The 72089-nt window shown below is 41.5% G+C and overlaps 1 protein-coding gene across 1 annotated transcript; it reads right to left on the reverse strand.

The window, feature by feature from the left end:
- Window positions 1–18992: 18992 nt before the first annotated feature.
- On the reverse strand, window positions 18993–33788 carry tmem168a (transmembrane protein 168a). The gene is made up of 6 exons (XM_049567012.1): window positions 33730–33788; window positions 32188–33140; window positions 31693–31968; window positions 29066–29208; window positions 24645–24922; window positions 18993–20990 (listed from the first exon to the last, which is right to left on the reverse strand). Exons 2-6 carry the CDS (start codon window positions 33019–33021, stop codon window positions 20440–20442), a joined length of 2082 nt encoding a protein of 693 aa, XP_049422969.1. The 5' UTR covers window positions 33022–33140; window positions 33730–33788; the 3' UTR covers window positions 18993–20439.
- Window positions 33789–72089: the final 38301 nt, after the last annotated feature.

The following is a 72089-nucleotide window of genomic DNA, read 5'->3' on the forward strand; positions in this document are numbered from 1 at the left end:
AGCCGGAAACACACTGAGAACAGTTGGTGGGCAGGTGAGGAATAGTGAGGTCTTGAGCCACAGGAAGTCTTAGTAATGCACTGGAAAATAGAGCTGTACTGTTGGAAGAAGATGAATCACATGAAACTATGACCAAGCTTTTAGGTGGATTTTGTCTTTCAAAGCCCTACACAGTCATGATGCACCCACACAGGTGTTTCCACTTGTTTCGCCTGATTCGACCTCCTCCCAGGACTGTGTGGGCATGTACAGACTGTGATTGATTGGCATCTGCCTTGCTCTCCTGTTTTGTTGCAGCTGTCAGGGTGAAGTCGCGCTTAAAACAGTCTCTGCGAATATTCACCGTATCCTTCTTTCACCTCGATTCATGCCCGTGTGACTAATTCAAGAATGAGTTTCCTGTTTGGTGCGAGCTCAGCAGACTCGTCAAAGTTCACCCTTTGTCCAATTCTGACCTGCAAATTTGCACACATAGCCAATAAAAACAGTCTTGCCTGCATATTGTGTGTGAGAATGGAGAAGTCACTCTGTTTGGTACAATTTTAGAGAGTGTTCTCTGCTCAATATTTCTTTATTGCTCACGTCAGACTCATGACATTTTGAGAAGCAGAGTGTGTGGAGTTTGGTAACGTCATCTATTTTCCTTCATAGCTGCACCAACCTGAGTGAAGGTCTAATTGGACAACTCATATCTGCATATGTGTGCTTCAAGGAGCTGACAAATATTCCTATCTCTCCATGTCTAAAAATCCAGTCCACAGCCCACCAGTGGCTAAAGAAACCTCAGCTGGTAACTTCCCCGTTATCTTATTTTCATTTTCTTGCATTCCAGTAAATCAACTGTTAAGTTCATATTTTTATTTTACAGGAAGAGACTGGCATTTTGGGAAATACGCTCAATTGCTACCCTGTCAAGAGTAAGATGAGCGTGGAATTAGTTTTGTGCCAATATAATTAAGCAATATCACACGAGAGGGAGTGATGTTGTACTGTGATATCGTCACGGCTGTGATTCGGTCGTAGGCACGAGGCCGCAGGCCGAGTGCCGAAGACAACAGTTCAACAGTTAAATAAGTAAGGCTGATTAAGAAATGTTGAAAAATGAGGACAAAATATATAATTTAAGCATTTTATTTGTCTTCCGCCAACAAAAATAGTTCCCTCAGGACTCCGCTGTCACCATTGCTATGTAACGCAGACATGGTGCGCCAGGCACTTACTCTTTACACACATTTATCTGCACGTTTCCATTAATTGTGCAGCCGGTGAAATAAGTCTGTGGCGACTGCATGGTGGACTGTCCCTTCACAGGCACAGCCAACTCTGCCTTCTGATCTGACAGTATGTTGCTTTTCTCCAAGTCATTGAGCTCCGCTGATGAAACACTGACAAACCTGGATGTGTGCTCAGATGGATTCAGCTTCTCCTCTCCCTCATCGTCCTCTGATGACCATTCATAGTTAAATTCAAAACTTATTTTAGGAAATAAATCCATATTTTTGGCTGTTTGACAGTGGATGCATTAATTAGCCTACAACGCAACTGCTGACCTAACTGACATTGTCAGTTTTGATTTGATTGTTGATTGCAATCAGCTGTGAGGTGGAGTGATACATACACAGTGAAATAACCGTGATGTTGTACTCCAATATCATCACGGTTTTACTGTCTCTCGACCAATCAGATTGCAGGGCCGGAACTAACTGTTGTATAATCAAAAACAAAATTTCTTTAATATCAATCAAATATAAGAAATTGACAGAAAATAAAACTCACTACAGCAAAAAAGTCATATTCAAGATGGAACTTTCAATTTGCAAACAAATTGTTTGTGTAGCCTAAGGGCTCATTCATGCTCAACGTTAAGATACAGAGACAGACAGAGCCTTCTGTCCATACTCTATGTTCATGTTGTCCATATTTATAGACATTTCCTAAAAGCTCACAGACATGGATGAAATGGAGCAGTGCAACTGGAGATCGTGGAGGCAGTGTAGCTTAGTCCAAGCGAGATACAACTGTAGGAGAAGATGAAGACATTTAAATAATGGTGGAACAGAAGGAATCACACTATAATGACCTCCTCCACCGATGCCTAATTTGTTGGGTTAAACTTTTGACATTGCCCTCTAGTGCCATCTATTGGCTGTATCTATGGGCAGTAATGTTTACAACGTTTGAAATGGACAAATCTGTTTTCGTACGTAAAAGGAGTATAAATGAGCCTTAGCTGTGTAAACTCTTGCTCTTTTACTTCTTTTGTTAAGACGTCCTTTTTCTTATGATTCCCTTTGCTTCTTTCTCACTGATCAGACTTTTGCCCTCCTGTCAGGCTGCCAGCACTCTCCTTTGCAGTTCTGCTACAAACTCTCGCGTCTCATGTTTCATGCAAGATAAATATCAATCCTGAACCAGAACACTGTCCAAAAAGTAAAAAAAACCCCAGCTTAACAGCACCTCTAAAGCCCACTAATAAATAAACTGATATCAAATAGCTCTCAAAAAACATGTTAAATAGTGCATCCTCATAAAATGAGAATGTGGTGTTTTACCCTTTATTTTTTCTAATTAATAAACACAAGTTTATGTGTTCCATATTGACCTTTAGCACCCACTTTCAGTGTTATCACTCAATTGAATGGGCGTTATCAGTGATTAGAAGCCTTATAGATAAAGGTCAGAAGGGGCTTGCTACGTCTGCTAGCAGGTACCAACTGCTCTTCATTGGAATCAGTTCTATTAGGTTTCACTTTTAGTTTCATTAGGTTTAGGTGGTTAGCTTTAGAAAAAAGATCATGGTTTGGGTCAAAACAGTGATTATAAATTTTTTTGTCATGCCCCTCTTTGGGGTAAGCAAAATGTTCACGCACCCTGCCCCACTCCTATCCCGACAACACACAGACACACTTTTTTTTACTTTGGACGCTGAATTGATTTTCTAGAGTTATCACAGTCATTTACCAAGTCATACTGGTGAGAAATGTTAAAATAAGTATACTATTGACATAAATGACATCACACAATATAACATGACAAAATTACATCAGTTCGCTTCGCATCAGTTAAAATAAGTCACCATTGAGTTTTAGTTTCACATGGGCCATGATAAACTGTCTGCCAGGTGAAAGTCCTGTGTTTGTTTGACCGAACTATTATCCCTAACCTACTCTCTACATGGACTTTATACTATTTCAAAAAACGTACTTGTTTGCTACCCTCATACAGCCACTAGAGGTCGCCACCTGATTATAAACACAGGCATTTAATGGGCTGATAATGGCCTTCTGAACCCTGCTAAAGTATGAGGCTGACAACCACTGATAATGTCCATTAAACTGAGGGATAACATTTGAAGCAGGTGGCTTTAGAGGTTCTGATAGATGAATGTTTGTTTTACCATAGAGGAGAGTCAGGCTAGATGTTTCCCATTTGCGGTCTTTATGCTAAGCTATGCTAAGCTAAGCTAAGCATCTCCTGGCTTAAGCTTGTTTAGTGATTAAAAGTTATCTAACTTTGGCAAAAACAGAATGAGTACCTTTCCCAAAATGTCCCACTATTCCTTTAACACAAAAACCATTTGGTCCGTGAGCTTTGGCCTGCGCTCACATCTGCCACCTTCAGTGTGAAGAAGAGTAAAGTGCAGAGTAAGGGCAGTTTTGTCCTAATGATGAAATACATGTTGATGACAATGCTGTTATAGGAGCTGATACAGCATACAGCTTCTCTATACATATTTCAAAAGGGAGAGGACAATCAGCTTCTGCTTAATCACCCGTTTTAACACTCGCCCTTAGCTGTGATCAAAAAGCACTTTAAGGGTGTGAGCGCGAACTGTAAGTGTACTCCCTCCATCAGTGAGCTCTTTTGGAAAATCAATGCAGTCATGCCTCAAGTGTGGACTCAGAGGAAGAATATTTCAAAGTTTTAATAATTGGGATTCAACTGATCCCAAGCTGCCTCCCTACAGTTTCATCTCTTCACATTTCTAAGAGACTCTTTGCATAACTCGGCATGATTGGTTGTGATTTCTCAAGCAGAACCCTGAGCGCCTGACAAGCCTGTGCGACATCGTTGAAAATGTCACGGCGGGTCAATCAGCACGCTGTCAAATGAAAGCTACCAATTACGTCGCAACCAATCACACCGCATGCAGGTTTGAATGCAGATCAGCCACAGTGAAATTTTTTTAAACTGCAAATGTTTTTTTTTTTTTTTTTTTTTTTTTGCTGCCATAGAAACTGCATGGGCTCTTGTTAAAGGCTGTAGCCCTGCTGTCATCGCAGGGAGCACTGGGTTCATTTCGCTCCCTTCCATATCTAAACACAGTTGTTTGGCTACTCAGATAGAAAGAGAGATAAATATTTGGCTATGTCACACGGATGCTCCGAGTGAAAAGCACCCTGAGAGGGAAAAAAAATGCGTGAGAGTGCATTATTCAACACATCACAGTGCTAATAAATTCAACGCTGTGTGTGTGGTAAAAGGAGAGTATCAGAGAAAAAGAAATGTGAAAAAGGAATATGGAAACGCAGTCCAGCAGGAGGCCACTCTATCACGCTGTCGTAAACCTCTATTACAAGGACTGCTCGGCATTGCTGCACATATAAATCACTTTACTAATATGACCGTAGCATGGTGGCTGACCACAGACCCTGACTACTAACCACCGCCACAAAAAAAAGAAGAAGCATAAAAACACTTGCACAAAAGCAACACCCTCCCCCCATCCCGCAGTCCAGTTGTACTGACCCTAGAGGCGGAAAGCAATTTCAGCCGAGAGTACAAGCATTATTACAGGTCTTGATGGAAATGAATGGTGGGTGAGAGCTCGACACGGTAATGCCTCACATTCCTTGTACCTCTTTCTGGGTCAGGCGTTTCCTTAGATTACCTGGTACATGAATACGTGGCATACATGCACACACGCGTGCTGCTCGGTGTGCGGATACAGTTATTTGAGTTTGTATTCTGCGAGCGAGGCCATCACATGGGTCGTCTAAATTCATTATCGACTGATAATAAGGCTGCTGGCAAGGACGACTTGTTGGCAACATCTTGCCTCCTCGCCACATGATACAGAAATATGATATAGCCTCTGAATTAATTAACTACCACAGTGAGACTATGGGGAATATGTTTACAGGCCTTTAAAGAATGCCATTGGAGATGTCTGTGAGAGATATTTTATTTTTCCTGCCTTTGAAATGGGGAAATCTGTTCATCAGTCATTAGCAGGCACAGTCTCTTTGAGCAAAAGGACAATAAACACTGAGCCTGCAGTGCTATTGACTGGGCTGGAAATTAATTTGTGTTCCGCTCAACATTAATTAATCACTTTTAAGAATGGTACCTTTAGCCAAACTACACAGGATGTTTTGACATTGGTAGTCCTCAGAACATCCTCGTGTCCAAAAAGCGTCCATTCAGAAATTAATTACAGTCTCGCCGTGGCTGCGCCATCACTGCGAGTGCAAGCTGTTTTAATTAGCACAGTGAGAGCTTAAGTTATTCAGTCAGTTAATTCTCCGTAATGCAGCACAAGCCAATAAATGTGCACACAGTTCACCCGAGTGAAGTGTATATACAGGGAAGGGTTCGTGCATGCATGTAAGCACACACAACCCTGCACACACGTGCATGCACACCCCCGCAGTGTGTGATATACACACAGTATGCAGTGCACAGCTGGAAGGGACACAGAGGAAGAGCAGTGCCAAAAAGACAAGAACAAAAGAGGAAGAAAACGGTGATCACTTAAGTCGTTTCCCGCATTGTTAACACCAAGTTTAAAGAGGTTGATGCGTTCCGCAGAGATAGCCAACACAGCCGTGTCTTTTCAGCGCCTGTGCGTGTTTCCAAATCCCCTTCCCTGCTCTGAGACAATCAATAGAAAGCTTTTTCGCAGTGGACGGCCAGGAATACAAAGGACCCCCGGGTAATAAAAGTCAGTCCCCTATGTCGCAACTTCAATCTCTTAGCCGCTGGTAAACATCATTGATGAGTAAATAAAGAAAACATGCAGCGGCCCCGGCAGCCACTTCTGTCTGCAGGTCAGGACTGGACTTTCATTCATCTTCTCCTGTTTGTTAGGAAAAAAAAAACACAATGAAAAGATGTGTGTCTCACCTCAGTGGACATTAGCGACGAGCCACAGGTAACAAATGTGCGCCTTATCGTGACAAGTTGAGGGGAGTGTGGAAAAATTGCAACAATATTAGAAACATAAACTCTGGATTTGTGTCATACGGTGGACTATGTTGTCATTTTTCTTTCAGACGAGCGTCTTGCCCTTCACATTAAAAAGAAATACAGACTACTGTACATTCAGAAAACAACAGCTCAGAGACATTTGTTTCCCTTGTGACCTGTAACTCTTTGTCTTCTATACAGTGGTGCAAGAAGCCAAGGAAGCCAAGACGTATCTGAGCATGTCAACCAGTGCTCCATCTAAATCCGTCATGTTTAATTTGAGACTTTGCATTACTGTAGGACATATGGCAAACCAGGGCTGCTAAAAGAAGCAGAGATATGCATGAAAAATGACTTTCCAGGGCTCCAGTGGGGATATACATGGTGATACACATGTTAAAGATACTGTATATAGCTCGAGCACAAACTTGAATTATTTATAGCTTTTTACCCATCTCTAATATCATGCAGTTTTAGACAACAGTAAATGAAGCAGCCCTCAGCATGCATAAGGCTTCCTTTACTGATATCAGTAGGATTTCTGTTTTCTTATGCCTGCTGGTGGAAAAAAAAAGACGGCATCTGAAGGTCACTCTTGCATAAATTCTCAGTGCACAGATGAACACGCATCATAGGGTAGCCATTTCCATTTGCTGTTTCAGTCAATTTATTGAATATGCATCAGGTCATGATTTCTACTGCTCCTCCAGTCCACGCAGAGGTAATTAAACCGAATATGATCAACAGCCGGGCGTTAAAACAGCTCAACCTGAAACGGCGGCAGAGCAACTGGAGGTGAAGCAGCAAAGAGGAGAGGAAGGCCAGCAGCAGATTAACGGTCAAGGAAGAAGGTAATCAAAGTGACCTATCAAGAAAATTATAAAAAAATAAACTGTTCACATAACAGGCGGTGTCCTTGAAGCCGTCGTTAAAGTGCTGCCACGAGGGCTGCTTCGGAGAGGTTTTTAATCCTCCTCGGTGTTTTGAATAAGAAATGATTCAATTATTCAGACAAACTTAATTTGTATAGCACATTTCATACATTAAAATGCAATGAGCCCTTCAGGTGATGAGACAGGTTGACTGGTCTCATGCTTCATTCATGATGATCAGCGGGGCAATTAATAGACAAGCTTCTTTGGTTCATTTCCCTTTCTAGATGTGACATCAAGACATGCCTATTGTTTTGATTAAAACAGGCTGTTATTTAAGAACACAGATGCTTTAATATTCTTACCCAGTGGCAATTGAAAAATTCACCATGGAGGTAATTCTGTGGTGGGGAGTGACTTTTCACATGCAAAGGGGTTACAGCAGTCTCAATGCACACAGATTAAAATATTCAATTTAGAATAAAGTCCTTTATTCTCAATTGAGTTGGGGTATTCATTTTACCCTTCTTAAAGGGACAGTCCTACATTTTAAATAGTTTGCTTTTCCTCCAGAGTGTCCAAAAATTCAAAATCAAAGCAGCAGAACTAGAGATATCTTTTTTAATCCATATATTCCTTCTCCTTTTCAAACCTAGTGGTCACATTACCCATGATGCAGCTCAACCACCAACAGTTCAAATGGAGATTTGGGTGTTATACTACAGTAGCAGCTTATTTAGTCTCATGCCACCGGCCTCAAGCAGAGATAAGGATCGACTACCAAGGTCTGGTAAGCTCACTTTCTTCTAACTCCACATCCCCAGAGTTTTTATTTTTTATTTTTAAACTGGCCTCAAGTGATGTTACTTGAGGTAATTCATCAGCCTTCATGCAGCTCTCTCTGGAGCCACAAAAGGCTTTGTACACCTTTTTCACACATGTAATTATACTAATCAATAACTGGTAACAGAGTCTGATGTGTAAACTTGGTTAAATTCCCCTTTAAATACGAAATTAGAGCCAGGAGATGGTTAGCGTAGCTTAGCATGATGACTGGAAACAGGTGTAAACAGCTTGCTACCCAAAGGTTATGAAAACAACAACAATAAAAAAAAGATAATTAACTTGGTCCCAAAAGATAACTTGTTACCACATAACAATTAACTTGTTCCCACAAGATAAAAATTTATTCCTACAACATAATAAACTGACTTGTGCATACAAGAAAATAACTTGTTCCAACAAGGTAATACCAGGATTCTACAACATAATAGAGTAACTTGTGCTATAAGAAAATAACTTGTGCACACAACAAAATTAACTTGATCCCGAAAGATAACTTGCTCCCACAAAACAATTAACTTGTTCCCATTAGATATAAACTTGTTCCCACAAGATAATAACTGGTTCCCACAAGATAATAACCTGTTCCCATAAGATAATAACTGGTTCCCACAAGATAATAACTGGTTCCCACCAGATGAAAACTTGTTCCCACAAGATAATAACTGGTTCCAGCCAGATAATAACTGGTTCCCACAAGATAATAACTTGTTCCCACAAGATAATAACTGGTTCTGACAAGATAGTAACTTGTTCCAAGATAGTAACTTGTTCCCACCAGATGAAAACTTGTTCCCACAAGATAATAACTGGTTCACACCAGATAATAACCTGTTCCCATAAGATAATAACTTGTTCCCACCAGATAGCTTGTTCCTGCCAGATAATAACTTGTTCCCACAAGTTAATAACTTGTCTCCAATAGATAGTAACTTGTTCCCATAAGATAATTATTTTTTTTCCTCAAGACAATAACTTGTTTCCACAAGACACTTAACTTGTGCACACACAACTAGCAACCAGATAATGTGTTCCTGCAAGATACTGTAATAACTTGATCCCACAGCATAATTAAATTGTGAGCACAAAATAAAGAATATCACCTTTTGGGACATTAGGGGCGCTGTACCTCTGGCTGTGTGAATGCTGTGTATCAGTGCTTATCTGTTAGAAACACACACAGTTATATACAGAGGGGAGTTCACTGTCACTGTTTGGCAAAAATGTCACATTCACAACCTGGATAATCAAATAGATAATTCTCTTGTTTGGGCCTACTGCTAAGCCACCCAGTCACCCAAGGGTAAAATCACCTGTTTTATTTTCAACTGTATGTCATGCTAATATGGACTACCATTACTATTACTTACTGTTTAAGATCCCAAGATACAGATATCATCAGATTATCCTTTTCTCACTCAAACAAACACACAGAATATTCAGGTTTGCATATGTGTCGTTGACTTGTACAAATGTACACATACAAAATCCAAGAAAGCCTTTTTCATCCAGAAGAGAACAGCTGGACTCAAATTGTAGCAACAGGTATTTCTTCACTTCCTACCACATCACCTGACAGCCACAGTCTACTTTTCTCTCTGTCTCTTTGTTTCCTCTCTCATCCATCTCTTTGTCATGCTTGCTCTCTTCCTCACTGCCTGCTCCTCTCTCTTGCTGCTCCTCACTCCTCAACCCCCGCTCTTTCTTCTTTTCTCTGTGAATTTCTCTCTCTAAGCAGTCACACTCCAGCCAAAACAGATGAGTCTGGAATGTTCCCACACTGCACCCAAGGATGGATGACAGCAGCCCTCGATGGGATTGTGTGTTTTCTTGCCTCTATATGGGAGTATTTTCTCATCTTTTCCCTCCTCTCTTCTGCAATTCATTTTGTCTCTTGTTTATGTGAGCACCTATGCAGACACAATCTCATGGTCTCCACAGTGTCTCGCTGCCTCTCTGTCTCTATTTTCCCTCTGTTCAGGGACATCCAGTCATCTGCCTCTGAATTAGGCTATTCCATGCCGTTGCCCAATTGCCCAACAGCATGAGGCTCTCTAACTGCAGCAGTTCAACTGAGCGAGGGCCTCAGCCTGCCTTTAAATCCCACAGTAAAACCCCAGCAATGCCATCTGTGTGGACATTATAGCATCATTCTTTCAGCATATATGTCCTGTGTGCTGGGTGTGTGCGGGGATATATCTGAGTGTCCCTGAGTGAAAGAGTGTTTGTGGCTGTGTTTGATCAATGAAGGACAGGTGTACTCTTTACTCCCCCTGTTTCACTCTGATACACAGCCATGGGCACTCCTGCCTGCCTCCATCCCTCCTCCATCTATCTTTATCCATCCTTCCTCCTCTCTGTCTCTGCCTCTTCCCTCTTTCTCCCATCCCTCGCATTTCTCTTCTTTTTTAGGCTGTACAGTAAAAGCTAGACACATACAAGCTGTCCTCTCTTTTCTCAACTATTTATCAGGTCATCCTCGCTTTCCATTCCTCAAATTTTTTGCCCCTCTCTCTCTCTCTTCCGTCACTTCACTCGGAGCCCGGCTGGCTAACATCGTGAGCCAGCTGTGAGGCTGCAATCAAACGAGCGCCTGCTGGACCCCCTGGGGTTCTGCTGACACTACACACACACACACACGCACAAACACAGAAAAAAAGGGATATGTGTGCATGTTGTTGTACGAGCACGCTCTAAAATGCATGTACACACACACACAATCCCTAAACCAGCAGGTTAGGGACACCAATAATGAAGCCTTGGCCAAAATTGTGCATAATTTTGGTACTAATTTGGCTTTGGCTCTGTTCACAAAAGGATTCCCTTATTATTCAAAGCACAAATTACACTCAAATCTCCTTTAGGATTTTCTCTGCCTCCGGGGAAAGGTCATGGAAGAAATTCTGAATGTCTCTTGCGCTGAATGGATACACACACACACATACACACACACGCGCACACACACACACACACACACACACAAGGGTACACCTGTACAAGACAAACAATTGCCTACGAGCGCAGGAGTAAACACAACCCCTGATAAACATGCAGGAGAGCAAAAGACCTCTTGTAAATCTATCATCTTGTGAAGCAGCCATCCCTTAATCCCCCTTCAACCCAACCTTTCTCAATGCCTGAGCTACACTTAAAGCTAGCTGACTGCTTGTTACAGGCAGTAAACAGGTATGTCTTCAGTCAGTGCCTGAGTGCGTTGTTATGTCATGGTTGAGAAGAGACCCCCAGTGCGGCTCCATAACCCACTTACCGGCAGTCAGACAGACTGAAGATCGGAGGAGCAGGCTTAGGTGAGTCATGCATCAGCACTGCATTAGCTGGAGAGAGAATTTTTAAGGCGGGATGGGAGTCTATAGAGAGACAGCACAGGGAGCTGGGCCAGCTTTCTGTCTGACTTCAAATTCTGCTCAATGAAGGGTTTCATAAGGACATTCAAACATTGCACAGGATAGACGTATTCATTCCAGTCTAGAACAATCCACCTATATACATCATAACATACAGGTTCAAACAGTGCAGGTTACGTCATCTGTAGGGCTAAGTGTAAACCTAGTGCTACCTCTCAGCATTATCAGTTTTATAAGATTAAAAACACAGGATGACTTAGACATTTTCAGAAATACAATTATTGGCTTTCTTGCCGAGATTGAGGTGAGAACCTCGACACCACTCTCAGGTTTGTAAAAATAGTAAAAATGTAGCTAGCTGCAGCCCACAGCCAGTTTGCTTAGCGTAGCATAAAGACTGGAAACACATGGCAACAGCCAGGCTGGCTTTGAAACAAAATTCATTTAGGTAACAAAATGCACCTATTAGTAATTCTATGGGTAAAGCGGATTTCCCAAAATGTTGTGCTCCTCTATTTTGGCTCAACCCAGTCACACTCCCAGCTCGTCAAACAGACATTTGGTAAGTGGCCCTCGGCTAGTACAGGTACCTGATGTACCGAGGCACCCCTTATTGGCATTATGAGACACACTGGACAGCAGCATTTTTTGATGCTCCGAGCAACTGCTGTCATATAAAGAGTGAGATGGACCACATATGGTGAAGAGGAGTGGAGGTGGATGGGTCAAACAAACTCTGGACTTTCACCTGGGAACCTGCTGTTTTGTCCGATGTGAAACCAAAAGTCAGTCGAGTTATTTTAATTACAACATAGTGTGCTAGTATGTGTAGCATATTTTGCTAATGACGTATGTCCTCTGACGTTACATTACGTTAGTGACAAACATATTTATTTTAAGCTAAACTGTGATGTTTTTTCAAACCTAACCACAAGGTGTTGTTGCTTAATCCTAAGAAAGTAAACCTAAGCGATTGTATGCATCGATGACCGTATGCATTTAACGAGCAGAAATTGTATATTACCTGTGAGAACAGAAGTTTATTTTGAAAAACACAATGCGAGAATAATGCATAACGATAATAAAATGATACACTGTCCCTTATGGTCTAAAAGTGACACAGGAGGGGTATCTAGTTGGTATTGTGTTAGTATTTAACGAGGTGTGAGTGACAATGCATTGGGCTCTCAGGCTAGCTGTCCCTCTTGTTTCCAGTCTTTATGCTAAGCTAAGCTAATTGGCTGCTGGCCCTAGCTTCATACTCATAATACAAGAAAGCAAACAATTCCCAAAATGCCAAACTATTCATTAAGAGTGATAGACTGTATAATAAAGATGGACGACATAGCAGCTCCTCAAAAGTGAAGCCAATACATCTCGATCACCCCCTCGTTGGTATAGCCAAAAAAATCCTGCCCCCTTTAAGTTAGTGGATAGGACATGAGCTAAAGTATAAACTCTAAGTACATGACAAATATGGTTTTCCCAGAGATGGTTTCTGTCATTTTAGGTAGTTCTTATCACACTGAATTTTGTTCAAGTGATTGTTTTTTTGGTAGCTAAGTTTGGTTTTAACTAGCTATTTGATGCTATAAAAGGGTTTGTTGTTATGTTTGACAGTTGTGCATGTCAATTAGTGTGCTTGCTGTCAACAGTGTTGCTCGCAATTGGTTCGACAGCGGGAACCTGATACTGCCGACATGGCTGCTGTGCGGAATCTGGCACAAATAACATCACCAGCACAAAGTGACAGTGGCCATATTCAGGATTTTTTGGCTTAAGTTTTGTACAGTGGGAGGGAGTGGAGACACATCATCAATCTTTATATATACAGTCAGTATTAAGAGTCTTTTGTAAGTGCATTTTTTTCTGAAGAACTCTTGGTTTAATTTTATAAAAGGTAAAAGAAATGTGAAAATGAGAGTAGGCTGAGCAACCTTAAGAACCATTCTTGACATCACATCTAAGTATTTAAACTCTTATCAGTACTAAAAAATTTTTTACCATCCTAATCTAGCTCCCAGGTGACAAGACATTTCCCCTGAGCAGGACAGGCCTGCTTTGGCTGCTTCAGTTATGTCTGGGATCCCCAGTTGTGAGATCAGAATAGGAAACTCATCTGTTTCACGAGCCTAGCTCAGCCTAGCCCTGTCCCATCTCAGCCCAACTGTGACAACAAAGCTAATTACCGAACCTCCAATCCCACAGTGCTGACAGTCTTGTTAGCCTCCGATTTACACTTTTAATTGAATCAAGCGTATCGGCATCATCTGGCTCATACTAAATATATTTGGCTGCTTACAAGAGCCAATATCCACAGCAGTTCAGTTTGATTAAGAATGAGTTTAAAATTAGCAATCCATACTGATGGCACACCTGGATAGGGCGCTATTCACACCTCATATTATGCAATCACATGTCACAGACCCTGACTCTCTCCATCTATTCACATACTGGTTCCAATGATAGCTGCATGCATCTACATGCAGCATTATCCTCTGTTTTTTATCATCCAGAAAAGAAAATGAAGGGGTTTTATGTGTTCATGGGGTCAAGATAACAATAGAACAAGGCCGTTCAGATGTCTGCCCACACAATACTCCTATATTCCTTTATCCTGCCATAATCTTGACCTCACTTTGCAAGACGGCATATGTGTAATGACTGAGGCTACAAGGTCTGCTTGGCCCTACCCCCCTTCTGCATCAGCTCGTAAATCCTTTCCCAGAGTAACTCCAATCCTTGTACCATGAATAATCTCTTCAAATCTCTGCCTGGAATTTGAAATTCTATACATTTTAGCTTTTCTTGACAGTTAATGTTGAGGGGATCAAAACTTTTGCCCTCCAGTTAAAGCAGTTCTTCATTCCTGCTGGAAAAGTCTGATCATGCTCATATTCACCAGAAGTGTTTCAAAACTAGTTTTTACTTGCATTTTTGGGAAAATGGAGATTCACTTTCTTGCAGAGAGGCAGTTAGAATTATTTATAATACAGACTCTCCTGTCTGTATGATTAATATGAACTGTAGCCAGCACAAATTATTGACAAGCCCAAACAGCTAGACTTCTGTGTCTAAAGGTAACAAAATCTGCCAGCCAGGACCTCTAAAGCTTACCAGGACTTTATGTCTTGGCTGTATAATGTGGCATAGTGGGGCAGTGATTAGCATTGAACCCAGGGTGGGGGGAGCCCTTCTGTTTACATGTTCTCCCCATGCCAGCGTGGGTTTTCTCCGGGTACTCCGGCTTTCTCCCACAGTCCAAAGACATGCAAGTTAACTGGTCACTCTAAATTGACCGTAGGTGTGAATGTGAGTGTGAATGGTTGTCTGTCTCTATGTGACCTATCCAGGGTGTACCCCGCCTCTTGCCAAAGGTAAGGTAGGACCGGCTCCAGCCTCTCATGGCCCCTAACAGGATAAAAGGTTACGGAAAATGAATGAATGTTTAATGTGCACAAAAAAAGGAAACTAACACAACTGGCTCCAGCTACATATTTACCAAACAGGTAGAATGAGTACTATCAATCTTCTGAACTAATTCTCAGCAAAAAAGCAAATCAGGGTATTTCCCCTAATATCAAATATATCAAATTATTTCTTGAAGTACTATTCTTGAGTACTGTTCTCCAGAGTACTGGAAGTAAGATACAGGTCCAAAATGGCCTCATTTTCTTTTCCAACATCCTGGCAGGAAGTTAATTATGTACAGTGTCCTGCCTAATAATGTAGTGTCTGATGCAAACTCTATGATATAAAATGGCCATATGGGTTTCAGCGTTGAAAGAGAAGCCTAAAAGCTGTGAAGATTTTGGCAGCCTCTTCCAAATGATTGTCTGCATAGTAGGGAGCGTTGCACGGTTAAACGGCCACTAAACGCATGCTCAGCCCTTGTAATTTGAGATAATGGCTTTGACATTTCAATGTCGGACCTACTGCGAGCCATAGCAAGCAGGCCTCCTGAAAAGCAGGGCACAAAAGTTGGAACAGTGCTGCTGCTGAATCTGTAATCTCTCATCCCATTACTCCTTGTGTTCCAGGAGAGGAAGAGAAAAGGGAACATTCAGCATTTATGTATATATCTGGTTCTAGTACATTTAGCCTAAAAGGGATGCCTGCGGGATGTCATTGAGTTGTAGAAGTGATGGAGGATGCCTAGGTTGAAAAATGCCAGCACATTAAGCTCATTTGAGATTTGAAATCACATAAGGGTAATTACATCTTATCAAACCAAGACTTCCCTGCAGGGTTCAGACTATAGACTGAGTAAAAATAATGGACGTAGCCACCGTGATGTCACCCACTGGTTTATGGACTCCTGTTCTGAACATGGATGTATGAGACCTGGATAATGCATTGGAGGCCATTCTCTGTTCATTTCTTGAAAATTGTTCAGTGGCACATGAAGCCATAAAACCTTTATGTCTACGGCATGAAATTACCCTGATCTTCCGCACTGTGGGGCCCATAGAGCAAGTGCACTTGAGACTCAGGTGGCCAATCACAGCCAACTTACAATTCAGAGCTCCACTAACTTGGATGGGAATGACATGAATTAATCAGTCAATCAATGAATCTTGTGGGTCCTCTAGACTTTCAAAATATTACCTGACCTGATAGATCAAATTCTGATAGTGAAAGTCATTTTGCAGGGGTTGTGAGGCTAAAAAAAAATGACATCACATGATGGACTCAGACATTGTAATCCCTCCTTTGGCTATCATGCGATATTGTCTTCAAGGCCAAGCACTGTTTTGGGGGGCTTGGTTTTGAAGCCTTGATTTTGGCACTTTGACTTGCGCCATCTTTGGTTTTTTAAAGCCAGAAATGACCATATTTGGATGAGAGGGTGGAGATAACCCTACTGCTAGCTACTAGCTTGGTTTGCACATTAGCATTTACAGCTATGGTTAACTGTAACAATGCTAATGCTAACTTTTGCAAGCAAAGAGGCTAAAACCATTAAAAACGATACTTACAGAAAAAATGGAACATCTGAATCCATAGAGCAAGGTCCGTAGTGTTTTCGGGCCAAGGACCCCTTAGCTGACATAGAGACAGAGACATATATTGTATGAACCAGGCAGATAAAGGTTGTCAGGGAGAAGGCTGTATTAGGGTACACCCACCTATTTTTCTGTCCGTTTACAATGTACCCACCTATTTGCCCAAAGGCATTGGAATATATAGGAGAGTATACCCACTTCCTGGGTAACCTACCCATGTCCCTAGTAGTGCAACCACCTCATCAACTACCACTACACCACTGTGGCTGTGCCTATACTCTGTGAATCTAGGGTTTCATCATGGTTACGTTACTTAACCAACATTGTTGCCATGGTAAACACTTGTCAACGGACAGCACCCACCTGTCACTAAAGTAGCCTTGCCTTTACTTATGAATTAACTTTAAGCATTAATAACATTTGAACGGGACAGTAGACATAGAAATTAATCCCCCATACAGTTTTCATAAATGGGGAAATTAGCCATAGAGGCCAAATCTCTTTTTTGTACCAGGCTGTAAACAAGGTCTATGGAGACTGACTTGCTCTTGGAGCCGGCCTCAGTAGCCATTCGAAGAACTACAGTTTTTGGCACTTCCATCTTGGCTTTATTTTTCAGCCCTGGAAGTTACCACTTAGTTCAGACACCCTTTATGATGATAATAAATTGACCATTGGTTTAGCACCAAACAACTGGCTCAAAACATGGTTCAAGGAAGTTAAACTTGCATTTAGAAAAAGGCACAAAATTGCCGGCCTCCCACTACGCCTTCAGATGGATTTAAGTAAACAATAATGGAGCAAATGTATTTGCTGCTCCAGTCCCTCTGCTAAGATGCAACTTGGCCTATAAAAGCACATTTATTTTCCCAAATAAATTGCAGGCGAGCATCAGACACATCACTTTGCCTGTATTAGAAGGTAATGCCCCATGACAGGCTGTAATTACCCACAGACGAGAGCCTCAGCTGTAAAGAAACAGGAAAGCAGAAAGGCAAGAGAGAATTGGTGTGTGCGGTTGTATCTGTGCATGTATCTGAGTTGATGTGTGTGTTTGAGTGTGTGCGGCAGGCTCTGACTCAGCACATCCTCACGGGCCTCAGAGGCGGCTGACTCTTTTATTACCTAATCCAGTTTAGGAGATGAATCCGGCCTGTAATCTAATATTCGCATAAATGATTCCCGCTATATACATGAATCCCTGACTTTAGCTATAACCACAGCTCGCAGGCTACGGCAATGAAAAGAACGCCCACACAAGACGGCATTTATACTTGTCTCTTTTTCCACTAATTGCCACTGTGAATACTCATCGAATAGTTCATACCTGCCTAATGGTTTGATATTTACAACGCCTAAGCACAGCAAGTTTAGAGTGGTGAAAAGTTGCTCTGGTTCATGCCATTTTCCTCCTTTGCTCTCCCTGTTACGCCTTATGGGTGAAAGCCAATATGAAACATGGCTTCCAATGTCAGCTTTCATCTTTCCAAAGTCTCCCCAAACCTTGCTCTGTACCTAATAGTGCCCTTCAGGCATGAGCCAGGCCACAGCCCTGCTCTCTGAGACCGCTAAAATACCCAGCAGCGCCTTGGACACATGTCCAGCCAGGCACCAGGACTAACTGAGGTGAAAGCTCAGTGAACAAATCCCTCAGAGATACTGTGTCATGTATCGTTTCACTTTCCCTTTACACTCTCATTTTTCTTCTGCTCACAATCCTAATATTTGCCAGGTGATGCTAGTGTTTCCACAGAGCAGTCTGTATTTGTTCAGTGCCTGTAAAGCCAGCCATGTTAAATGAGCCGGGACGATTGTCATCCACCATGTCTTGCTTTCTCCTTTCAATTCCCATTTATTGTTTTATCCTTCTGTTATTTCCATGGAATCAAACTGGTATGTGTTTGTATTCCCTCGCTACATTTCTCATTTATCAGACAGCAATGTTTAATCAGTTTATTATCCAAGTTTAATCCTGACATTGTCAGGCGTAACTCAAATGAGGCACAGGGGGAATAAAGATGTGGAAAATGCCACTTGACCTCTTGGAAACATCACAGTGAAACACAAACTTTAAGGCAGCAATCCACTCCAGAGTTTAGGGTTGTGTGGGAGAGAGATCCAACACAGCAAATAAAGTCGGAAATAAAGGATGGTCAATACGAGTTCTTAAGGTCAGTGCACCAATAAAAAGCATTGCAAGCTTCTTGAATTGTCGTTTTGCATGACAAGTCCCTTTTTCACAGTGTGGCAAGGACAATGGCTACAAAACCTGACTGCTGTGTTTGTACAGAGTAAATGACTTCTTCAACTTGAATTAATTTATGTAAATAAACAGGATGAGGCACAATACAGGGCCACTGTCTGGTGATTATATACTTCCTCCCAGCTGACGCACCTGTCTTGTTTCTGTTTGGGAGTAAATGCTTATCTGAAGTCTTTGAAAGTGTTGAGGAAAAGATTCGACAGCAAGAGTGGCAGGTTGGCGTTGTGGTTAGATGATCCTGTAACCAGAGGGTCACTGAGTTTGGCCCCAAAACAGTCTTTTTTTTTTGTCTATCTTGTTGAAAGTCTTTTGGAAGACACTGAACGCCTCCCTGCTCATACTGCAGAATCCTCAGATATAAATAAGAAGCAAGGAAAGGCTATAAACATAACAAAATTAGGCATCCACATTAAAGATGATCCCAAATCCATCATTGAGGCACATTAAGGCACTAGAAAATTGACAAAAAATTTCATTGTATAACAAAAAAGATAACCAGTAAACCTTTCCAAAGAAATAATTATGCAGTAATGGCAAAGTAGTATACAAAACCATAATATGACACTGCCCCAAAATATAATTAACTTGTACAAAAACACGCAATTTGGTCTTTTGCCTCATTATATACTTAAGACATATTTTCCTCACAAAATGACCATTTGAATATCAGTTATTCATGCCATGTTAGCTTGAAAATGTGAAAAAAACTTTATTTTTCTCGCATGCCTCCGTGGAAAATGGCGAAAATACTGATTTATTGATTGACTGGGGACCACAGCAAAACTGTATCAAAACATCCATTATCAAACTCTAACAAAATGTGCAACATGAGCAAGTGGTAACCGAGTGACAAAAACTGCAGTTCCTAAAATGGCCACTTGAGGCTGGCTCCACAAGCGAGTCAATCTCCATAGACGCCCATGTTAAAATACCCGAATTTACAGCAGAAATAAACATGTTTACAGCCTGGTGCACATAAGGGTTTTGGTCTCTATAGCTACATATAACCCAACTTTTGTAACTTTTTTTTTTATGGCTTTAGGTCTCATCCAAACACGGTCACTTCTGGCTCCAAAATGCCAAACTCAAGACTTCAAAACAAGTGTCCACAAACCAATGAGTGATGTCACGGTAGCTATGTCCATTATTTCATGCAGTGTGTGAGTATAATCCAAGTCTCATTTATCCAATCATATGCTCAGTACTTCCAAAACATGCATTTTTGGCTAAAAACTTCAACAAAAACTTCTTCAAAGCAAGACTCTAGCAGTAAGGTTTTAGTGAAAATGCATGTCATTAAAAAGTTCTGAGCATACGACTAGATAAGTGAGACTTGAATTATACTGCACGAGTTGTGAGAGCTTGTAAACAGATATATTGATACAGTTTTGCTGTGGTCCTAAATCAATCAATAAATATCCATTTGCCATTTTCCATGGAGGCATGCAAGAAAAACAAACTCTTACAAATTCAAGATAACACGGCATGACTAACTGATTTACAAATGGTCAATTGTGGGTGAAGAGTTCCTTTATGAAACCATAGTTATGTACTTAATATGGTTTTATCCACTGTAACTGTGGTTGAGAGTTTACTTTCTACTGTTTTTTCACTCCCTAATTTTGGGTCACACAATTTAATATGGAGCAAGCATTTTGCTATGTAACTGCAAGCACATGTCTGCTGTACAGCAATTGCACATGATACAAAACCTAATTTGGGAAGAGCTGAACAACCCCTTTGACAGAAGGTCATATTTTATCATGGGGTATAACCTCTGTGCATGTTTGTGTATACAGTTTTATAGGTACAAGAGTATTATTTTTCCTTTCTATTATCACCTCGTACCCAGCAATTAAAACACAAACAGTCAAAATTTGCGTGTCCACTTCCCCCATCATCTAAGAGTGCACCAGTTTAATGCCCTGCCCAGTGTCCAGTATAGCTGGTGGGAACCATGCTAGTTTACACCTCCTGAAGCAGCGCAGGCACACGCTACATATCCAGAACAGGTTGAGGCCACAACACCAGTTGGAGAGATGCACCATGGGATACGTAGCTTTGGGAAAGTGGGTCTTCCAGTGCTTGGCCACGTCACTTCCAGTGGGCAGGTGAAGTGTGTAGTCGCTCCAGCGCTTGGACACACCGTACGCGGCCGTTACAGTCCGTCCCTTTTCTGACCACTGGGTGTTGCTGTCTGGGTTGCAGTTGAACTCCACCCATTCGGCAGTGAAGTCCCCGAGGAGGGGGATATCTCCAACCTCTGGGTCCACCCTAGTGATGGACAGCTCGGCTCCCTGCACGGCTACATAGATGCCCTCAACCCGGCGTATCTCCTTCACCCAGGGGAGGGAGTTTTCGGTATCCAAAACGAGGATGAGACGGGAGCAGTGGCCGGCGTTCTTCTCCTTCCACAGCTCCAGCAACTGCGCCAGGTGAAGACTCTCACCTCCTGCAAGAGATGAGGTTAGATATTGAGATGGAGAAGGGAGTGAGAGAAAGTGTTGGGAAGAAAGTGTTTGAATCAAAGAGTGAGGAACAGGAAGGAAGAGAATGATAAATCCCTATGTTTAGTATTTTAAAAGTCTTTTTGAACTACACAGTGTCTCTGTAGAATGAGCCAGGTTCATTTTTATGTTTTTACATAGCTAAAACTCTGAACCAGACCCACTTATAAAGATATAAAGTGGTTATAGAGTCACTATTGGTTCAGTGTTGTGTTCAAGGACATTTCAACAGGACACATAGCTGTTGATGGACACAGTGGCCTTGCACGGATCAATCGTGTCAACTTTCACTTGCGAGACTGTCTGTCTAACTGCTGTCATGACAACCCCCACAAACTGCACAAAGACTCTGTTTTCCAGATGGCAGCTCCAAAGTACAAAGATCAGAGCTGTGGTACCTCGCCAGCAGATGCACAAAATTATTTCCGTTACCCCAAAATCATCATTTACTCTAGGAAAAGTGCAAGGTAAGTAAATAAGAGCCAAGGAGAAAAATGACTCCTACTGTTGGCCACAGAGCAACTCAACCAAGGCCCATGATTTATATTTGGATATGAAATTGGGTTCTTTCCACATGGCTAAAAATCTACAACAAGCCGATTTAGAGACACTGCCGTTGCATTACTAAAGCCATTTGCAGGCATGTATCCACTGTGATAACAACAGTAAAGACAAACTGCTCCTTTAATGGATTCCTGTATAATTTAGGACTGGACAAGACTGCCACACTAAGTTTTTATAACTGTAGTGAAAACAGCATTTGAAATCTGTGACTGTTCTTAATTGGGATCTCTGCCAAAACAAGCCCACTTTTTCAAAATGTGTACAATTATCCACTGAACAGCGACTGAGAACGTCCCTTCAGGATGGTGACAAAGGGAAGTGATTATCTTTTCAGTGGGGATTTTTTTTTTTCTTGTTTGCAGCAGTACGCAGAGATAATGTGTCAAGTAATCTTTGAACAGAGGCGCCGGAGCTGACACGGTGTTAACCTGCTGTGATTCTCATTTCTGTTGAGGGAATGCTCGTGTCACAGCAGAACGTCTAAACCTTTCACAGAATCTTCTCTACTGGAACCAAACTTCTGTGCTGAGTCCTTCACAGATATTTTTTTTTCCTGTCTCATTCGTCTGATCTGTGCAAATCGGACTCTGACTGACAGAGAGAAGGGGAAATGAAAAGAATGGAAACCAGACTGTAATGCAAATTCAGTTTGCAAGGAGAATACCATATCTACCTAATGCCATCAGACGGCAGCTCTGCAGTAAATACTGCCTTTTTTATTCAATTTTTGTTGTGTTCAACTCTGAGTCAAGTCTGCAGTAATTAGTGTGAGAGCTGGCACAGATCTCACACTGTTGTTATCCACTACTCATTTTTATTTCACTATCTACTTCTGTACTGTTTGCTGTAGAAACTTTATTTTAACAATGTATGCTAATGTCTTTATTCTATGAAGTTTCAGTGATTTTACTTTTTTTTTTTTTAAACAAAGAAAAATACACAATAGCAGAATATGGAAGGATTTAAAGTTCAACTACAAGCGCAAAGGTTTCGTGATGCCAGATACCCCATCTGGAAATGCTTACTATATTAAAACATGGTTCCAACAACGCCACCATGTGATAAGTAACATGTCTTACGTTTTGAATAGTAACTCATGAACCATGAGGCGTAGCAAAACAATATTTGCCAATGTGTTCCTTGGATAATGCCGGTTCAATGGGTATAGACCAAATCACAATGTTACAGTAGCTTCTGGGTTGAGAACCGATGCATTTTGTACATAAAATCAATTTCCGCTGAGCAAACGCCACCTGAAAAAGGCCCAACTAAAAAAATAAACATCTGTGTATGCTATTTTTAGAATATTTACACCACGTTACCTTGCTGTTTTACAGCCTTTCTTACGGGGAACCGAAGTCGATATCTCAAGGCTACCAGACTTCATTGACAAAAATGTAACATTTTACTTCGCAGAACACAACCGGTCAACCGCTGCCTCACTTGGTTAGTTTGTACTGTAAAGCGGCAAAAATATTCCAAATACAGTGTACACTGCTACTAGTACTGAGTTTTTTAGGTGGCTAAAATATGTTTTGCTTTGGCCCCCATCCACAGCAGTACATTGCTTTGCTTCCGATAGATTTGGTTTATCAAATAACAATGACAAGCTGTATTTTTATAGCACTTTTCAAAACAAATTTACAAAGTGCTTTACAAACATAAAAAGCAATGGGCAAAAATTAAAGAAACATTTTAAAGCAGTTTGAAAGTTAAACAGCATGGGATAAAAGGATCGACACGAGAGGGAGTAAAATAAGTGAAATAATACAATAAGGGAACGCCTTTGTATATAAATAGATTTTAAGATATGACTTGCAGATAAAAGTGGGTTCAGGCCATTAACCCTGTGAAAGTACATTTATGAAAGTGTGTTTTAAGAGGGATTTAAGAGAGGATAAGGAATTTACAAGTCTGATCTCCTCAGACAGGAGGAGTGGTGAAGAGTCGGGCCCCTAAGAGAAAAGTCACCGCCAACCTTGGTCAAAGAACTAGCCTTGATTGTGGAATGGCCAGTAAAAACATTAGCAAAGCAGCACCGTACATAAAATAAGTAAAGCAGACACGTCAGCTAGGTCAGGCCACTATGACAGAAATAAACAAGTTTGCCGATTTCACATATCTCTGAGTTTCTCTGAGTTTGTTTTGATCACTGACTGTTTGTCTGTAATTGGATACCAAACTTCTAAAGGCCTAGCATGATGTTCTTAACTGGCCATATCTCCTCTGTGCTAAACTGAATTGCAACCAGATTTGCTAATGTTGTACATACAGTCAAATTGCAAAGTCTGAGAGATTAAATTGATATCCATCTTACAGTTCACTGTGATGATTGGCAGTGTTAAATATAATCTTTTTTGATGTTTACAAAAGCTGTTTTGACCTGAGGCCACTGCATGACTCTCGGCATCCTACAGGGAAGCTTTCATAGACAAACCTGCTGTGAAAAATGCATCAGCAAATGCCAGAATAAATTATTCTTGTTCTACATGGAAGTTAAAGTAACTGTGCTCATCTTCTTAATTGAATTAAGATATTAGGAACATGTAATGTTCAATAATAAATCATGATGCCTATTAATAAAACAGAGTTTTTAGGGAGCTATTATTGTATAATAACACTGCGCTCCCCAACTTTTGTTTGTCTGATGTACGTTCACTGCCCTGTCAGGTCACCTTGACTACCCCTTCATGGACACCACCAGTACCCCTGGTTGACAATCCCTGTAATTATAGGTCAACTCTACAGGTGGTGGAAATGTAGCTTGGAAGAATGGTTTGGTTTGTTTATTGGATGGCAGGTGTTTATCAGTGTGGGTTGTATTTATTATAATCTTCTGTTAATTGTCGCTGCATGCACTTTAATGTGACGCACATTGTGTTAACCTATAACGAAATATGCTAAATATGCTAGCATGCATCTGAAGATCATATCCCTAATACATCCACAAAAAATAAATTAGTGAATAACTGAGGGGATGTAACTGTGAAGACTTTTCATTTTTCACAAAGGTACAGAATATGTGGGGTTCTTACCAGCCAGAGCCCAAGACCCGGTGCCTTTGTGCGTGTGCCCACTGTAGAAAATCAAATAGGTGTCATGACGGGGCCCGTCCGCTGTTCGAAGCTCCAGAAAGTTGCGCAGCTTTGTCTGCACAGTCTCCATCGTAACACCACTGGTTGAGTAGTCGCAACCAAACGTCTGGATCATGTGGTGGGAGAAGAGGCGCTGCACGTTGTTCAGCATACCTGTTGAGCGCGTGTTCAGCTGTTGTACCTGCTCAGGTGGCAGGAGAGTGGGCTGGCCATCAGCGCTGGACAGAAGAGAGAGATAAGAGCATGTGAGGAAAAACTTTTTTAATCTTTTTTTTTTTTCTTCCCCCATCTACTCCGAGGGAGACTCGAGTTAGGTGGCTTGTCAGAAAAAGAGAGACGGGGCGCAAGCAAATGATAGATGAATGAGTGAGAAGTTGATAGTTTGACACACCGGGGAGAGGAGACAGAGAGCAGAGGATGAGAGGAGGAGTTAGCAGTCTGCATCAGTGGGGAGAGAGGAGACAGAGAGCAGAGGATGAGAGGAGATGGGGGGGGGGTGGGGGGGGGGGGGTGGAAGGAGTCGGAGTGGTGGATCACTGCTGAAGGAAATGACATTAGCCTCAGGGATGTAAAGGAAGTCAAGAATGAAAGGAGAGCAAGAAAATGGGGAAGAAAGGAGGGGATATAGAGGAGAATTGAGCAGGGTGACAAGAAATGAGAATGGGAACTAAGGTTAAAGATAGTTGAGGGCAAAGTGATTTCATAAAAGTGTGTGACTGATAATAACAAGTGGATGATAACATGGAGGGGGCACACACACAAAGTCAAGGCTAGCAGCATCTCCGTGCAGCCATACATTTTCTTTCTATCTCTGGACTTGATGTTATTCATGGCCAAGCGGATGGCAAAGTCGTACTTCACTTTTACAGACATCTGCATAACTGTGCCATCCATTATCACCTTCAACCTCACTTTGAAAAGGACAGGTGAGAGTTTGTCTTTATCTAAATATGGACACTCGTGGTAAGACAGCTTTCCATTTTATATTATTTTGTGTGCTTTTGGAAAGATAGATTTTATAATTTTTTTTTATCATTTTTTTAAGTACAGACAAGTACATTTCATCATGCATGCAGTTGACTCAAGGGGATACTGTCCTTCAGCATTCTTAGACATTTTCAAAGCTTTCGACACAGTTGACCTCTCTGTATTGTTACAGAGGCTGCTTAACATAGGGCTGTCCTTAAAAACCATTCAGTGGTTTGCAAAACTACTTCAGTGTTGAAAGCAAAGTGTTCAAGTCGATCATGTAGTTTCTAGCTTTCTGAATATATAAAATGGTGTCCCACAGGACAGGGGTCCATTTTGGGTCGTATTTTGTTTTCAATTTATATCAGTGATTTTCAAAGTTATTAACACAAAACTTCATTTTTATGCCAATGACATCTTTTTGTATAGTTTTGCCTCATCTTTAGTGAGTGCGATTAAAGATCTACAACCTACTTAATATTATTCAGTGGAATCTCTCGTTATTGAGACTCGTACTTAACCCTGACCAAAGTTACATTATTGTGAAGATCAAAGAGGACAGCGGATGTTGTATAGCAGATTGTTACTTTAAATAATAAGGTGATTGAATGAGTCTCAACTTACAAATACCTTTTTCCCCCCTAGAAAACAATCCATCTTTTACACATCATATCCACTGTTTTACAAGAGACTCTGGGTAAGGCTGGTTTTCTTTTATAGAAACCAATGCGAATTCTCTTCTGATGCAAGGAAACAAATCAGTTCAAGTGACACTTTATCAGCAAGTGATTATGGTGGTATTTTCTATATGAATGCAGGTTCATCTTACTTGAAAATGTTAGATTCAGTTTACCATGCTGCACCGCAATTTGTCTCTGATTCGGGTTTCCAATCATTGCAGTTTGTATGAGAAAGTTGTTTGTCTTCTTTACGCAAAATGGAACTCTTCTTCTTCTTTATAAGGCCACATTACATGAACTGCCTTCTTATTCATGTTCCCTACTGACTAAAACTATTAGTATCAACTATTGTACATCATTCCTTGAACTCACATTGTCTTTGGTGGAAGTGCTTTCCCTCATCTTGAATCAGCTACAAAGTCAACTAAAACTAGATTATATTTAAGGATGGGAAATTTTAAAAACAGTTGTAAGAATTGTTTGGCTGCTGAATGCACGTCTGGATACTGAATGCTGCCAGTTTAATTCTTAGCTTTAAATTAGCTGTTTTAAGTCAGTTGCTTGTTTCTTGTATGTGAATTTTTTATACTTTTTGTTTCAACATTTTTCTGTTGTATTTTTAGTCTGTTTGTTCCTTTATGTAAAAGTTTTTAGGCTGCCGTTTTGGTCAGGACTCCTCCCTTGTTTAAGAGATTTTCAATCTTAATGGGTATACTCCCGGTAAAGTAAAGGTTAAAAATATAAGAAAAACAAGACAACAACATTCTTGGCATGATGTAAACGTCTGTTATAAAGATGCACAAAACTTGGCCAGAAAATGACATGCTGCAACCTTTGCATGGCTTGCCAAGCTCACCGTTCACTTAAACCCATCTAATCTTTTCAGATCTCGAGGCGCCCAGGGGAGTGAAGGCTTGTAGTTTCAGAATTCAGACCACATCTTTCCCTGTTACTCTCTCTCTTTCATCCTTAAAAAAATCCTGTCCTTTTCTCCACAGCTCTCTCAAAGCTCCACCCCTCCTTCAACCTCTTTCACAATTCCTCCCCTTCCTTTGCACCGTCTGTCCCTTTTTTTTTTTTTTTTTTTTTTTACCCCTACCCTCCCTCACTGTTTACAACCTCAGCCCTCTCCTTGTGTTTTCTCCCTGTCGTCTCACCCTCCCTGTTTTACTCTGCGTGCCTCCCCTACTCACCCCTATCTCTCTAATCTCCCCGTGGGGCTCTTGTCATTGTGAAAACATGATCTGCAGCCATCAAACAGCCTATTATACACTGCTGCATTCTCATCATGCTCTCAGTCCTCCCTATGGGCCCTGCACATACGGCCTCGCATACAGAGCATCTACAGCTCCAGTAGGACATGGGCCTGCATCCAAAACCACCTGGAGAGTTTAACATTAAGGCTGGCATCCCCTGAATGCTAAACCTAACTATCTGCTTAAAGATTCAACATACAGTGAGTGGTCATAAACATATATACAAGCCAAAAATCTCCAAAGGCCAGATTTCAAGACCTGAGGGGCCCTCGATGATGCAAACATTAATGTAAAAGTGATGGCTAGCTCTTGCTGTTTAGGAGGAGGAGACGTGTCGGCATCATCAAAACTAAGTAAGCTATTTCACAAAATATTTGGCCAACTGAGAGAGCACAAGGAGAAGCAGCAGCAACAGCAGCAGCTAATGGCTAGCCGCTCCAGCTGAACATCTTAGTATGCTGCAGAGGGAGCACTGGAATGATCCCTTAAGGGCCCAAACATTAGCACCATGTTTATGCATAGTTATTGGCCTATTTATCCAGTTGGTTTTGTGTTAACCGAGGAGGGAGCTGGAATGAGTGATCATATTTACCAGTGCATGTGATGCCAAGAAAGACTTCCGACGTGGGGCAAAGGCGGGCCAGGGTGTGTTTATACGTGTAAATGGAGTGTTTTGCTGCTGCATAGTCTGTTTGAGTTGCAATTACAGTAGGAGTAATAGAGACCTAAAACAAATATGAAACATTCAAGTACCTCTGAAAGGATTACCCATTAAGTTAATTAACAAAAGTGATGAAACAATACATCAATTAATTGATTAGTAGATCAACAGAAAATTATTTTGATAATGGACTAATCAGGAAGTACTTTTTGTATCAAAAACACCAAATTATCTCTGGTTGCAGCTTCTTATGTGTGAAGATTTGTATTTCCCTTTTCTAATGTAACATTAAACTATGTAATTTTGGGTTGTTGGTCAGACAGTCCAGAGGACAGCATCTTGGGCTTGATGAAATAGTCACAGGTATTTCCCACTATTTTCAGATTAAACTGACAAGAGATTAAACAAACAAGACTGGGTCAACACAAAGTATATGTCTGCACAATGTTTGAAACACTAGGGGGCTTTTAATTTGAAATGAGGAGTTTTAATTTGAACAGGAAGTTGCTATGACTATATACCCAGTCGAACTTTCGTTGGCTGGAGCTGTACCCGCTGATAAAACTCATTTTCTCTCGATTTAACACAACCCTCTCCTCTTCATCTCCGGTCAGGAATGTACATCCCCGCACAACCAGTGGTGGATGAACAGCCTTTGGCCACTATCAGAGCCAAGCTCCGCTGATAATGATAGTGCGTAAAATGTCCTATCGGCGCTAACACATCATATTCACTTCAATTTCAATCACATTTTATAGATTTAACAATGCTTCGTGCCACCCCTCTCTTCAGTACCTGCAATAAGCTGTAGGTATGACCAGGGCATAGCCGACACAAGTTCCCCCCAGGCAGCTGCCCAGCTCGTGGAACAAGCCGTGGGCCAGAGACTCCAAAGGCAGCACCACCAGCAGAGCGCTGAGAAAGAGGCCGTTGGAGGGCTGCAAAAAAGCAAAAGAATCGGAGTCACTTTCATTCATCACTTACAGCTTGTACCGCAGCAATCAGACCAGGCTAATTGGTGGTGACACTTTGCAAGACAGTTATACAATACGGGACTGACACAGTGTTATTATCCCAGGACAAAACATGACAGGACCTAACTAAATGGAGACACAATGCAGTGTATGACAGCCGACTAAACATACATCACAAGGATCCATTCAAAACAGAATAATTACTGCAGTGTATGAGCCTGCACTTTCTGGACTGCCTTGATTCTGTAGAATAAATGATTCTATCATCTTGTCATCTACTTGAAGTTTCTTTTCTCCATACAGTACTAATCGTCAGCTAACCACACAAACCTTAATTCTTGCACATTCACTTATATACTCGAATAAATAAAGATAAAGCAGATGTTGTGCCACAGAAAACTGTTAGGCTTAAACTGCAATCAATTGCTTGAGTCACTGTGATGGTATGCTGTGCAATTCAGCATCCTCAAAAAGCTACTCTGATTTCATAGCATAGCAATGTATCTGAGAACGCAAATCAATATCTGCATGGTTAAGTGGAACCACACTCGAGTTTGCAGAATATATTGAACTGCCTAAGGTATGCCCGAGGTGAAAAATGTGTTACACTCAGGCATTGAACTTTTATGAAGTTGTGTACCCCTTAAATGCATAACGCTATATCGTCCAGCACCTGAGTATAGTAGTATAAACAAAGAAAGTATAAACAGTATAAAGAGGACTCTACAATATAAAGCAATCCAGCAGTGGTTCTCACAGATTGTGAATTGGTTTGCAGTAGTAGACCCCAAGGTATAGGAGCAGCGGGATGCTCATGAGCAGCTCTGTGCTTAAAGGGGAAGTACACCCATTTTCAAAATTCATGTTATCCAAAAATATTAGTAAACATGAACAACTCTCTCCTAAATTAAAAAAAAAAACTACAGTGCTAAAAATCTAATTTGTGATGTTTGCTTCATAGACGATGATTTGAGAAAGATGTTCAGACATATTGTATGGTTTCCTTGAAAATAAAATATTGGATTTCTTAGTTTAAGTGGTGTTCCCCTTTAACAGCATTGCATAGGCTGACTTCCTATTTGAAAAGTCCTCTACACAGTAGCACAATTATACCACTTGTCATTTAGGGCTGCAACGATTAGTCGACTAATCGATGACTAATCAACTATTAAAATAATCGGTGACTATTGCAGTAGTTGACTAATCGTTTGAGTCATTTTTTATAGAAAAGTACTATAAAAGTACCCCAAAATACTCTTACTGCAGCTTCTTACGTTCAGATATTGGCAGTGTTACACACTCTCCCATGACGGTGAACTGAAACCCTTTGGTGTGAGTACGAAACAAAACATTAGATGACATCATTTTGGGGTTTGGGAGAGACAGACCGACATTTTTCAACATTTTAACACATTTTTCGATAAAATGATTAGTCGACTAATCGAAGAAATAATCGACAGATTAGTCGACAATGAAAATAATCGTTAGTTGCAGCCCTATTGTCATTCAGTCCATACTTTCAAATCAATTTCAGTGGAGGTTTCTAAAGGGAGCTGTAAGACATATAACATCAATAACACTGTCTTTAAATGGAAAAATCTATATGTGGGTCTTCCATTATAAATTCAATGAAATGCAGTGATTCCATGGTAACACCACAAACTGTGTCCTTAAACATCTTCATAGAGTTAAGTCAACACCTCTCTGAACATTGTTGGTTTCAAAGGCTGTGTTTATTGCTGAGATTGCATGAAATTGTACAGACACTGCTGTTATTTAGTGTCTGTGTGCATGAGAGATACGTGGCTATAAGTGGTTGTCCACATATATATATTGTATACTGTGTATACGTCACCAGCGTAGGCACATAAAAGGCTGTGAAACATCATAAACACACACAACAAGAGCGAAACACTAACTTCCTCATATGTGGATGCAGACAGCCCCCTGTTTTCTCAGGCAAATTTGCAACTGACATCAACAATGTGCAGATCTTAAATTAGGACTCAGGCCCATGAGACTCTTACAAGGTAAACGTCTAATAAGGCTAAATAAGTTATTGCTGCTCTTTATGCAAGTAGATAGGGATATTAAAGTCCTAATTAAATTGGTTCCGCATGAGAGCAGAAGTGCCTCAGCTTGGGGAGTGACTACTAACCACACACTGCCACTGGCATCTCTCACCAGACTTTATAACATGGGTGTATGATATGTTTATAGAGGCCTTGTCATGAAACTCAAAGCGCTGTGAGAGGGAGAATAACAGCAGCCACAATTTTCTATTAGGTTTTCTATTAAAGTATTAAAATTCTAATATGACTATAATGATGCTTGCAATAAAAATACAATAGGGCAATAATGAAATACATTTTATCTTCATATGCTTTGCAAACTTTCTGATAATGATAATATTTCTGACATGGATTAATGTAGTAGTAACCTCCCTACCTGCCAGGACACAGCTCCCATTATGACTGTTGACAGGATACTAAAGAACACCAGCCGTTCTGAGATGAGGCAGAAGTGTCGGATGCCCCGGGAGGCCATGACTTGGTTGAGACTCCGGCTACTGGATCGCTGCGCCCGCCAGGCTTTCTGACACTCACTCAACTTGGTGTGGAAGCCCCATATTGTCATCAGCAGAATGATGTGGCAGATGGACCAGAAAAGGCCAAAAAGGCAAAAGCCTGGGATCACCAGATACCAGAGCTCCAAGTAGCCAAGCTATATGAGGCAAGAAAAAAAAGTGTCATTGCAGCTAGCCTTACATTTTATTACTGAGATATAGAAAATAATGTATCGCCATGCAAAAATACTGTTTCATAAGGGTTAGAAATTGTAAGAAAAGGACTGGGTTTGAAAGTCACACAGAAGCCCTAAAGACTCCCGTAATGGAAATGTCAATTTTCTCACAAGACAATTTTTGTAAAATGCTGAGTGTACCTTCAAGGCAGCCAGGACAAAGAAGGCCAGCTCAGTCACACTCAGAGGCAGCAGGGACAGCCTCCTCCACACCCTCCCCAGGGAGAGCACTGGTATCCAGCGCTCACTGGGCCCCAGCCCACTGAAGTACACGTCCAACACGGGCTCGCACAGCAGCCTGCCCAGGTAGCAGCCTAAAGCATAGGGGTTAGCTGTGATGCCTAAGGCTTGGAAAAACACAAGGGACGTAATCAAGGAAAAACTGACCAGGTTAGGTAAAGCCAGAAGGGATTTCATCCTTAAGTCCACAATAAGAGCCCCTAGGGCCACCACCAAACCAATTATGGCCACTGACTTGTGAAGAAGCATGGTGGTGCTGGCAATGCCAAATCCCAGGAGCTCCAATAGCTCAGTTGACGTTAGCAAGGTGGGTTTGTAACGGATGGAGCTGCATATTCGCTCAGTTACAGCCCATACTGTTTTCATGACAACACTGGCTAAGAGAAGATAGTTGGCGACCAGCTCCTTTACATTTGAGTCCAACGCGGGGCTGTTGAGGAAGCACAGAAGCCCGAGCAAAAAGCCAAACCACAGATGGAACAAGCTGAGACTGGCTTTCTCCATGGCAAAGTAGTAATGGAGGATGCTGGCAATCCCCAGGACAAAGAGGCCCAGAATGAAGATGACAAGGATCATCGGTTCGTTTGTGACCTCCCAGCGTACATACATGCCAACGCATACTGCCACCAGGAGGTTGACGCTGGACAGGTAACCCAGGCAACGCACTGATGTGAACATGTCCACCTCCTTGGGTCCATCGACAGTCAGCTCCTCTTCCTCTTCCTCACGATCCATGGTTGCTTTGATAACACTTAAACAAATACAGTCACTTTGATCCAGTCAACTTCCCTAGGGTTGCACAGGATTGCAAATGGAGGGCTATGCCTCTGGATGACATTCTCCAAAATCAACCCCTGAGGACAAATTAAAAAAAAAGCAGTGTTAATCAAATTACTACATATCCATTCATTATAATTATCAATACTATTATCCTATTGTCTCTTGCTATCCAGACTTATATTTGTCACTCTTCTTGGTTATTAATAGCCAGATAAATTAGTGAACTACTTGTTCTAAAATCAGTTTTCTCGTCATTTACACGGAGCTAATAAAATGTCTTTCTAGATGGATACAAGTAAGCTACAGTATGATTTACTAGACTTAATTAAACATAAAACTAACATGGTTAAGACAATAATAAGCAGCAAAATAGTGGAGCTAAACGTATAAAGTTGCTTTCACCGTCTCAACCGATGTAAACAGAGACTGCGGCCCTGCTGTCAGTTTGTGACGATGTGGCACCGCTGGAAAGTTTGCTAACTTCAAACTAGCTAATAGCCTCCCTGCTAACTTCTCGTTCTCGGTAAGCTAACTCGCTGATTCGCGTTTAAGTACTCTATTTTCAACCGCCAAAAGAACGAGTAAGAGCTCTTGCAAAAACTGCAATGTAGGCACTGTGAAAAAAACTGTAGATAAAGTCTTTATCGTGAAAATGTTGCTTACATGTTGTTTGTTTGGATGACAGCAGCTAAGCTTCCGGATTCCAGAGTACGGCATCTCGCAAGTGTCAAAATAGTCAAGCCTTCGCTTTTCAGGCTGGGAATATTGATATACTTTTTCAGTAGATTTGAGTACAATAACCGGCGAAAACTTAACATCAAGCGGTAGAATTTCTTAAAGCGTTGCCTCGGTCCAACTGTAATGCTGTGCCAGAAAAAAGTAATGTATTATTTCTTTTAATAAGACTTCCACCAGCATATTGATGATTTTATGTGGAGAAAATAGATGCTGTATGGAGTAACGTTCGGGGGAAAGCATATGGACAGAAATACGGTAAATCAGAAAAGGAATACCACAATAATCAGAAGAGGTTATTATGTATATTTCATAATACTGTAGCCTATCTGCTTGAGTGTTAAGTCACATAAGAGGTTGTTCTGATGCTTACTGAATATGTGATAAGCCTGGTCAGATCATACTTAAACTGATTTCATTGTTACTGCATTTGTTAAAACTGTGGTAAAATATGAAAAATAAAATTATGGCGATATTAACAGCCACAAGCATTGCTATACTTTCAAATTTAAAAAAGTACTGATATTTTTTTCCCTCTAGCCAAAATACTTAAGTGTGTAATTGTCCACCACAAAGGCATCCTTTCTTAACACGTTTGATTAATTGTATAGAGTTTATCACTACTTGTATTTTCTGTTTAATGGGTTAGGGTAAAAGCTTTTCCAAGAGCTTTCTTCTGCTGATAAAAGTCAACAGAGACCAGTTTAATTTATTGGAGGTCCTACTTTTTTACAACATAATATCAGGCAAGGCTATAATATAAGATACATATAGTGCGCCTATAGGATAGCCCAACCCTAGCCTTCAATTTGGCAAATATTATCGGCTTTTTTTCCTTGGTTTTCTTTGCCACAGCAGACAGTACTTGTTATTGTAGGACTTGCACAGGTGGAACTAATAACAATTACAAGGGCTCTGCTGCAGTGATCAGTGGAGTTAATTACACCTGGGCTTTCTCTGCCGCGACTTGTCAAAATGTGTGTGGAAAAAGGCAGGATTGATGATCATGGCAGAGACCCTCAAACTTTGGACATATTGCAAAAAAAACCAACTCATCAAACAAAAAATGTTGCTGTTAAGCACTGTTGCTGGCTTTGATTGCAATCATTTTTTAACTTAAGAAAGCTCAGGATGTTACTAAGGAAATGCAGTATTCATGATTCAACATTTCAGAAATATACAAAAATAAGTCATGCTTGCTGGCTGTTGGGTTACATGAGGAGCTTGATTTTATATAAACTACTGAAATATTAAAAAAAAAAAATCAGGCAAGACACATTATTATGAAAAAAAAATACTGTTGCACAAGTAGCATCTGGAGGAATCAAATTGACTCTAAAAGCATCTGTAAAACGTCCAGAATAGTAAAATTCCTGTTTATGGCTGCATATTTCTGACTATTAATACCAATGAAAAACCTTTTACTTGCTCCAATCCTGCAACTTGCACCACAAAAGTCTGTATCATGGGCTTTGTAGACCAAGATAAACCCATTGGCCTCTAGGATAAGAAGCCTATTTACTGCATTACTGAGGAGAAGCCTGTTAAAAGGTTTATTTGGGATTTTCTACTGATGCAATGTGATAAATGTAACGATCAGGGGAACATCAAGCAGCAGGCTTACTCAATACCCGCAGGGTATACTAAAGCAACCCGATGCATGCATGTGTGTGCATTTTTTATGCTTGTGCTTTATGTGTTTGTGTGTGTGTGTGTGTATGTGAGCGTGCTGCTTTGATCAGATGTTGACATAAGACACAACTGGGAACACGCAATGCTTTAGCCCCCTCGACTGCGTACACACACAACCCACTATTCATACAATGTTTATGGCTGAGAGTAAGACGTGAACACTGAATTACAGTGATATATTTGTCCTGAGCAAAAATCTTTAAATTTTAATTCACCAGAAAAATGAATGGAAATCCTTTTTTAATGGTGGATCCTCACTGAATAATGCTAACGAAGCTAAAAGAGAATCTCTTTTTTGTCCAACAGAAAATATTTCCCCCACAGAGGCTGCAGTTCCATTGTGTAACATACAGTTTTTTTTCTTGTTGTCTGTGCCTGTTTAGAAATGAATATCATTTTTAAGAATCAGATGGTGCAATGCTGTTTTTGTGTAGTAAATTAAACTTTAATTCACAGTTTAATTTTGCACTATATGGAACCCTAGTTAAGAAAAGCATTAATGTATGAAAGACCTCTGCGCAGCTTTGATGAGAATGTTCTAGTCCCCTGAGTGAGCTGATCTCAGTTCATTACTGTGAGTAGAAAATTGTTAAAAATGATGCCATACAGAATATTTGTGACTTAAAATTGTGCTTGTTTTTTTTTCTTATTCAAGCTGATTTCCACAAAACTTGCCACCCCTACTAGCTGGTTAAGAGAAGTGAGGTGACAGCAGTCATTGTTGGAATAAAACAGGCACTAAAAGAGGTTTCCAACAATTGAGAATCATTGCAACCATGAGAGGTCCTTAAGCATACAGTCATAAATGTACACACAACATATTAGGCTGATAGGTCCAGTAGTTTGCCAGACAGACAGATACACACTAACACATACAGGCATGCAAACACAAGGCCAAACACATGATACCCTCCAGGCTTAGCCATGATGGAGATATAGTGGAGCTAACTGATTGATACTAATCCAATCCTTTCTAAAACTATGCAGTAGGAGTATTACAGTACTGTGTCTCTTGGTAACCAGGAAATGGAGTCCCTTTGGTCCCAAGATTACAAAATATCAGTTGGTTATGTAAAGACACACCAGTGCTGTGGACATGCACCAGGATTTGTAATTTAAGAGGAGTAAAACAGGTTTTGTGTATATGCATGTCCACTGAGATTTAGAGCAGTTGTATAACATCACACAGGGAGAAACTTTCCTCATGAAGATGAGGCAGCTACTTATAGGAGAAGGTTTTAGTTGATGATGACCAAGAGGTCATTAGAGCCTCTGTTAATTCCTTCCAACATCCATTTATTTCGGGATAAAGAACAAGATAAGTAATACGATGAAGAAGTCACCACATTTATTTAATTAGGGCCTTAATGTTGCATTCATGCATAATTGAGAAATCTGGTGTTCAAATAATTTCCCAAAACTGTGGTGTGTGTGCAGGCGCCGGTATAATGAGCTATCACTAAGAAGTAGGGCGCACAACCTGATCAGAGCTCGTGAATGGAGCAGATATGATCTCGTGAAGGTTAAAGCGCTGAATGGTCTTCATGAATACACAAATACACATACAGAGAGGGAGAGGCAGAGAGAGTTAGATTTAAAATGGGTAGGGTGACATGAGGATAGGAGTGTGTGTGTGAGAGAGAGAGGAGAGGGATATAGGAGACTAAAGGAGACAGGTTCATCTGAATTATGCAGAGGCTACCTTCATTCTAATGTCAGACACACCTCCGCACCACCTGCATGTGCCTGACTGCACAAGATTGGCAAATTTAAACACACACACACATGCACCATTACACACATGCACACACTAAATCTAGCCTGAATTATAAATATTAATTTACATCTGTATTCTAATGTCAAATCAGTATTCAGATCCTGCTCTCTACTACATTAATGTTTCGTCTGAGATGGGACGTGAATTCTGGGCTCTGCCATGAAGGTTGAACACACTACACATATTTACCCCCCAACCATGACACTTTTGGAACTCGATACCCTTGAGGTATCAACTTAGGATGGAAGTTTTGGTTAACTTGCTTTTGATAGCCTTAATTTTAAGGGGGAAAAAAGCAAAATGACATGAAATACAAATACTTTCCTTTTAGTCAGGTGCTCCATTGACTCAGTTAGCCGTAGCGCTGCATTTAAAACCACTATCCATTTAGAGGTGGTGAAACTTTAATGTTTAGTGATGTAAATGTCTTGCCTTTTATTTTATTTTATTGTATATCAGCTTTGCTGGCAGACAGCTGGCTAGCCACGTTAACATGTGGAGGCATAGAGTCAACTGCCCACCCACTGGTAAGCTAACATAAGCTTTGCCTAGGTTGGGTGGGAGCTAGCTATTCAGTGATTACAGCTGGTAACAGTGCTCCAGTGGTGGAACCACGTTGCTGCAGAAACATGGAGGTAGACATCTGGTCTCCCCCCTATGGCCAAAGGAAAGTAAATGGCTTCATTTTAAACCTCAAAACCTCTTTAGCACTGTTAACTATGTTAGCGCCACTAACCATGCTGAAACTTCTAACTGTGCTAACAGAGCTAACAGTGACAACTAATGATGCTAAAGGGAGTCTGCGGCTTAAAATGGAGCCACTTCCCCACGGGGCAAACGGTGGAGACCGGAGGGTGGGAACAATGTTTCTTTAGCAACATTGTTGGGTTGGGATGGTGTTACCTGCGGTAGTTGCAGAATGAGTGGAGCTGCTAGCTAGCTCCCAGACAGACTTGGGTGATGTGCACTGCAGTAAACCTAAGTGCAGCAAAATTAACCTATAGACTGGCATGCATAAGTGGTCAAAATTATTCTTGGAGCTGACATCCCTAGTAGTGAAATGATGAACCAGTAGTATCAAAACTTCTCCCATCAAACAATACCCGCATTCCATCCTTTTTGTACCACGTTATTCACCTTATTTTCAAACACGTAAGTAAACAGTGATCAACTTCCGTGTTTTTGTGCGTGACTTCCGGTCACCTTACCGGAGCTAACGGTGCAAGCTAATTTTTTTCAATTTTCAATTGTTTATGTTAGTCAATCAGTTAGTTAGTTAGTCTGTGTATTTTATATAGATAACTGTGCCCATGTTTCCGTTATCCGGTAATTGCAGGTAAAAATAATTCCCCTTAAACGCGAATGAATCGCATGTCAATCAAAAACTATGAACCAAAAAAGCACTCTATCCCGAGTGAGACAAACTGCTTGATCCCCCGTCTCCAGTGTACCAGCAGAGAACCTGCATAACCAAACCAGCGAAAAATCACACCGTGTTACACAGCCTCTCTACCTGAGCAGCTGAAGCTGTGGCTCGCACCCTCGACACAGACAGACAGACGGTGCTTCTGCATGCCAGCCAAACGTGTGCGCAACTGTGAGAAATAAATATGTGAGGTGTACGCTACTTTTCTATCTTTTTTTCCTTCTCTTTCTTTCTTTCTGTCAGCGACATACTCATAACACAGGACGGGTTGTTTTTATTGACTGAGTTGATTATTAAGCAATAGTGATGCGCGGATCGGCAGATTTGTGTTGCTATGTGTGGTATTTATTCAGTTTTGGGAAATCACGATGTCTAGAAAGCATCAGTGGCTGCAGCTGACAGGGACAGCTAACACTAGCAGCAAAGCTAAGATCAGGACGTCATCTATTAAAAGCCTCCCGTTGTCAGATATGACATGAAACTACTCCAGTTAGCTCAATCATGTTGTAACTAAGACATCCGCTGGAAAAAATTTTTTTCACGGACAGTTTATTGAGTTATTACAGACACAGCTAACGGCTAATGGCTAAAAGCTAAGGGTTAGCCCAGCTAATCTACGATAATCATGTTATTAATTACAAAACATGCACAAAGAAATGTTTGTTCAATCATTGTGCTTGCGCTCCAAGCATTCTTCGATTTAATGTAATGGGTGATTTGCCCACTATCACAGCAACCCATAGAGTTCCTGGAATGGTGAAGCCGAGCATGGTATATTTGACAGTGTTGGCGATTCAGCATGCCAGGATGCCATCAAAACATACAAGAGTAAGGCTATACTACACGCCTGTAGAAAACGGATCCATTCACACGATGGCTACCAAATCAAGTAGAAAAGAAAGAGTATCAAATGAAGTACTCTATTGGTATTGGTTTCACTTTAAGGTTACTGGTGTTAGTATAGGTACTGATATTGTAATTTTTTAAACTGTTCTCAGCCCTCCTCTACACCCTTTGTTTTTCCTTTATTACATGGAGGATGCTCTGCTTCCTTGGCACTGAACGTTGGCACTGGAGGTAACTGTGCTGCAGAGTCATCGTCCAAATACAAAGAGACCTGTGCAAAAACATGAGCTGTGATTTGAAAAGCCTTCAAAGAGTGGAGGACCAAAAAAAAATCTATTTCTACTCTTTGGGTCACTTGGGATTTCATCTATCAGACTTTGTCAGCATCACTGAGCAAACGTCTGATATGTAGCCATTTAATTACACAGTACCTTTCTGTATCCTTCATCTTGACACTGCAGAGTTTGGTTCAGAGGAACTGAGATAGAACTAATTTTACATAAAAGAGCCATCTTTGAATGTAGGTCATACGGTATAAGGTGCACCGGTTCATTGGCTCCACGTCATTTGCAAGTCAGGTGATGGGGTGCATCAGCGTTCTCCTTCATATGCTGTAACAGTGCAAGACACATGCAGAGGCCCTCGGCCGCCAGGAGAGGTCTGTTCAATCACGGTTTCATCTTCAGAGAAATCAATGTGATGGAGCGCTGCACCCAAAGTGGATGTTAGGAGAGGCAGACAGCATCAGAAGCCTAAATCAAAAGCCGCCGGTGCTTAGTATATCCATCAAGGCTGAAATGAATTTCGGAAAAAAAGGCCTGTGACTTGAGTTAGAGGGAAAGGAATGGGAAGAGAGGTTGATGAGGGAGAGAGAGAGAGAGAGAGAGAGAGAGAGAGAGAGAGAGAAAGGAGGGATAAAAGCAGATAAGGCCACTAGATTTGTTGACTTTTGCTTCTCCTGAAAGGGAAGCAAATGTCCTTTCCTTTGAAACAGGCTCAAAGATAAAGTTTCATTGGATGATGGAGTCAAAGACATTATGAGGGAGACGAAGCAGGAATAAGAACAAGCAGACCAAATCTGAGAATATTATAGTAATTTTCCTTCCTTCTCTTTCCTTCCCAACAGCAATATTCATGAGGGCCTGCGACTTTTTTTCCTGGGTAGACAGGAGGCACACTCAGTATCGCACAGAGAGGATGTAAAAATAAATCCCCCCTCTGCTGATTAATGCTGAAAGGAAGTGAAATCCACCACTCACAGTCACTTCCTGCTCAAAAGGCAAACCATCTTTGTGGTAAAAGGACAATGCCTTATCCGTCAAGACGTTGTGCCATTTTGCAGGGATCAATTCCAACAGCTATTACGCTGCTTCATCCCCTGTCAACAGCACAGACATGATGCCAGCACTGAAGATAAGACACGCAGAGAAGACGTTCTTCATGTCACAGTTACAGTAGATGAGGAAGTTGTTTGGATGAAACAGGATATCATGTGTGAAAATATCTCTGTAACAAGAGGTTTCATATGACAGAACAAATGGGAGCTCTCAGCTTGATATTAGCTTATACCTGAAAAGTACAGGGACATTCTGCTTCTCCATGAACATGAACTTTGAATATAATGACCAGTTGAGGGCAATCATACATTACCAATCTAATTTAGTCCTTTGCCTGAGATCGCAGAGTGAAGCGGCAATGACTTTTTAATAACCCGACCTGTTCAGTCCCACTGAGCTGTGACGATGAAAAGTCTGATTCATTAATTGTGCCGACGGGGGGAAAATTACGACTCAAATAATGAATCTGTTTGTGCCATTGTGAGAAATGCTGTACACTCCCTCGAAGTCGCCTGTGCACCTCCGCCAAATGGATTTTCAGTCCGTGATCAACGGTGCTGATGATAATGGCATTGTTCATTAAACACACATGGTTTCACAAATGAGGGATCTGACTTCTATCTCTATCGGCGAGCTTTAATGTGCTTGTGTTGTAATTGGCCCGGATTAGTCAGCGGTTTGTCAAGTGTGAACGCAGTCCAGTTGCACTCGCCTCCCCTCGGCAGATGGATCGGAGACAAAGATTTGGTCAGTTGATTTCCCTCCACTCTGTTCTGTAGTACACCCACACCAGCATAAAGTGGGCTCATAGAGGAAAATATGCCAGAGAATTGGAGTCTCACTGTGCTTTCTCAGGTTTAACAAATCAGCATCTGTTGGCCAGTCTGCCAGCCAAAAACCCACTGACTCCAACCTAGATAACATAAAGAGAGGAGGAAAGGGGGCCGAGGGTTGGGAAATAGAGAGGAATCATCCCACTGCTGAAATGTCATTTGCTGAAATGTAGGCTACAGCATTAAAACTGGTTATGGTACAATTTGTCCAATAGAAGCACTGTGCCTTTGGCCAAGAAGTGATTCTGCTTGGCCTATCTTTTTTTTCCTTGGCCATACAGCAGCTCTTCAGATGACAGTGTTGGCTGGTTACACCCCTACTTTGGTCCGATTAAAATATTTGAACAACTATTGGATTGCTTACCATCAAACTTTGTATAGATTTTCATGGTCCCCAGAAGTTGAAGCCTAACGTTTCCTTAAAGGGGAACTAACGTTTTTTTCAACCTGGGCCCTATTTTCTGATCTACTTTTGTCTAAATGAGTGATAGGATGTTCAATATTTGACATTTCTCCAGTACGAAGCTAGGACTGACCTGCCTGCAGCCCGTGAGCACGTGCTGGATTAAATAATAGGGCACTCAGACAGCGTCAAACAACGTCAAAATACGTTCACTAAAAGTGCATTTTTTTCACACAGATAGGCTCAGATTGTTGGTATAATTATCCGGCAACATAACGAAAAGGAGAAATGAATGTCTTTGTTCACCTTTAGCTGGATTCGGACATGTTCCTCCGCCTGTGCTGCTCCCTCTCTCTCCTCTTCCCTCTTCAGTTTCAATGAGTTCTGCGTCCATGGACTCCGTGTTCAAATAAATATGGGCAGTCATCAAATTCAAATGGCCCATCCAGATCCAGTTGGTCAAAATCGGGTAAAAATTTAGCCATGACTACTCCAACAGAGTAACTCACGTTTGTAAGGTCAGTCCAGAGCTAACTTCCTGCAACAACTCAAATCTCGCGAGACATGAGATTTCAGAGCCAGGCTTTCACTCTCTGAGTGAGTGTTTTGACTTGCTACAACAAACATGTCCGAATATTTACCCGATTTTGACCAACTGGATCTAGATGAGCCATTTGAATTTGATGACGGATCTCCGATCTTTTCTGAGCAACAGTTTTGTGTCAAAGGAAAAAAAGGCCTGTCCCAAATAAAGACCTGCTGAGTTTAGTGATTTAAGCAAATAATAACTTGGGCTACTAATTGAAGTTTTAGGGTGGTAAACCACATCCTTGCTACACATCGGTATGTGAGCATGTTAGCATGCTGACGTTAGCATTTACTTCAACGAATCACCTTGCAGAGCTGCTAACTTGGTTGTAGACTTTACACCTGGTATTGACATGTGTTTCGTTGATCCAAACATAAGTGGACAGCTAAGACACATTGCTGTCCATGTCTATCATCATGCATCTCCAGCTAAGTATTCAGATTTCTGTTCTGATGATCGTTGAAAGAAAAATATAGTCACATAAGGTCAAAAGCAGTCGGAGTGGTTTAACACCCTTGAGCGCTTGCGGTTACCCCCGCAGTTCTCCCCACACTAGTGTTACACAAACCTTCACAGGAAACGCTGTTCACCAGATCATCTGAAGTGTGATGACTGAGCAATGAATGACTCATGCTCAGAGACAGAGAATTGAGTAAGTGTCAACACTCACGCAGAATTCGTCTTGGTGTGAAGAAGGTGGTGTCATTTTCAGGACTGTTGATGAGCATGGTTAGTTTATTTGTCTGGCAGAAACCAAACTCCTGGAACACATAACCTTGGAGCAAATAACCAGAGAAAAGTCGCATTTATTGCTGGGGACATAGACACAAGTTGTTTTTGTATATGTGTGCAAATGTTATGAAAATGCTGCTGTAAATGTGTCATCCACAACTAGTGGTGGCATTAGGGTTAGGACACCTTCTGTGCCTTCTGAGCTGATGATTCACCCCTCAGAGTGCAGCTTCACAGAAGATACTCACACTACTCATCATCATCGTCTCTCTGTCTCTCTCTATAACACTCTCTCTCCCTCATTGTGTCACTCATGCCATTTCTGTGTCACTCCTCCTGTCGCTTGCATCTCGCTCTTCAAATCATTTGCTCACTCTCTCCGTCTTTAATATGGCACACATACACGCACACTTACACAATGTCAAGGTGAGTGAGTTAAGTACTTTTCATGCATCATTAGAGCAGTGATAACAGCATGGACATAAAGAGAGAGATGCCTGATTGGCCTGAAAATGACTTAACTTGCATTAACTGCAATAGATTATTATTCTGGAAATGTCATGTGGGTGTGTGGACAGTATAATGCTAATTTGAGATATGAAAAATAGTGAATGAAGCCCGTGCTAGGTAATTTGTAATCAAAAAGTCACTAGACTAGATGCAACCTTTAGCTGAGGAAGTGGTAAAATTTGACCGACAGGAACTTGTATGAAGAATTTATGATGAAACGTAGGTGACAAAGCAATGTCCAAAATTAACTTTTTGACTCACCGGCCAAGGTGGCTGGTTGATGAAAACATCCACAAGTCAAGGACGTTTTTTACCAGCCAAAATAATATACTGCTTTTTATGTCACATAGACATTTGTTTCAGTATATTTCATTTCATTGACATATCAAGGTATAATGTTGAATACAAACTTAAAGAAGAGGCCAGAGTAAAAACTGAAGCAAAACTATTTTAGCATATTGAGCAACTCATCACCACAGCCTCAGCATGTGAATAAGTTCCCTCTTGTAAGCAGCTATGCAGTGTATATGGGCTTTTATTGTGAAAGGTACAAACTAAAGAAGTGAAGCTAAAATGCTGCTGCTGTCAGTGTGGGAGGGAATAGAGTTTGCCATCTTGAGTCAAACTATGGGTTTTTATAGCCTTTATAAGTTTGGGCGCAATGCTAGCTAGCAGCAGTGTGGGCATTAAAGGCTCCGCTCTGGAGTGGTTCAAATCCTACCTTGCTGATAGATCCTTCTGTGTGCAGTTGGGGCAGTTTTCCTCCTCTGTGGCCCCTCTGACCTGCGGGGTCCCCCAGGGGTCAGTTCTAGGCCCTCTACTGTTCTCCCTATATATGCTACCCCTGGGGTTGATATTTAGGAAGCATGGTATTCCTTTTTATTGTTTTGCTGATGATGTGCAGGTGTACTTGCCATTAAAGGTCCTCTCCAAGGAATCCCTCCATGCTGTGTTTAATTGCATGAGGGACATTAAAACATGGATGGACCTAAATTTCTTAAAATTAAATGAAAACAAAACGGAGATTGTCCTGTTTGATCATCCTGACCTTGTCCAGGTTCTTGCCAGCTCCCTTGGCCCACTAGCACCCTATATAGGTTCCCAGGCCAGAAACCTAGGTGTGATTATTGATGGGGCGTTTAAATTGGACAAGCAGGTCAGCTCTGTGGTTAAGGCTAGCTTTTTTCAGCTCCGGCTCCTAGCCAAAGTCAAACCTTATCTAAGAAGGGCTGATCTAGAAAAGGTTATCCATGCGTTCATTTCATGGCGCTTAGATTATTGTAATTCCCTGTACGTCGGCATCGGCCAATCAGAGCTTAACCGTCTACAGCTTGTGCAGAATGCAGCAGCTCGTCTCCTTACCGGGACAAAGAAATATGAGTACACAACACCAGTGCTCTCTTCACTTCACTGGCTTCCGGTTAGATACAGGATTGATTTTAAGATTCTTTTATTTGTGTTTAAATCTCTGTATGGATTGGCCCCGGAATATTTATCCGACCTTATCAAGGTGCATCGACCCTCCAGAGCCCTGAGGTCAGCTGACCAGTTAGTTCTGGACGTTCCTCGATCCCTCTTAAAATCTAGAGGAGATCGAGCCTTTGCAGTGGCAGCTCCCGCGCTGTGGAACGCTTTGCCTCTGTCTGTGCGGTCTGCGACTAGCCTCTCTATTTTTAAAACACGTCTTAAAACCCACCTGTTTACCCTGGCTTTTGGCTGAGTTGAGTCACCTGTTGTTGTGTCTTGTTTTGTTTTGTTTTCTTCTCCCTCTCTGCTTTGTACTGTTTCTGCCTGTATTGTTTATTGGTGCTGATGATTTGTAAAGCACTTTGGTTGGCCTTAGGCTTTTAAATGTGCTATATAAATAAACTTGACATTGACATTGACTTGACATTAGAAGATAGATACATAGATAGATAGATAGATAGATAGACAGATGGTGATAGTTTAGCGGATCAGCCAATGTACATAAACAGTGCCACAAAACTCGGAGCACTTGAGTCATCAGTACAGTGGCACCATTTGGACACCTGCACGAGTGTGTGGCTATGGCTTGGCTTTGGTACAATCACTGGAGAAATGTGATGGATAGTCTTCTGAGATTTACTCACCAAGTAGAAAATCTACCCGCATTTGGCGCTTGGTGGGTTTCGATTTTGGACCTTGTGACAAAGTAAAACTAAATACAAAGAACATGGATTTTCAAAACAAAGGCATTTGACCAGCCAAACACAGCTGCAGCTAATGAAGTTCTTAACGACTACAGTCCTAGTCCTGTGTAAGCTGTCTTGAGCCTAGTCCATATTTACATGGGTATATTTGAAAAGCATGGTTTTTGTTATGCATATTGGCCTTTTGTTCACATGCAAACTGCGATTTAAGTCCCTAAAAACCTCGTCCAAGGTGAAGATTTTCAGAAACTCAGATTTCAGTGCTGCCATGTAGACAGGTAAAACTGAGTCTTTGGCTGTTGTCTTCTTCTTCACAAGGTGTCACAAATGAAGCAATATTTAGTACATTGGCGAACATAACTAACATAGTTGCCTCTAACCACATGACTTTTTACATGTTGACACATAAATGTACAGTTACTTTTTTTTATTATACTGAGGAACAGAGTTGTCAGAATGCACTATGGAGGTCAATGCCACTGGTAGCCATCCAGTAGTAGCTTTAATTCAGGCTTCTGATTGGCCAACATGGTTACTGTCATGGCTGCCAGTTGGTTTGCCATCTTCTCAACAGCCCCTCAATTGTGTTTTTGCGTTTTTCATTTGGACAAAGATTATTTTTATGACTGTGTGTGGATTGAAACCCTGTTTTCAAAAATATCTGTGTACATGTGAACACCTTACTAGCACCTTACTGGCATAGGTTACTGACACACCTTAACGGAGTGTCAACTTTATCAGCTACACCTGTGCTTTTCCTGCTCTGACAAGTCAAATAGCTGCTGTGAAAATAGCTTTTTATATTTCAAAACCTTACTACTCATCTGCCTCTGTCTGGCCTTTTAAGTGGCTTAAGGGTTACAAAATACAACACAGATATTGTTGCAAAAATGCACAACCTAATTAATATCATAATAGTGCAGTCACTGAGCTGTCAGTGAATCAGACACTTGATCCAAGAGTCTGCTTAGTCAAGTTTTTTTTTTAATTATTTTTCTTTTCTTACACATTCACATAAATTTGAATAATCCACTGGTGCAGCAATACTCACATAAATGTGTCCTTGATACCATCTTTACAATCTGTTTGATAAGTTGTGTTCTGGCAATTACACAAACTGATTATTACATGCATTTCTTTAATTTTCATTGCAGCTAATATTGTAGATTTCACCGCAGTTCTCCACTTTCACTACATCTAAGCACTGTACTTGGCACAGTACAATAAACACAAGCTACAGCCTAGACAGAAATCACTTCATGGAGAGCACCTGTGTAATCTGCACTGGTACAGAAATAGTCCTCTCTGCTGTAGCCATGGAACATCAAGTCCTATCAAATCAGTGAGGAACTCTGTTACACAATATGAGACTCTGCCACACAGATACGTCATGCAATTATCTAGTTACATTTCTGTGCACAATGCTAGTAAATGAATGCCATTAATGTCTTAATTTGATGACTTTCATAGGAGAGTCATGGAGATGTCAGCCAAACACAGTCTTTACACGCCCACAGAGTCCTGAAAAAAGGTCTAATTTAGCCAAATAAGTAAAAACACCTGTGTGGGTGAACTAAAGATTTTGTGGGACAGAGTTAGCAGGGTGCCCGAGTGTCACAGTCCAAGTTTCTTAGGTTGTGTTGTTATTCATTCATTCATTCATTCATTCATTCATTCATTCATTCATGTTGTTTATTTTTATCTATTTTACTTTGAAACTCACATCTCCTCTCATTTCAGATCACTTCACTTCCTGCCCCTGAGTGTTTTCCCTCCCTTTTGATGGCTTCACCGGTGTCTGATTGTCTGTCCCGCCCTGATTAGCCTCACCTGTGCCTTGTTATCCCTCCTCTCACCACAGTATTTAGTGCGCGTTTTGTTTTCTGTCTGTGCCAGTTCGTCTTAGCTTCTTGTGTGTCTAACGTTCCAGCCTTTTGTTTCCCTGTGCCTCTATCTTGTTTTTTTGGACTTAGCTTGTATTTTGACTCTGCCTCTGCCTCGTCCATTTGGATTTGTTTGCTTCTGCTGATTGTCCTGTGTGTGCCGAACTTATCTTTTGACCAGTGCACAACCAACAAATGCACACAGGATTTATGAGACAGCCATCTTAAGCACATTAATGCACAGATAAAAGCAAGTACATCTCTGGCCTCAATATAACTCATGAAGGAGAGCTTTCAAAGGGTTTTATGCTCTCAGTAATGTTTATGTCCATGGTCAAATGTTGTGTATGTTTCCCTGGGTCAACATATTGAAATCACCCCCCTACAGCTCACAGCCTACTGTTATACTCTTTAAAACCTATGCCCTCAGATTTGTGAGCAAGACTAGATTTTAGACATTGATATCTCCACAATGGCTGAATGGATTTTTTCATTCAAACTGCATTTGAAACTTCCATATCCATTTGTTCTTTGTAATTTGAACTGTGAAGGCAGCCTCTCACAGTCAGTCAACTGTCACTGTCTGACAATGACATCAAAAGACATCGGACCCTGGGAATTTAGGGATGACCCCCTTTCCACTTCAACATTGGCTTCTTTTTTCAGTTCTGGAGGTTGCCACTTTGTTATATTACACCAATATGTTACCCAACTACAATATACACTGCTCAAAAAAATTAAGGGAACACTTAAATGACACACCAGATCTTGATGAACAAATTATTCAAGTTGAAAATCTTTACTGATGTACATTGTATAATTTGTTGAGAACAAAATGACATAACAATGGTAAGTGGAAACCAAAATCATCAAAAAAATGAGGGCTGGATTCAAAATCACATTGAAAATAAAACTAAAAAGAATTGAAATCACAGGCTGATCCAACTTGTGTGAATTTTATCATGGCAACTCATAATGTGACTCAGTAGTGTGTATGGCCCCCGCGTGCCTGTATTCACTCCTGATTACATCTTGGCATGCTCCTGATGTGAGGTGGATGGTGTCCCTGGGGGAACTCAATTGGATTTAGGTCAGGGGAATGAGTGGGTAGTCAATGGCATCAATGCCTTCATCATCCAGAAACTGCCTACACACTCTGGCCACATGAGGCCAGGCACTGTCCAGGAGCAACCCAGGGCCCACTGCACCAGCGTAAGGTCTGACAATCGCTTTGAGGATTTCATCCTGGCACCTAACAGCAGAGTACTGTTGGCTGTGACATGGAGGTCTGTACGACCCACCACCAAACCATGTTGGATGATGTTACAGGCAGCATAACGTTCACCACAGCGTCTCCAGACTCTTCCACATCTGTCACACATGCTCAGTGTGAATATGCTCTCATCTGTGAAGAGAACAGGGCGCCAGTGGTGGACCTGCTAATTCTGGTGTTCTCTGGTGAATGCCAATCGAGCTGCAAGGTGCTGGGCTGTGAGCACAGGTCCCACTAGAACGTCAGGCCCTCATGCCTAGAGTCTGTTTCTGACAATTTGGTCAGAAACATGCACACCAGTAGCCTGCTGGAGGTCATTTTGTGGGGCTCTGGCAGTGCTCCTCTTGTTCCTCCTCACACAAAGGAGCACATACCGGTCCTGCTGCTGGGTTAATGCCCTTCTACAGCCCAGTCCAGCTCTCTTTGTGTAATGGCTGGTCTCCTGGTATCTCCTCCGTGCTCTTGAGACTGTGCTGGGAGACACAGCAAACCTTGTTGTGACTGCACATATGGATGTGCCATCCTGGAAGATCTGGACTACCTGTGCAACCTGATTGGGCTGCAGGTACTGCCTCATGCTACCAGTAGTGACAAGGACAATAGCAGAACATAAAGCAGAGAAGAATGAGTCAGGAAGGATAAGGAGAGAGCTACTGTCTGTGGCCACACATGTAAAACCATTCCCTTTTTTGGAGGTTGTCTTGCCTCTCCATTGCACCTGTCTTCACTTTTATTTGCACTAAAGCAGGTGAAACTGATTCACAATCACTTGTGCTTCCTAAATAAACAGACTGATATCCCTGAAGTTTAACTGACTTGCTAGTGTATATTTTCGTACTTTCTTAACATTCAGAATCTTTTAATATTCACAGAAAAAGTGCAAAAGGTTACTGGATACTGACTGATAGCTAGATGTCAAGCATTTCAGCAATCTAATAAAAGTCAGTCCTAAAAACACCACATTTTATGTCGGGTAGAATCACTCCTGGTAAATGTATTGCTTTATGTACTGAATGTCAGCCGTACTGACAGCAGAGGCTGACAACCAAATATGCACCTCACTTGCTCACTCGGCTACAACACACTGGCAGGAAACTAATATCAAGATATATCAAGCAATTTGAAATAAAAAAAGAAACAGCAAATAATAGTCATTTGCTCAAAAGCTATGTGGGATTAATATGTTCCATCAGCTTTTCCATCAATGTTCCTCTGATCCTAAAGTGCTACAGAAAATGAGCTTTTTATTGGCTCTGAAATTCAGACATGTGCTTTGCTTGAACCTTGTAGCTGACATGCCAGCAAGCAGTTACTTTTAAAAACAAGATTAATGTTAGTTGACTTATATCAAGGGAGTTCAGGCCCCTTTGCTGAGTCTAAATATTCCAACATGTGCGTATAGTGCATAATTTTCCACTTTTTGTGGAAACTCATTATAAACATCAAGACCAAAATGCTTACTGCTCTATGTAGGCTGCCCTTACATCATGAAGATTCAGAGGGAATGCTAAATAAGATAATTAGGCTTGGCAACGGGCTAGAGAGTGTAATTATTTCATAAGAGGACTCACATTTTAAAGTCGTCAAATTACTAGATGTGAGCTGTCTGACACAGTATGGTGCTATCATTTGCAGATAGACAATGCCAGGTTGTAAACAAACGCAAGATATTTTTATGCTCTTTCACTTCCCTACGCATTTTTAGGATTGAATCATTGCCACATAAATTTAAAAAGCGCCCTTTCATTGAGCCATCAGTGCCACTGTCATCATCATTTTAGATTAAAGTAATATTTGTCGATTGTATGCATTCATGCAGGTACTGTATGCATAATTTAAGGGCCTACACGGGACCGTTGTGCGACCTCCTTTTCTCTGAGTCAACAGCACATCATAAAATGCTCAGATGTGCTGTCAGAGCCATTTGCAGTGACACATGAAATTGTCCTGAGTCATTCTCTTTTCCAAGCTTCGAGTGGCATTAGAAAAGGAACGCCAATCATCGCAGAGAGACAGAGAGGGAGAGAGCAAGTGACATGTCGAGCCGTCGCCACGGCAACCTTCTATCACGAAAAAAAAACCCCTTCCTGAAACAGCTGTTGTGATCTTGTTTGATTAAGCATGTGTTTTAGTCATCGTGAGCTCTCAGCCTAATAACAAGAGGTGGATCAGGGAATAAAAAAAGCTGGAGGAGGAGGAGAGAAGGGTGAGGAGGAGGATGGAGAGAAAAGAAGAAACGTTTTTTTGTGTCAACCTGAGAGATCACTTCTCTTAGACTAGATTAGGAGAACACTTGAAAGAGAGCAGGGATTTTGCCAGAGTGTGAGAGAAAGAGAGGGATGGGGGCGTCTGGAAGAAATGAAAAGTAAAGAAATGAAAGAAAAATATATGACAAGCCCCGAAGCTATATGAGGATTTATTACAAAGTTCAACCCCAGTGAGCAAATAAGAAACTGCAGTTAAAATAGAACGCTTGGTGTATTACCTCACGTACTGAAGGTACTTTGAATATTACATTCTACTCTATTGCTGAGTCGGAGCATTCAGAAAAAAAGCACAAACCAAATATGTGTCTGCACAGAAATTGCTTGGGGGGGCTTCGAGAGAGAGGGAGAGGTGGCATTAACAGCCCATTGTGAAAAGTCTTTTCTGGAGGGGTTAGAGGGTGAAACACAGTAAAATCAAGCCTTGCTATTATTCAGTACTGTTTTGTTTCCCTTTTCTCTCCGTATCTCCATTTCCCGGCAGAGCTATCACTGGCACGGTTCATCTGCTGCAGAGTTTCAGTCGTAAAACAGCACAGTGTTTATTCAGACCCTGGCTTTCTCCCTTTTTACGAGGAGCTTCCATTCTGTATAATGAACCAGTAACGGTGAGATTCACAAGTTTGCCCCATGAAAAAAGGAACATAAGCATTATACTGTGCTGCTTCATTGGCAAATTGTTGACTAATGAATTAGGAGCAAGTGTATGAACAAAGCATCATTTAATTTTTTAATTTTGATGAAACCTTTTTTAATTGGAAACAAATGGCCAAGGGCCCTGCAGCTGCCTCAAGGTGTTAGGTTTCAACCGTCAACATGTTTTTGCGCACTGACTGAAATGGACATCAAAAACTGTAAAAGTTCAGAAAAAAATTTGGTCTTGGGGCCATTTCACATCTCACTCATTTGGTCTGGACCTTTGGATGTTTTAGTTTGAGCCAAATCAATATTCCAGGTGAAACCTCACGCAGACCACAATCTGAACCAAACAGCTAAACCTTGGTCCAGTGAAGAGGTGGACTTGGCCTGGATCCAACTGAATCATGTTTTGGTTCATTTCTGGGGTGAGAACATTTTTGGATGGTTTGGACTTTCTGACCTATTACAGGAAATTTCGGGAGGCTATCGTCAAGTGATAAGAGTAGTGCGTAGTGTGTGGTCTAACGACAGAGAAAATGATTGTGGCTACACTCAGAGCAGACAGCAATTGGAGCAGTATAGTTATTAAGTGGTAGTAAATGTAGGCTAATGTACAGGTAAACTCACAAAAACTCTGACTCTTGTCAATTAATTTCAGAAAGGATGTGAGAGAGAGAGAGAGAGAGAGAGAGAGAGAGAGAGAGAGAGAGAATATGAGAGGATGGGGTAATCCAGCTACAAACCAGTCAATGTTGAGTATAGAGATGCGAGGTGATAAGGACAGGACCTATATCATGTATAGTTCTTTAGTGCGCTCACATAACTGCAACGTGAAACCAAAGCTAACTGGATAAACTGTACACAATGTAACTGCAAGGTACATCACAAAATATCTTCATACTGCTCGTCTGTAGTGATCCAAGTGTCCTGAAGCCCCGACATAAAAAGCTGTTTGGAAAAACGTCATTGTAGCCTGTAGCTCTAACTGCCTCTCTGGGCACCGCGATCGTGAGGAGATGTTAGCTGTATGTGACAAAAACTTCTCAAGCTTATGAAGACTTAGAGAGCCTTGATATGCAAACCTTGGTTCAGACTTTCAAAACTAAATACTAAACTATTTTCTAGTTGGGCATTACTTTGCAACCTTTCATTTGACAATGGTGTCATTCATTGGCGTAAGGGGATTACAATATAAAATACAGTGGTTACATTACAGTTTCCACTCCTATGATGCTTCATTACTTTGACATTTGGGGGTTTTCTACCAAAAGTTTGACGAAGAGTTCATATCTCCATGCAGTAAGTGCAGGAACTTGTACGGTATGTGTTAGCTTAGTTAGATAGTTAGTTAGTTAGTTAGTTAGTTGTTGATGTTTAGCATCAAAAGATGCACCTCCCTATTGCTCCAAAAGGTCTAATTGACATGTTGTGTCTTTTAACCGGCTTTCTATTGTTAGAGTTTGAGAGTGTATGAACCATGCAGCTTCTGTGTGACAACAAGACTTCTGGACGTGCTGCATGCAGTCACCGTGGCTAAGCTAACGCAAGTTTTTAAAACTGTGGGCTAACTGCTTGTTTAAGTGCAATGTGTCGTTTTATTATTACTGCATGTGTAAAATACAGAATTTAAGGCTTAGGGCTCATTTATGCTCAATGCTTGATACAAAGACAAAGACAGACGTAGCCCTCTGTTAGTGCTCTACTTACCTTTTGTCCGTATTTTCTGAAAGCTTACAGATACGGACAAAATGGAGCAGTGCCACTGGAGATAGTGGAGGCAGTGTAGTTCAAGTGGAATACAACTGTAGGAGACAACAAAGAAATTTAAATAACAGTTGAACGGAACAAATCAGTGAGATAGTAAAAAGAATCCTCTTACCATTTGTCGGGATGCATGTAAATAATGGCCCCACAGACCACCGCTGAGCACCGCTACAACACTGCCTCCATTAAAAGGTAAAATATTCCGACCTCCTACACCATCACCTACTGTAGTTTATTGTTGTCAGAACCTTTTGACTTTGTCCTCTGGTGCCAAGTATAGTATCTATGCCATTATAAAGAACCAATGGAAGTATGAGGACAGTGACGTTTACAATGTTTGAAACAGACATCTATTTTGTATGCAAAGGGAGCAAAATGAGGCTTTAGGAGTAGGCCGGTTTCACTGAATACATTTTGACATGGCAAGGCAGGGAAAAGCACAGATGTAAATTATTAAATTAATGATGGCTCAGTTCCATTTAAGTATTGCTTTGGTTTCAGGGGCTACTTTAATCAAACTGAGTCATCATTAATGTTATTAGTAACACCTGTGCTTTTGCTACGGAAGGCAAGTAAAAATGTCCTCTGTGGAAAAGGCATGGGCATTGGGTCCTTTGATAGAGCTGTGCTGAGTTAAAAAATTAATGTGATAAGTCATGTTGTGTTAACTAATTACCTTTGCTGCTGAGTTATAATTAATTGCTTTTCCAATTAGTAATTTATAATGAGTAGAGAAAAAAAAGCATTTCAGAAAAGCTATTGAGAAAAGTTATTCAGTATTAGCACAGGTATAAAAAAAAAATTCAAACGATACCTTGTTGCCAACATTCGGGTCCTGATACCAAACTCTGGCAACTTTATATTTTTCTACCGAGGCTCATCTTTTCCTTTTTCCCCTCTGTGCTTTCTCATCTATCCCACTGCCCTCTCCTCCTCCGTCATCCTTCATCCCAGTTTCTACTCTCCATCCCTGGCACCCATCCGTCTGTCCCTCTCTTCTTCACAGCCAGAAGGCCAGTGTTTGATAATGACATATCAATCTGTAATGTACTCTGGTCATGACTCACCCACAGATGGCTGGGAGAAATGCACTTTTTCTCCCCCCGCAGTGCCCCAGTTACCAATAAAGAACTGTCCGAGACTGTCAAGCTGTGCTCTTTCTTGTGGTGGGATATTGAAATTAGGTGATTTAGTTGCTGTGGAGCGAGGGGGCCGGGGCGCTGGCACTTTCACTCATAATTTGGAATGTGGGGCTTCTGATAAGTCATGATTATATGCAGTGCCCAGGAAAAACACACAGAGACATGGAGGGAGCCGGATGTCTTGCTGGTGTGCTTTTGCAACTGGCTTACGTGAGAACAAAAAAGACCTTCCATGTGTTGCTAGGACCTTAAGAATGAATTTTTCTTAAAGTATATTTTGAGTCTACCATACAGGTGTTTGGGAGAATATCTGAAGGAGTAAACAGCTCAAAAATGTGTGCCCTTTATGCAAGTATCCAAGAGGCTCTTAGGCTGTGTAATGCACTGTTTGTATATCTTCCCACAAAAAGTAATGCACCAAAATTTGTACATAACCTACGCAATCATGAGCCGGTGATTGGTGTGTAATCCATGTATTTGGGAAGGCTGTGATTACATGACCAGTGCACTGATGGGAGTAAGGATGGAAGCGGTCCTCATAAAAGTCAGGTTGGGGTAGTAGATGGATCATAAATCAGAGGACTTTCCCCAAGACACCGGAGGTCGGAACTGTGTAAACTTTGAATGAACTCTTGAGTTATTTTAAGGTACATTGTCACTATGTTTCTATTCCTAAACCTAACCTACGTAACTTTACATTAAGTACATTAAGTAATTCATGGGCATTAATTAATAGATACCATTCGAACCACTGAGTGTGCATTTTCAGAGGATATCATACGAACCGTTGTATAAGGATACGTTTAGGGTCTTGGATGAAGTAACGAATTACCCCAGCATCAACAGAGACCATGGCTATATTCTAAACAGCCTACTATACTGGCAGTAGGAGTGGTTTTGGCAAAATGTAGCATGTAGTATACAGTATGGAACCAAAAGCAAAATCTGCAGTATGCCAAAAATACCCACATGCCATACTGATTCGACCACTCTACCTTGCCTACTGTGTCCCACAATACAAAATGCTGGAATGATCGCAACAGCTAACATTTTATTCTTACTTAATTTTGTGTAAGGAGAACAGTTCACAACTGTGACGAAGCTACAGCCTGTCTGTAACAAAAGTATAACTGCTTTGTCCTACTACATATAACAAAGCTGTAATTTTTAAGCTACTTTGATATCCCAAAGACAGCAATGTTAACCTGGGCAAGCTGTAAATAAGAAAACAGCATGACGTACATAATTCAAATCTAACATAATGTTATTAGGGCCAGAGCAGCACACAAAAGCCCTTATCCACTAGTGAACCACCACTATACAGTAGCAGCGGTTTGCTATTAGCCATGCAATTTTTTTCCACAGCCTGGCCTAGCATGCTGCAAAATAAATTGATTTTACAGTTTCATACTGCATACCACTCATAATGCGTTTATCAGAAGTATAAAGTAGGCGTTTTCTAATACAGCCAATGACTTCGACAGTGGATTACTTAGATGCAGAGGAGTGTGTGTGTAGGGGCTATCAAGAGGGAAATGAAGCGTGATGGGAGGTGACAAAGGACTGAAGAGGAGATATAGCAGGGAAGCAGTAAAGCCCAGCTCTGACAGCGATAAAAATGAGACTAAGATGAAGAGGAGGCTGAGAGGAAAAAACATGGATTACTACCAGTTCAGCACATTTGATTACTGGTATGGCCATTTTAAACAAAAACAGTTACAACACAGTTTTTTTGGTTATTGCATAAACAGTGACTACTTCAAAGCTGGTGTTCTCTTTTTCATTTATAAGGTGCTAGAGAAGCAGGACAAAGATGAGGACAGGATGCCACATGGCATTGTTGAGACATTGTTCTGATCTCCACTGCATTAGAACTGACAACTGCTAATGGTCATCTGCTCTCTGTCACTTCTGATGTAGCTGCTGCACAGATTCACACCAGATTGTTATGGTACTAATAGTATTATAATTACCTCAAAATGCCCGAAGATTGTTTACTCGCCTGTGGGTGGGCTGACACTGTGGGACTTTGACAAAATACAGCAAAAAATTTATGCCATCCCCTGGAACCCCCCCGAGCCACCCGACTATCACCGCTACCCTGCTGCTGCTGCTGCTGCTGCCGCCACCACCACCACCACATTCAACAGTTTTATATAGTTTCTGCATGTTTTTCCACAATAAATTTGCAGTCTCTTACTTTATGTCTACACACTTCATTATGATTAACCACTTCCTTTCTGTTGTGTGCATTCAGATTGTGATAAATAGACCAACTGTCCCAGTGCAGATATACCAGCTGGTAGTCATAAACAACTCAAACTACTACTGTATGTAAGGCAATGCTGCAAGTCAGCTACAATGCAGGTTTATGCTCAGGAGTCATCAATCAACATGTTGGAGACTATTATAAAAACCTCAGCATGGTTAGATGTGTACATTCAGTGTACATGTTCCAGTCCGAAACAGGAAAATCTGAAAAGATAAAGTCACATTTGCTTTTAGAAATTGATACAAAGCATCAAAATAATTCAAATGATCTAATTTTTTTGCATAATGTTGCAAAATTAACTGCTCTTTTTTTAGCAGTTCATCTCCAAAACAGTTGCTTTCCTTTCCAGATTGTGGGAAGACAGCACTGTGGCATGCCTGATAAGTGTGTTAGAGGAAAGCAGCCAGATAAGGTTTTGAACCTGCGTTTCCCTTCCATATGTGATGATACATCTTCATTTAGGGGGAGGACAGGAAGTCTTGACTTGTTCATTAGGTGTCACGCCAAGACTTTGTTAATGATGACAACGCACAGTGAGCCATACGTTTAACAAATGTATGGAAATCAGCATAAGCTCATTAATCATATTTGCAGAGAGAGATACGGGCCTCACTTGACACCCAGCTTTACTCTTTCTGTCTGTACATGCAGGAAAAGTTGGATAAATCCCCTTCTTGTGCATTCCCAGGTTCTTGGATTTACACAACTCAGTTTGTGGATGATTTACATTAAATCTTTATAACTCTAAAAGCTGTGTGTGTGTGTGCAATGGACTGAGAGAGGCAGAAGGGAGGAAAGGATGATGCTAGAGAGGATGTACTGCATGCTTCAGACTGCAGAAGGCTGCATTAAGTTGGTCTCGGGGCAAGCACTCTGCAGTGATGTAGCTGGACCAGACTGTAGCAGGCAAACTAACAAACAACTACCCGAGTGCGCAAGCCAGACCGCTTAGCTCTGACTGCCTGAAAGCCTCCCATCATGGCTGCGAAGCTCTCGTTTAGCTTCAGTAACGACGTGGGCCGTACCACTGGAAGCTTTCCCAGGCTATGTTATAATGCTGATGTTCTGAACTGGGGCATTTGCAGTGGATGTGGCTCCAGTATGGCAGCCCTTTCTTGTCTTGTCGTTAAAGCAGATATATTTTCTAGCAAACAGAACGGTTCACAGAGGGTGTGGGATGACAGCACTAATTGGTGGATACCCGTTTGTTTGTTCTGGAAGCATCCGTGATAATAGAAGAGAATTCAAAAGGGGGGCGCAAGGGGGGGGGGGGGGGGGGGTTGGAAGGAAAGAGAGGTGGGAGTGGTGGACGTGGGTTGAGACAAAAGCATGTGTCACAGTCTTTTCTGTCTGTTGACTGCGATAAGCATGTTTAGGTCGTAGACCTCAGAGCCAGCTGAAGGCAGCCCGGACATAAAGGATGCGGCAGTTCTGCTCTCTGTGTTTTTTCCCCTCCGCCATAATGTTGTCATGCCAAATCTTGCTTCCCATAGTTGCAGTGAAAAAGAAAACATCATTTGTTTTTACACTATGTACAAAATCCACAACCACACCACAATGAGCAACAAACCCAAAGGTGAGACCTTGGTTGTAAATCAAGGACTGTTTTCAAAGGCTTGTGACCCAGTTTAAGTAGCTGTATTGTATTCAAAGTATAAATTAGCATTTTGGGAAATTCCTGAGAGTTAGACCCAAGCAGCAACCTACAGAGCTGAAAAATGAAGCCAATGCCAAAGTGCTAAAAACTGCAGTTCCTTAAATGGCCACTTCAAGGCTAGCTCCAGACGTGAGTCAGTAACCATAGACACCCTATTAAAATGCCCAGTGTTACAGCAGAAATGGGCATGTTTACAGCCTGGTACAAAAAAAACAAAATGTTTTTGGTCTCTATAGGTAATTTACCAATTAATGACAACTGTGCAGGGGATAAATATTTATATATAAGGCTTAAAGTTTCACATAATTATGTGCATGGACGCTTTGAGTGACAGGTGGGTGCCATCTGTTGACAAGTTGCTACCACTGTGAGAATGTAGGTCAGCTAATTTAACCACGGTGTAACCCCAGATTCACAGACTATAGGCGTTGTCATAGCTGTCACTATTTCAGTGTGTTTTCAGTTCATAAAGTTGTTTGTTATATTTTGGTAGCCTAAAAGTGTTTGTTTGTGGCAAAAGTACCCTTAAGGAGTCAGATGTTCAGTTTTTCCGGCAAGTACATTTAGTTTGATGGTTTAAAGCCTGTTTTTGCTAGTAAAAATTAGCATTAGTATTGTCACAGCTAACAAATGCTGTAAATGTACTGTGCTAACCCACGGATGTATTAAGATACCTGGATACAGCATTGGTGGCGGGGCTCCATTCATTCCCATGAGTTGCTCAGTGGTGCATGAAGCCAAAATGGTTCAGTTGCTGCATACAAAATTACCCGGATGATCCAGGAATGATCGGCACTACTTTCGCACTGTGTGGCCCATAGAGTAGGCATACTAGAGACTTACAGGTGCTGAGAATGACTGGGTATGGCCGAGCATGTTACTTCTGCCGCCCAAACAGCTAACTTTCAGTTTAATGCTCTGCTTAATTCAGTGGGGATAAAATGATTTCTAGACTTCTGAAATGCTATCAGACCAAATGAGTCAAATCCTGATAGTGATATGAGTCATTTTGCGGGGGGTTGTGACATTAAAAAAATGTATCCACTCATTTGCAGATATCTCACCATCAAAGTCAATGGGAAAAAGTATTTTTGGGCCACAGGGCACAGACCCTAGAAACTACAGTACCACTGTTTGACCACTACGAAAACTGGCTTCAAAGTCTGGTGCACTTCCTGGAGGGGCTGTGCTAACCAAGCTAGCAACTAGTGATTGAGTTATTTCCACCCTCTTGTCAAAATATGGTCAATTCTGGCTCCGCAAATTCAGGGTGACAATGGCCAAAATGGCAGACTCAAGGCTTCAGAGCAGGCATCCACAAAATAATGGGTGATGTCACATTGGCTACGTCCATTATTTCATACCGTCTATAGTTAGACCCCATTTACATGTAGTCACTTTATGCATCGTGATAGCTGCTTCCAGTTTTTATGCTAAGCTAAGCTAACCAGCTGGCTTTAGCCTGATATTTTAAGTATAGACATGAGAGTGGTATTGATCATCCATCAATCAATCAATCAATCAATTAATCAATCAATTTTATTTATACAGCCCAATATCACAAATCACAATTTGCCTCACAGGGCTTTACAGCATACAACATCCCTCTGTCCTTATGACCCTCGCAGCGGATAAGGAAAAACTCCCCAAAAAAACCCCCCCTTTAACGGGGAAAAAAAACGGTAGAAACCTCAGGAAGAGCAACTGAGGAGGGATCCCTCTTCCAGGACGGACAGACGTGCAATAGATGTACAGAACAGATCAGCATAATAAATTAACAGTAATCTGTATGACACAATGAGACAGAGAGAGAGAGAGAGAGATGCAGGTAATGACAGTAGCTTACAACAACATTATTGAAAGTAATAATATTATAGTTATAGTTCTGGCTACTGTGGTACAATATGTTGAAAGTATATATTAATATCTGGCAGTATACATGTGTGACAATAGTCGTGTATAATAACAGTAGAAGTATGACTAATGACTAATGATGGCAGCAGCAGCAGGAGGCATCTGGCAGGACCACGGCAGCAGCACAACCACACACGTCACGCTGTCCAGGCACCGCTGCGATATGAGTTAATCTGAGAGACAGTGGAGCACAAAGGCTCCGGAGAAGAAGCCGAGTTAGTGACATCCAGAATGGCTGAGTTAGCGAGATGCAGTAATAGAATACGAGAGAGAGAGAGAGAGAGAGAGAGAGAGAGAAGAAGAAGAAGAAGAAGAGAAGGTGCCCGGTGTATTATAGGGGGGTCCTCCGGCAGACTAGGCCTAAGTCAGCCTAACTAGGGGCTGGTACAGGGCAAGCCTGAGCCAGCCCTAACTATAAGCTTTATCAAAGAGGAAAGTCTTAAGTCTAGTCTTAAATGTGGAGACGGTGTCTGCCTCCCGGACCGTAACAGGAAGATGATTCCACAGGAGAGGAGCCTGATAGCTGAAGGCTCTGGCTCCTGATCCTGATCATCTCATTTTAGTCTCTGCAAGAAAACAATGACACATATTACTCAAAATGTAGAACTATCCATTTAAATGAAAGTGATCAGTGAGGTGAAAATGTATATGGTAGTGTATGACTGTTTAGATGTTAAACAAGGAAGGAGAGTTGCCGATAATTATAAAAGATTAGGGACATTCATTGCTTCCACAATGGTCTCAAGGTAAGAAAAACGAATTTTAACCTGTGTATGTATTCATCTTCTGCCATGCCTGCAGTGCTCTGCCATCTCAGTCACATCTAGTTTTCGACTTTCTATTTGCTTTAGTGCCGGCCAGTGCCCCGGGGTTGAGAGAGAGGAAATAACTCAGCACGCCCAGGCAGAGTTCAGCAGAACAAAAAACATTTGGGTTAAAGTGACACTGTGAAATTCTGTTGGCTCTGCAGCATTATACCACCACCGAACTACAAAGCTTGCAGCTCGTAGGTCGAGGCCAGCCCCTTTTTTCTCTGAAAAGAAACCAAAAGAGGAAGAGAGAGGAAGGAGAGGGAGGGAGGAATTTCCTTAAAAGCTTTGACTTTTTTTATTTTATTTTTTTTATCCCTCGGCAATGTAGTTCATAGATGGTTCATTTCCAGAAAATCTGAATAATGGTTTTGGACAGCATCTATTGAGAGCACACTGGAGGCCATGAGTCCACCAAACTCAATTACCAACTGTTCAGAAAATGTTCAGTAATAGTGATAGTAGGGAACAGGATGGAAATGGTGACAAATCTTTTTGCTGGCTCCCTTTCCAACGATTTTGTGTGACTAACATGTGGGACTGACACTGTGTTATGTGTGCTGTTAAAAAACACACAAGATCCTGCCAGAGATTGGAAGTGAAATCAAATTCTCATCACTCAGTTTAACAAAAAGAATATTCAGTTTGTGTGTGGACAGCAAATAGTCTGACTTGCTTGCTACAGAGAAATGTGTCCGTTTCTCCCACAGTACCTTTCTCCTGATGACTGTTTTATTTGTTCACCAAGCAGCAGCATCATTGACTCTCCCACTGAGGGGACTGCATCTGATGTGATTTGACCGATTCCAGACCAGTCACTGTTTTGCTGATGTGTGTGTTGCATGTTTGAGCATGTGTGGGTGCCTTTATGTCCATGTAATTTGGGCATTATCAACCTTGTGTGCTCAAACAGTGTCTTGCTGTTGCAAACATTTATTCCTAATTGTGCTTGGGTGTCATTAGGGAACAGCGGTGGCAGATTGCTCTGATGAGCCCGAGGATACAGTGCTGTCTGCTGATGTGCAGCATCGAATGCAAATGAGGTTCCAATGCAAGGAGCTGCATGTCCTTTTTGAGAAAATATTTATGAAGAGTCATCATTTGACATTTCTGGAATGTGGAGGATCCTGTTTGACAGGGCTTTAACATTAATCCCAGTGTGGGTTCAGGATGAGAAAGCCATAATGCATCTACTGTATATGACCTTGTCCCACACTTTGGCACTCACAAGACAGTTCAGGTATGTTCTGCTGTCAAGTATAATTACACATCACGCGGCTGGAAATACTTAGCTGAAAATATTTTAGATGACCTTTTTCGGTAGTGTATGTTGATTACTATAGGTAGGCAAAGGGTGCAGGGTTCATCATAGACACACCTGATACACACACCTGACACTTGATGCAGGATCATGCTCAACTGTTTTTCATTGCTGTGACTTGAAATGTTGCTGTTTGGGGCGACCCCTAGCTAACCTGGTAGAATGTCTAACCTGGTAGACGTACATTACGTCAGCTTTTCTAGCTTTTTCTGAATTTCTTTACATCTCAAGGCAGTATAGCCAGCAGCAAATAATCAGAGTCAAAATACCCATGCTAAGTCCATAGAGTTTATATAAAGATGGATGACATGATTGCTCCCCAAAAGGGAAGCAAAGACATCTTGATTGCCCCCTGGTGCAGAATAAAGGTCATAAACCCCTCCCAGTCCATGTGAACAGATAGGACATGGGCTAATCTAAAAAAAAAATTAAAGTACATGCCATGAGTTTGGTTATAATTTGTTGAAAAAAAGGGATGTGACATCATGATTGAAAGCGGGGATTAACTTGCAGTTAAGGCAGGCGAATGTATGGTCAAGATCCCCATAGCACAGCTCCATCCCCACAACTGTGCAGAATCTGGCTCCAAATGACATCACCAGCACGAGATGGCGGTGCCCGTTTGGGGCAGCTGTTGCTCAGGAGGTAGAGCCCAGCATCCACTAATTGGAAGATCAGCAGTTGGATTCGTGGCTGCTCTAGTCTGCAAGGTGGCACCTTAAGTGGTAGCTTTGGCCACCAGTGTGTTAATGGGTGAATGTGACTCACGATGTAAAATTGCTTTGAGTAGTTTGGAGTAGAAGAGTAGAAAGGCACCATACAAGTGCAAGTCCATTAGCTGTATCCGGGTTTTATGTTTATACAGTGGGAGAAAGTGGAGACATGTCATCCATCTTTTATATGGTCCATGATTAAAAGAGTTGTATGTGACATATCTATGATTCAGAGTCTGGGGTGCGAGTATGCGGGTATAGCCTGCACATGGAGTTGGCTGAGCTGGTGGCTAGCAGCTAACAATACCTACTCAATGAACAGCACTTAAGTGTCCGCCCTATGTTGGCTAAGTCTTTGTTCGATTCCAACCTGTGGCCCCTTGCTGTGTGCCGTCCCAATTCTCTCTGCCCCTTTCCTGTCACTCTTCAGCTGTTCTAAAGGTGATAAAAGCCCCCCAAAAAACTTAAGTAACAAATAAAAAAACAGCGCTAACAATGGCAACATTGCTGTCAAGCTAACATTGTTAACCTGGGGCAAAACTGAAGAGTTATAGGTGTTTCCACAATGCCACTGTCCCAAGATCAGCAGTAATCACCTTAAGAGCACAGTGCAGAGTAGCTGGGATTAGCTGGCCAGTGGGCACACACATATAGCATGGCTGAAACATCTTCCACAACAAATAACAGAGAAGCTAGGATTACAACAGACATAGAGGTAGCATGGCTTCATTCTCTGCTCAGTATGCTATTACTCCAACTCTATCTTTACATAGCAGATGGTGGTTTGCCTTTAGATTAATGCTCTGAATGTCGCACACAGTTCCTTAAAGTCCTACACATTGGCATGCAGCAACGTCTTGTAACCTTTTTACTCTTCAGAAAGCAGTGGTTTCGTCACATTTGCTCTTCGGATCAGCAAGTCTTGGCTTCAGGTCATCAGACCGATGGATGATGAGTTCCAAGATTAGGTCTACTCCTATTCCTATAGTGCTAAAATTCCGAACGTGAACATCTACTTTCTGTTTCAAAGTCTTTAAAGTAGTTAGGTTGAAGTACAGTGATTTCATGCTATGCTTTTTAAATCTGTACTGTAGAATGTAAACTCTTCCAGTCCACCAAAGTCTACCAAAATACAGACGATCTCAGGAGAGGAGATGACCTCAGTGCCCTCAGTGGTAGTCAGAGATCTGCCCCATACCATATCAACAAGGTCTTAAATACACTAAAATGTTCAAAGTAGCCAAGCTAAGGAACTGAAAGTTATTTTTGCTGGATAGATACCTGCAACTCATGGCTACTATGAAAACGATGTCAAATTGAAAGAGTGTAGTGAAATTAAATAGCAATTTAGTCCTATTATCAGAATTAGGCCTACTATCCTCTAATTCAACAATGGCTACTGTGGGATCATTATTTTGTACTTCAACTACTTTATGAAACAAGATGTCACTGCCTTTAGACGTCAGAAATCTGATGATGTGCACTTCGGTGTATTTTAGAATTACCATGGCATATTTTTTAGCTGCATCCAGTTTGTTTAGGATGAGTAATGTGGAACACTGCAGTGAAAACAGTTCCCTAAAAGCTTAAGTAGGCTACATCTCTAAGTTGAAAAAGAAAATAAAAAATGTAATGGTCAAATAAATCCAATATAGTATCATTTCATGCCTCCACTGTTCATATTTACCTCTCCTGGTTTGGGGAATTCTGCTGGATGAAAAGAGCAATGTGTTTTGAAAAAAACAAACATTGCCTTGAGGTATTCCAAAGAATCTTTGAGGTTATGAAGTTGAACATTTGAAGTTACTTCCGACCTACTTTGATGTTTCTTTACCTGGCTTTTGGTGTGACTGTTTGTAGATTGCACCTAGATCTCGCGGTGAATCACAAGGGTTACAGTAATTGGGGCTGACATTGTTCAAAACCGTTGCTCTGAATGTAATTATGTTGATGATTTATCCGTCAGACAAATCCCCACACACATATGAATATCACACAGACTCATACACATACAAATATATACGTATACATGATACAGTACCTGGGGGAGATGTTCGTAGGCACAAAGAATCACTTTGCGACAATTTATCCATGAATCAAGTTACAGTCGGCTCCACCTGTCACAGCATAGAAACAGCACGGTGTTACCTCCCACCAGGCTCTGGGGAGAAGGACTTACAGCAGATGGATGGGCTGATACAGGAGGGATCTGGTTCATAGGATGGGTTTCTATATGCGGGCTGAGAATATAGGTCAGTAACACATTTACACTCTTTTATAATGTTGAGCTTTTATACCAAGCGCTCCAAATTACGACTCCCACTCTCCCATCACGATCACTTTGTTGCCAAGGTGATGAATCAGGAAAACATTTAAAAAAAACACACACACAAAAAAAACGGGGAAAACAAGAACAGCAAAACATTTTCAGCTCAGCAGAAAAAGAAAACTGGTTTTGATTGCCTTCTGCATTGAAGTTTTTCGAGACACGGGCAAGTGTGGAATAGACACATCATGTAGATTATTGATTGTAGAACCAAAACAACAACCCTGTTTAGTTTCTGCCACTTCCCTGTCTCTGAGTGCTCCCGCAAAGGAGAGAAGACAATCCTTCATTTTTAATTTTTTTTGTCTCCAAACAGCGTCACGATAAATCTCAACCCCCCTCCTCCTGTGTGCTGCAGGGGGAGGCTGTTTTGCCGGCTACGCGCTGTGGACTTGTTTATGCTGTACGCTGAGCTGTGCTTACTACAGAAAAAGGAGGATAAGAGAGGAAAGAAAAGGGATGGAGAGAAGGAGTCAGAAACCAGGAAGGGGGGGGGGGGGTTGACAGAGAGAGCAAAATGGAAGAGAGGCATGGAGGGACAGCAAGAGTGATGGAGGCAGAGGGGGCCATGCTGCAGTGTTCTGGCTGCTTTCCAAGGGCAGTGTTGCTTCTAGTGAACAAACAAAATACTGGTCTCAGCTAAATATAACATTTCCCTTCGTGCGCGAACCTTCAGAGAGGTGGCGGAGGCAGGAGAGAGAGGCTGTCGTGTCGCTGCGCAAAGCCCCCCTGACCTGCGAGAGGCCACCTGAAGCAGAGTGTGGCGTTAATAACACGGAGGTCAGGATCTGCTCCCCTGTTTGACCACCTCTTGGGTCTTCCTCCAGCATCACACCTCGCTCCTCTTCCTTTCTGTGTCACTCTGCCCCCTCTTCTGCTCCTATCTCTGTATTATGCTGAAATGAGCAGAAGTTCCCCCCCTCCTGTCCCCTGTGTTAGTTTATCATGCATGACAAACGGCACAGATGACTCCCCCTTTTCCCCTAATCTCAAATCTCTTTCATTTTCTCCCCACACTCCCTTTACATCGCCTTCCTCTTCCCCACTCTCTCCCTTCTTATACTTTCTTATCTCAGTTTGTTTCTTTTTTTCATCGACACAAATACAGAGCTTTGAAAACGAACTACCGCTGCCGCCGATGGACATTAATAATTTACAGGGCAGCCAATGCGGCAGGAGAATGGAAATTAAACATAGGTTTTAGCCTGTGCATGAGAGGCGGGAAGCCAGCCATGCATGACCTGTGTGTAAGTGTGTGTGTATGCAGTGTGGGATGGTGGAAAAATGAACACAGCAGCTACACACACACACACACACTCTATAATGTTTTATCATTACAGCAAAAGATATTGCAATTTAACTCCCCACAGGTATTTGTTAGAGACCAGGAGCAATGCTGGCAGTGGCTGCTTTCTCAATTGGTGATTATCTTCAGTGGGGTTACTGTGGTCTGTACACAAATGCTCACAGAATATTTTCATTTCAACTTCGCCTGGAAAGCAAACCGCTGCCAATTTACTCAGCCCATGTGCATCTGTGTGTATACTGTGTGCTTTATGAGCCCATTCCTTACGGTCCTGCCTACGCATGTTTGCATGTTTCCACTGAGCTGTTTTTCCTGTGAAGCAAAGACTTCGAAGTTTTTCAAAAGGCACAACATGAGAAGGGAGGAAGCCTGAAGTTGGTGGCGAGAAGGCTTGGAGGCGGGGGGTTGCACAACACAGGCGGAGGCAGATAACAGTACACTAGAGGCTTTGCCCAGTGAAGACTCAGCCCCACTCCTCATCACACAACTTCAATCCAGCCTGACTTTTGTGGTGAGGAAACCCTCAGGTGAGGTGCCGGTGAGCAGCACCATCAGCGACACAAATCAAAATACAAATCCCTCCAGGAGATGGATCAAGGAACGACAAACTTATTTAGCATCGCTGTCTGTCCGGTTGTACTTTACCGTGAGCTCAGTGGCAAGTCAGGTCGATACCCCCCCCCACTTACACAATAAAAAACACACCAAAGGTAAATAAACACGCTGGTTTCGAGGCATTATCAAGCACAACACGGGGGTAATTTGTCAGAATCGAATCACCAGATGGCATTCACTGTGAGCGTGTTGATCAGAGTTAAATTGAGCCCAGGAAATGTTCGTGGCAGGCAGCCGCCACAGGAAGGGCTAAATTAATCACGGGTAGGAAATTCACACCTCCTGAGTATGTCAACCACTTCCTGTCTTTAGACAAATACGCAGGGAGGCAGACAGACGTCCCGCCACCCTCCGGCTGGCCATGACAAGCTATGCAAATTGACATTCCTGCGTGTATAATAGACTTAATGATGAAATGCTAATGGTATTTTGAGCTGCCGTCTCGCGTTTTGATGTGCTCTGAGTAGACAATGCAGAACCTGTGACCTCCAGGTGTGAACGATGATATTTAGAGGAACAACGCTAACCTTCCTCAGAGTCTGACATCCTTATACCCTGGATGGAACAAATGTCTCGAGAAAATAAAATCCTCCTGAACACTTGGGACATACCTCAGGCACTATCAGGCATGCCTGTCATGAAGTGACAAAGGACGTAGACGGTGCATTTTAAAGATAAAATCCACCAGTGTATTCCAGTTTCACTTAGATTGTTGTCATGTGGTGACACGTAGACTCACTGGATCATCATTCTTCATCTCAACGTCATATTTATTTGATGTAAACTGATCCTGAGGTCATCTCTAAATGATTTTGATAATAGAAGCGGGCTGGTCTCTGCTTGGTAGTAATGACTAATCATGTTTGCATTGTTTAGTTGCCTGCAGGTTAACAGTCCATGTGGAGAGCAAAAGAGCTGAAATGCATTCAACGAAATGCAATCTTGGAACCCATCAGCTATTGTCTGACATTGATTACCCTTTTTATTAGCTTTTCAAGTTGATACACAAACTATAAACAACGAGTGGTGCACGAAAAAGGAAGATGTGGCCCAGATATCCGCTGGCAACACCACCTCTCTTGAAGTATTGGCCTTTGACACTGAGGTTATGTCATTGTGAGATGATAGCCGATGGGTTCCGAGATTGACCCCAAGGTCCCAAACTCAGCAAGGGTTTTACATCCCATACTGTTGTCACATACTGTGCTCATCCTCATCCACATAAGCGCAGACATTCTCCTGATGATGCATCTTAACATCCTTACCATGTAAAGGGAAATCTATCCATGCCCACATCCTCAGGGATCCATTTTTTGGGCTTTGGATCACCTTTCTATGACAAGCAACGCTGGAAAATGGCCTATATACGTCTCAAATGTTACATTCCTTTTCATTTTGTAATATGTTTCAAAACTTCAAAAATGAGCTGTGATTGACCAATCATATCTTGCAAAAGCAAATGTTGCTAAGTGCAGCTCTTTTGTCAAACTTTGGATTTCTCAACATGTCAAAGCGGCGTGCATGTGTTACTCATAAGGACAATACTGGGTCACTCAAGAGATTGGAGGATGGAGCAGACTTGTAAGGAATGTTTTACTCATTCATTTTATTTCAATCACCTGAAACTTTTAAGCCAATTCACCGAATTAGCTAGCTAGCTACAGCTCATGCTCAGCGTCCTCTGAGGGGGATTTATATGTGAATAAATGTGTATATGGTTCGTGTGTATGTTTACATGGATGACACGCAGCAAAACAGGTTGCAGGTTGGAATCGTTACCGAGTTGCTGCAAAGGACTTAGCCTATATGGCGTACACTCTACCAGTTGACCCCAAGTGGTTTTAAACACAAGGCTAATGTTGTGAAATCGTCACGGTTTGGTTAGATTTAGGCAACAAAACTTGGTTAGGTTAAGGGAAAAAAATGGTTAAGACTTAAATAAGTATGTTAGTTACAAAACTAAAGTCACATACATAACATTATGTTACCTGATGTCATGTATGTAATGTGCTGTAACTGATATCACAAATGTAACGTAACATACAGTGATGCTACATCAGTTAATGTAACTTGAAATAACTCATCATGACTTTTTCGTTTTATGTGGGACACAAACAGCGCTCTCCTGGGTTAAAGTCCTGTGTTTCTCTTATCCAGCTATCCCCTCAACCTCCTCCCTCACAGACTTTGTCACTCGTTATACGTCACCTGACTTACTGCTTTGCTCCTGTCACAATACCTACAGCCACTAGAGGTCACCAACTAATGATAAACATAGACATGGGTAGTAATAAGCTACTTGTGCAAACAACCTATTGTGTCGTGTTTTAGGGGAAGGCTAGTCTCGTATGTATACTCATACAGATTTGTGCTTGTCCATGTGTATTTGAGCCAGCCTTGCATCAAACAGACACTACAGTATTTGTGTTCATAAACCATGTGCTGTTTGTCACTGAGGATTAAAGAAAAGATTTTAATTAAATTGTGTATTGATTGTCCATAGGTGAAGGAAGCCACGGGTGTTCGCTCAGCATTAGTGTTCCCTTACTGTATATGGAAGGCAAAGGCATACAGTTCAAAATACTGTACTGTATGTCTACTGTACCATCAAGTGTGGGTTTCTTAAAGAGCTTTAACATATGCAGCATATTAAATAAATTAGATAATTTTCCTTGCAAATTAGCCTATTTTCCAGCCTCATTATATTCAATCATATAGAGAAATAAATAGTTAATAAGTGGGATTATCTCGCCACATTTGCAGAGTATTTTCCAGATCCTAAGACTGAACATGAGACCAATTGCTTTCTGCATGAAGTGGCATCTTGGAGACTGACACAACAGTTGGGTGGCGTGTGTGACATCGCTGGGCGCAGGTTAGTGCATGGGTGCAGTCGACAGCTGCCCACACACTGCAGTAAAAGCCAAATGCTCTCTCCTTCTCTCTCTCTCTCTCTCTCTCTCTTTCTCTCTGTCCTGTTTATTTCAGGAGCTGTGGTTCAATTTTACATTAGGAGTTGCAGCCTGACAAGGTGAGGCATCTGTACACATTAGCGAGGCCGGAAATTTATATATCAGATTAGAACGGCAACATAAATAGAAGGGTGCAGGTATAAATAGATAATGCCAAATAAATGCAGTGGCGTGAAACAAGAAAGGATGAGTAGTCAGTCTGATAGAGCACATTTGCAGTTGTTTAGATGTTTTTCCACCACAAGGAAATTAGTTTGGAAAATCCACTGATGCTGATTCATTGATCGTGCTGTGCTGGAAGCTGGTTGTTGTGGAAAGTTTAACGTGGTACAAAGCACATATGACTCATGCTATATTGAAACAACAGCTCCATCTTCAATATAATGTTTATTCCATGAGTTGTCTAAACGTAAGTGCCTGTAAACAATGAATATTTCATAAGACTTGAACGATCTCTCAAGCTATTTTAATTGAGTTGCATCAGCCACAAAGAGAGGCACGCAATGCAAAAGTCTATTAGGATTCTATTCCCCATTATGAGAGAGTCTCTTAAAGTAAACAAGGACTCATAACCTTCATGCTTTCTTACTGTGGATATCTTCTTGTTTAGCGCTCTCCGTAATGCCAGCCTCATTCTGTCTCTCCTCAGGTCTTTGGCCTTGTCAGCTGTGTGGAGAATAACACGCGCTTGGCTTCGTTTCATAATTCATTTTGGGAAAAACAGGTGTCTGGCCTCGTGTTCAACCCCCACAATGGGGTGGCTGCTGCCTCCAGGCAGAGTCACCGCGCTTCCATCATCTCCCTCTCTCTCTCTCTCACACATACACATACACATTGTACACACACACACGCTCCCGCACATGCACACAACTTGGGATCACTGCCAGCATGCACACTCATATGCAAATATGTAAACATGCACGCATATCTACACAAGTACTCACAAACATATTTTCTCAGTCTGGCACTAGGCCATATTTTTCTGGCAACAAAGGTTATTCCAACAGATAAACACATTTTAATTACCTGGGCTCCTGTCGCATAGGAAACAGACCTATGAAGCAAGAGATATATTAGGCTGTAATCGTGTTTTATTAATGTT

Source organism: Epinephelus fuscoguttatus, linkage group LG22 (assembly GCF_011397635.1).
Source record: "Epinephelus fuscoguttatus linkage group LG22, E.fuscoguttatus.final_Chr_v1".
Lineage (NCBI taxonomy): Eukaryota > Metazoa > Chordata > Actinopteri > Perciformes > Serranidae > Epinephelus > Epinephelus fuscoguttatus.

Bases quoted from the DNA above. Each gene is read 5' to 3' on its own strand.
- tmem168a (XM_049567012.1), bottom strand. From the start codon at position 33,021: ATGGATCGTGAGGAAGAGGAAGAGGAGCTGACTGTCGATGGACCCAAG. The intron at 31,969-32,187 runs GTACACTCAGCA...TGCCTCATATAG, and splicing joins TTGTCCTGGCTGCCTTGAAG to CTTGGCTACTTGGAGCTCTG. The intron at 20,991-24,644 runs GTAAGAACCCCA...CATCTCTTGCAG, and splicing joins CGGGTCTTGGGCTCTGGCTG to GAGGTGAGAGTCTTCACCTG.